Consider the following 72,089-nt stretch of genomic DNA (forward strand, 5'->3'; position numbering starts at 1 on the left):
ATAACTATTTGGTTTTCAGATCATTATACTTGGTAACATAACTAGATAGAAGAGATGTGACGTTCTCAACCTCTCTCACAAGTATGACTTTTATTAGAAAGAGGGTGCAATTAATGCAGTGTAGAAACCGCGCAAAACGTGTGTAGAAACTAGGAACCTCTTATCTTTTTTTTATGGAAAAACTGTATTGACTTCTTAGCATCCACAGTTTTTTAAAACCAAATAAATAGAAAATTTTCCCATTCTATTTTCAAAATAAACTTCCTATTTTATTTTATTCTAAACGGGTGCCTTTGATTGAATGGTAATTGTTCACGGGTCTGTCTAATTATGCTCTAGACCGATTTCATGGGATAGGAAGCATTTGAGAGTGGGTTGCCACGCTCATGAACTTCACTAGAGAAGAGTTCATACGAAGTCCAAAGAGACTTTCCTAGCTCATGAAAGGTCTATCAATCAAGTTAGATTTGTTCGTAAATAATTTCTCATTTATTTGGATACGCCTGAGTTTTCGAAAGTACTTCATTCCTACGCATGCCATTTGGGTGTTTTCTCTTTAAAATCTACTTTGCTGGTCTGGTTTCTTTCGTTTACTTCCTATTGTACGTCTTGTTTAGGGGCATTTATTCGCGTGTACATATTTTGAGGCAGTATATAAGTTTCGTGTGACTGGAAGCATTTGCAAGTTAGATCACTGAATAGTTGGAGAGCATATATGGAAGAGAATGACCAGTTGAATGAATTCCTTCTTGCAATGCCTTACAAAGAGCATTTTTTATCACGTACAAGAAAACATGAAATGATCATTATTATCATGTTTTTGATAATCTGTCAATTGGATCAAAGATTTCGTAGCTCAATCAGAAAGAAGATAAACTGTCAAAGAATCAAAGATTTCATAGTTGTATTTATATATGTAAATTACTAAAGAACATATTTAGATTGTTTATATCAGTTTTCACATGGAAAATTGTATGACTTGATACTTTCTTTGTTTTTATGTCAATAAATTTGCGTTATGCATGAGCGTAAATAAAATTTTCCTTGGGAGGGAGCAAGTGTATGGAAAAATGTCTTATCAAAGGTGTTATTGTCTAATCTTTGTGGCTTAAACCAGCACTTTGACTGTTTGCTTGATGAAGGAGAGTAGCTTTCAGTTTACTGAAAATAATCTCTACTGTGTAATGATTTTTTCTAATCTAGAAACACAAATATTTTGTTGATGATCAAAGAACAATGAAAAGTATTGGATTAAGAAGAAGAAGAGATGTGGAAGATGATGAGTTGAACCACGTTCTTTAATGGCTGCCTACGTATCCTGTGAATAGGAATCAAACTCAAAATGTAGTTCAACCATTCTATTTATAAGAATAGATGAGCCTTCCCAATTAGTGTTTAACTAGGAGACTGTCTCTTGTTAAGTCTCATCTTAACTCTTCTAGAAGCCCCATGTTTTCCAAGTCAAATAGGTTTCTTTTACTGACTTAAACAACAGAAAAACATGTTTAGGTTCGGAGTAGTAGTTAGAGCTCCGAGCCTAGTAGTTGAGCTCCGGATTTGGAGTTCATAGTTAGGAGTTGGTTATACGAACATACAACTCCAACTAGTTCCAAAGCCCACGAACCTGCTTCGAACCTAGTAGTTGAGTTCCGGATTTGGAGTTCATAGTTAGGAGTTGGTTATGTTTCCCAAGTCAAATAGGTCTCTTTTACTGACTTAAACAACAGAAAAACATGTTTAGGTTCCGAGTAGTAGTTAGAGCTCCGAGCCTAGTAGTTGAGCTCCAGATTTGGAGTTCATAGTTAGGAGTTGGTTATACGAACATACAACTCCAACTAGTTCCAAAGCCCACGAACCTGCTTCGAACCTAGTAGTTGAGTTCCAGATTTGGAGTTCATAGTTAGGAGTTGGTTATATGAACCTACAACTCCAACTAGTTCCAAAGCCCACGAACCTGCTCCGGACTTAGTAGTTGAGTTCCGGATTTGGAGTTCATAGTTAGGAGTTGGTTATACGAACCTACTACTCCAACTATTTCCAAAGCCCATGAACCTCCTCTTCTTATCTCACTTCCGAACCTAGGAAGTGTCTTACTTCCAAACCTAGGAAGTAAGAGGATTTGGACTTGAGATATGTTTTGGTACTTTCTACCTATACCAAGACCATATCCGAGACTTAAGAAGATGCTGCCACATGTTACATATCTATTTGCTAAAATATGCACACACAGATTATCAACAACTCAACTTTCTAATCTTTTATCACTTTCTTTTTTTCAGAAGTGAATAAGTCATACTGAACTAGTGATCACGTACTCTTCCTTTGATCTTCAAGTTGGTCACGCTCTGTTACTCGTAGCAATACTGTATTACCTAAAATGATGGAGAATCCTAGTGCACAAAAAGACGGCAATGACAGTTCAGAATCAATTAAAAAGTTCATGATTTAGAGTTGTCATGTCATGTGTTGCTTATGATTTTCAGGTTATATATGATGCGTCTGGGGTTAGACTTCATGCTGGCCGACCAACTGAAGTAAGTTTTGCTTGGTTTTTATCTCTTTATGTTGTATTACATTCATATTTGTGTTCTTGATACATGACATTGTTATTGTTTTTATTGCCTTTGTTCAATTGTCTTTTTTTTTATGTTAATTGGTAGCTATGGTTGAAATATTTGTTTGCCATTATCACATGAAAAGTTGAAATCAAGTTCACTTATATGCCAAGATGGAGGAAATAGTGGTTGTGCTTAGTAGCGTTTTGTTTGCTTAAGAGATGAAAGGGAATGGGTAGTGAGTGGAAATAATCATATGTGATAAATAGCAAGGAGTGTGTTATGATATTTTGTCTAAATGTTTTGCCAAAAGCCTGGGTTCAAACTTAAATTTGTTGTCCCGCCGTGTTCTAATTTCCTTTTAAGTTTTAACCATGCACTTACATACAATAGCTTTGTATCGTCTGGGCAGGTCCACTAATGTCCTTGCTCTATTTTCGTAACAACAAAATTGTGTTTTACAACATACGCCTGTTCCAGCGAAAAACTTGTCTTGTGAAAATTGGTTTTGTTTTACAAAAACGATGAAACCGAAAATCGTTTTTTGCATACTCAAGTTTGGAATCTCTTTCCCAGCTACTACATAGTTAGGGAAAACCAGTTTGTAAACGATTTTTCTCTTATAAATTATTGTTACTAAATTCTTGTACAAATCTGTTTTCAAAATTGTCTCCGCCTATATTTTTCTTTATGGGAAATTGTACTGGTTTTATTACAAAATAAATAGAAAACCTCTTCATTCCTTTTGCAAATACTGTTTTCAAATAAACATCCTACCGTATTTGATTGTATGGGAATTGTTTATGGGGTCTGTCTAATTCTTATGTAGACCGATTTCATGGGATAGGCCTAGGAAGCGTTTGCTAGTAGGTTTTCCATGCTTTCTGGAGGAGAGTTCTTACTAAAGGGGCGTGGAGAAATTTTACTTTGCAAGTGAAAAGTCAAGGAGACTTACCTAGCTCATGAATGGTCTATCTACCAACTTGGAGTTACTCGTAAAACTACTTATTTGGATACGCCTGAGTTTTCAAAACTACTTGATTCTTGCGCATGTCATTAGGGTAGTATACACCTGAGTTTTTTTTTAAAGTGCTTCAAATTGTACTTGCACTTTGCTGGTCTGGTTTTCTTTTGTTTACAATACTATGTTTATTCTCAAGGTTTTTTATGAATTTACTTTTAAAGTTCATATAATATTAGCTCATTTTTCAGAAACAATGTTAATTAGAACAGATATAATCCATTTCTGACCCTCTGATGCTATGTATCATAGAAATTGGACTTGAGGAAATCCTTTTATAAGCAGTGTTTCTCCTGTCACTGTCCCTGTCGGCTGTCATACCTTGATTTGTCAAGTTCGAATTTTCCTGGAGATTTACACTGATTTTAGGAAAACCTTTTCAGTTGGAGTCCTTTTCAGTTTGAGTACTTCCGTTTGCTGGGTCATTGGATATGTGAGTCCTTTTCAGTTGGACTACTTTTGAATATTTACACTCTTTATTTTTATTTTTTGATTGGCATTTACACTCTTTATAAATAGTGCTTTATGTGGATTGTTGTTTTCTTAACTTATATAAGTTGTAAATGTTCCCTTATGTATGCCTGAAGACTAGATCTGTAAGTAACACACAATTACTAACGATGAAATAACTTTCAGAATAGTTGCTAAAAACACCACAAATTCTTTTCCTTCCCTGTAGTTCAACATGTAAAGGTTCTGTCATGCTTTATATGACTTGAAACTTGGAATAAAGTTTACAGGATAGAACCTTTATTCAATACCAATAAAGGTGCAACATGATAGGCTTCCCGAATGATCCTATCTGTTTATTTGATTTTAAGCTGAAACTTGCCAATAACTTTGTCCAACACTAGTTTGTCAAGTTATCTCAATTGATTTTCAACAACTTAGAAGACATCAGGAAGATATTAATTGTATTTTATTGGCATTACATGTTCTTGTTTTCTTCTGTAACTTGACGTTTCTTACATGCATTATCTACAAGTCTTTATTGAGATGCAAGGATATAGTTGTGTTGTTTATGTTAAGTTGTTTGTTTGCACTGCTTTATATATGTTAATTCTTTTCTTGTTTTCGAATACAAATCTTTTCTCTATCTTATGTTTGATACATTCCCCTCTTCAAAAGGATGTTTCCGAATACAAATCTTTTCTCTTTCTTAAGTTCCATAGCTCAAGGGGGATGTGCAGGTACCTGTATGTTCCCCTAGTCTTCTTGTTAGTGCATTGATGTGACAATAATGCCTCTTTGATTGCAATGTTAAAGACCCTTTCATCATATAGTACCTCTGGGCGTTTGCAGATATTTAAGTGGTAGGATCCCAAATTTTGAAAGAAACAACTTAGCTTGAGGCAGAGAGGAAAGTTCTTGTTGTCTTGGCCAAGGCCTTTAAGGTGGATAATCTTCTGAATTCCAAAGAGTTACTGAAAGTGATTAAAATCTTCCAGGTATGAGTGGTCATGACTTATCTTCTTCTTCTTCAATATAAATAGAACTAATAGTTTTCAAGATTAAGTAAAACTATCATGGAAGTGATGTTTCTGCTTCTTTAACCTGGATGGATAGAAGAGCTTGGACAGAATGTTTTGCTAGAATGTTGCACCAAGATTGAGAAGCTTGTTCAAACATTATAGAATTGGAAAAGGCAGTTCTTGGTGGTGAAGCAGCAGCAAATGCTTTGTGGATTATCAACACAAAGTGCAGGAGGTAAAGTGTAGCATGGGATCTTAATGCGAACTTTTTTTACTCTAGAATTCATGGAATGCTAGTTTTTTTTTTTTTAACTATTTTTTTTTTTAGTTTTTATAGGCTGAAAAGAAAATCATGTGAGGTGGTCTATGCATTGCGTGTGATCTGAACTAAACCAACCTCTGGATTAACGCATAACTGCAGAGTACTCCGTACTTTTGTCAACATCCCCATCCCCATCCCCATCCCCATCCCTCCAAGAAAGAAAGATAACTTTTCTTTCTCTCAAAATGGATGATAAAATATCTCTGTTTTTAAAAACTGTCCTGGCATTCCTACTTTTATTTTATGGGTTCTTGAGATGTCTGTTTCAAGGGAAAACTTATCTTGTGAAAATATGTTTTTGTTTTATGAAAACAATGAATATAACTTCTTCACTTTGGTTCAACGTAAGGAAATCTTTGTCTTAACAAAAATCGTTTCCTGGCTACTCAAGTTTGCAATCACTGTCCTAGCTGTGGATAATATTTTTGCGTAACGAGCTTTACAGATGATCTATTATTCTTATACTAGTTTATATTGCTACTGTTTCATTGTTCTTATATCCTTTTTCTGTTTTTGAAATTGTCTTTTGCTTTCCTTTTCTTTTTGAAAAAAAAATATGAGTTTACGTTTTTCAAAACAAAATAAAATAGCTTTTATTGTGTATATGAATTAATTACCACTTTCTAATATTTCTATTGTTTCAACTCTGTTTTCAGAACTAGAAAAACCAACTTTTTATTATGTAGATCTTCTGCTTTTCATCTATAAAAAAAAAGCAAAAAATGTGTATCATCTGGTTTTCAACAAATTCTTGTACTAGTCCTCAACTCTTCTAATTATAGTGGTTTTGGGTGGTTTGCTATTTTTCAAAACAAAATTTACCCTCCTATATTATTTTATTGTAAATGGTGTCCTTTGTTAAATGGAGATTGTTTACGGGTCTCTCACAGACAATTTTCATGGAACATGAAGTGTTTGCGAGTATGTTTTCCACACTTTTGAATATTTATGGAGAAGAGTTCATGGAATGGTCTATTATATCAAGTGACTCTTGCTCATTAAATTCTCTGTTTCAATCGAGGGCACCAGATTCTTCAAAAGTACTAGATTCCTACACACTTTATCTTTCCATTAGGGTCTTTCTCACTCAAAATCTACTTGACACTTTGCTGGTCTGGTTTTCTTTTGTTTACTTCCTATTATTCTCAGGGTTTTCGGGCATTTCCCTTTTTTTTCAAAGTAAATAGTTCATTTTTATTTATGTTACTCTAAAGGATGTGTTTGGTTTAATGGAGATGATGTGAGGAGAGAGATCAGAGGAGATGATGGAAGGTGGTGTAGATATTGAGAATAAGCCATGAAACGTTCTTCTATTTGAAATCTTTAGTTTGACAACCTGTATAACATCAGCTCATCCTAATCGGCTTTGACTTAGTGGTCAACATCGACTCAGCCTCACCGAGTTGGAACACAAAATGGGCTTGTGAACCATAGTTGATCTGTTTTTGTATTTGCAAAAGCAGATTCAGTTGTTGCAAATGTTATTAGAAATCCATGTATTGCTTTGAAAGGGAAAAAAGTGGCTAACAGGTGACGGTTTGGTTTCATGAGCCTGAGTCTGGATTGTAGGTTAGCAGGTAAGTCACAAATAGTACAGAAAACCAATATCCATGTAAAACCCCATATTTTTGGGTTTGGTATTAAACTTCTGGATTGTTGGATGCTTAATTGTGACGTGTTCTTACTCAATTCAGTGTGTATATTGCTGATTTGGAGTTACTGCTAAGGTGGAGGAAGAACCAATCATCACAGTTGGGTCGATGAAACCCAATACCGAGTACCGAGAGGTTTACGTTAAATCGGCGAGAAGGCAAGTACATCTACATGCTTTTCTTTTTATTTCAGATAAATTGATAACAAATATATGTATGGTGGTTTTGAAGTCACTCCTGAATATTGTGTTTGATTATTTTGTTTAGTATCTTGTTAGTGGTAGTGATTGATGTTTTGAATTAGAAGTTGATACTATTAATATTCGAATCGTAGTAGGTTGAAAACATGACTAAGTTAAGTATTATGTGATGCTTGATTATTGAGTTTGAGCTATCGAGTTGTTATGTTGGATTTCGACTTTTATTAGTCTGTCTTGTTTGTGGTTGTCATATATTGTTATTGATGGTTGGATTATTATGTTTGATGCAAATATATTTACACAGTAGTAATTACCCGCTAAATATTTGATAATATATGTAATGTCTAAGAATATGGAATATGGTTGGCTTGCTGATTTGTTTTAACTGATTGTTAGGTTTTGTCTGTTATGTGAAGTGCTATGAAATATAAAGATTTTATTATACTATGTTGTGTAACTCTTTTTATTTGGATGTAAAATATTAGTTTGTAGGTGATATTTGTTGGGTGTATTGTTTTTACGCCCTTATAGATTTTGTAGGTGTTTGATACTTGATCACGCAGAGAGATGAGTTGAGACATTATTTGGTTAGAGCTTGAATTCTTTGTTTTTATTTATTTGTTCGTTATCACCCGTATTTGACTTATTGTAATGATTCATTTTGTAAACCGGTTACTTGACTGTTCTGGCACTTGTCGAGACAGTCAAGTAGCTGGGATCTCCTACTCATTATATCTTGGGCTGGTCAGCTAAGATATAGTGGGTTTGGGGCGTTACAATCCATCCCCAGTTCATGGCAACCCTGTTACATGATAATGGAATGAGAGGGATGTTAAAGTTTACAACTGGGAAATTTTAGTTAGTTTTTGTTCTGTGATCCATTTAATACTATTCTATGTTTTCTTGCGTTGTATCATGAAGTCCTTTTTTGATTGGGGTTGCTTGTTTTGTTTAGCCGCTTGGCAACCTGGGAACATTGGATGCTCAAGAAAATGGTGAAGCCTTCTTCTCGGGTGTCAAACCAATGCAGAGAGTTGTCGATCTCATTGACTGGTCCATTGTGCTCTATGAAACTGAAAATAAGTCAGACTCGAACATTGCTGCTGCAGTCATTGCTAGAAGTGCGGGTGTCAGTGAGAACTACAAGAAGCTTTGCACAATCAACCAACAATGATTTTGCTGTTAGCAAGGTCTGAAAATTACATTCATGGGAGACACATACTTTAGTCAGAAATAGATTCAGTAGATATGTATCATTATGTGTTTTACGTCTGCAGTTGAATTCAAATAGTAAGCTGTAAGCATAGCAGTATTATTGTAAGAATGAAAGAGAGACAAAATACTCATGTTCAATAAAAGTGAATGAATTCCAGAACTGTTTTTTAGGAATCATCTGTTTATTATAGCTAGTACTATTCTTTATGGCTTGGTCGAATTCGGTCAAAACACAATTGAACTAACAATACTTAAAGCTGGTGGAAGCCATGTGACAACAATGGGACTTCTGACTTTGTGCACTCCGTCGCTCCACATTAAAGCTCCGAAATCTGGTGTAGACTGTCGAGATTTTGTTGTAAAAGTGATCTTAAAGGAGAGTTTCTGATGTTTCCTTGTGAAATGTAAGACTTGACTGACAGTTGCATAAACTCCTTTGAGTGGTGAAACTCTAACCGTATATTGATGTGGGGGGTAGAGCTAACATTATTAACAGTTCTTGATTGGTTTATATGGCACAGGAAGTTCACGTAATCTTCTGACTCAATCTATCTAATAAAACACAATGGTGTGGGGTCCGCAGGGCCTCCATATAGTGGTTACCATTATCTTTTCTAAGTTGTGACATGGCAAAATAAAGCCAATCCCAAAAGAAGATGCTCCCTTATGCCCTAACACTTTCGGATCTATTGGATCTTATTCTTCAAACAAACTATGTATGCCCTATCTTTTCTGCGTCACACTTGAGAAAGAAATTCGGGCAATTGCCTCGATGTGTTATTCCCGGCAAATTAGGGTAGGGGTTGGGCATGATCCGACGCCGGTCCAAACACCTTCTTACCATTTCACCCCTGTTTATGACATGGCGAGAATCTAAGGGTATTTGGCCGGTATGTCTCTTTAGTTCTGCTTGACCGCCTCCCCTTTTTTTTTTTCTCACTCTCATCCCTACCGCCCTCCTCACTCCAATTCCTCATCCAAATTTCTACCTTTGATGCTCTAGATTTCTACACTCCAAATTTCTATTCCTCATCCATCTACCTTTGATGTTTACTTTACTCTTCATTTAACCCATTTAAATTGGTTTTGGAAAGGTCGGAATTAAATTTTAGTTGTCGTCGGTTACTGCAATGTTTGGTTTGATTTGGTGGTTCAACTGTTTGATTGTTGTGAGCCGTGTGCGCCTTGACTGAGATTGAAAGCTCATCATCACTGCACAGGAAAGATATTCAGTCAGAAAGTACACTACAACTACATATTTAGATTTTATGGGCTAATGATATTCTCTAGATTGTGTTGCAATTCTCTATGACCAATTCTTATTCAACATTCAAGCTTATGACTCTTGAACTTTGCTTAATTTGGGCGCTCAATATACTTCATAATGCCATATGTTCTTCTTGATCTTTTTAATAATGTAATATATATTGAATTTTGGGTCAATCCTTTTATGCAGTTTTGGTTTGGTACAAACCAAGCTCGTGAATGCATAGAGTTATGTTCGAAAGGATTATAGCTAGGTTTTTCTCTCCCTTTCCTAATGCATGGTCCCTTCATAGTTTATATAAGCTCCATTGTGTGATTGTTTGCATGGCGGTTTGCCTTCCGTTATAGGTTTGAAGTATTTCAAAATTGTTAGAACATTGTTCACGGGTTTCATCGTAGAGGTTGATCTATGAGTTTAAGGATCGCGGTGACAATGGTATCTTATCGCTTAAATCTATCTATAGATTGTCTATACACACCACGCATTACACAAATATCAAATCTTGCGTTCTCCATCTAGCATATAGAAGTCAAAATTCCCGAGTGTATATTTTATAGGTGTCCGTGGTGTGTATGTGTGCTAACTTTGAGAGTCATTACTACGATAGCTAACCTTTGCAAAGCGCCAAGGGGTACCATTTTAGATATGCATTCTGTTATGGCCTTTGAAAAATCTGGGCTTTTATTTTTTATGTTCTCACATTTATTTGCGGTTAATACCCTCGAAATTTGCCTTGGCGAAGAAAAATGCCTCTTACTCAAAGCTAGACCGTCCTATGAGTCCATTATCTCAACTTAGAGGGTGAAAGTTTGGGTATACTCTTTTATTAGTAAATAAAAATAAAAACCTCTTTGCCAAATTCTTTTATTTTAGAGATATTAGCCACAAAAAGTTTTGTTTAGGCTTTACTTAACAAAGCTCTGCAGGCAAATCTCCCCGATAATCTTGACGGAATCCCATCGTCTCCTATAAATTTTTTGGAATAATTATCACAGTATAGGGTCAGTCCATCACTACTTGATTGCAAATGGTGGAAAAGACCTACCCGACACTGATGTTTACTCTATTCCTCTTGCAATAGTGTGATGTCACCTAGCTTTATTTGAAAAAAAGTATCTGTTAGCAAAGCTATAATCCATCTCATCTTTGAACAAATCCTCGGAATGATTTCCTTTCTTGACATGCGGTAAAATGCATAAGATGCTTCCAGCGTTTCTTAAACCAGAACCACTTCAAAAGTATATTCCAACAATAGACTCCATTGCCAAAAAACTCCTAAAAGAGCATTGGGATGACAAGAAGGAAGTACTGGCTTTCACTCTAGCCAAAGCTTACACCATATCTATAGCTTGCAAGGTGTTCATGAGCATAGAGGATCCCTTTCAGCTACCTAAATTTGCTGATCCGATCCTTTAAAGCTCTTTTGGCGGTGGTATCTTTTGGTATACCGATTGATTTACAGGAACGCAATGAATAAAAGCGGGTAAAGCATCAAACATAAAAAGCAAAGATATTCTTGAGATAATAAGGCAGAGGAAGTTGGATTTAGCTGAGAATAAGGCGTCGCCTAAGCAGGATATATTGTCACATATGTGGTTAAGAACCTTTGAGGATGGGCAGCCAATGGAGGAACGGGACATAACCGACAAAATCTTGGGTTTGATTGTTGGAGGTCATGATATCTTGCCAAGATCTTGCCCTTACTTTTGTTGTTAAGTATCTTGCAAAATTTCCTCACATCTACAATGAAGTCTTAAAGGGTAAGTCCATCTCTCCGTTGCCATTTCTTTCTTATATCTATCATTAACATATGTCTTGCTGATTAATTTTTTTATTTAAGCATCAGCATCGTAACAGCTTTCAAGTGATTTTATTCTCATGTGTCACTTTCTCCCTTTATTTCCTATTCCATCTCGACAAACTTCTTTGAATAATATATAATGAGTGAGCAGTAAATGCAATAGATGTATCGTTTAAAAGTCACTAAATATTGAGATAGCATTACTATGAAAGTGACTGCAGACTGAAGATATTTGTCCATGAACATTTAAATATTAATCCCCTGCCTAACGGGTTAAAGTGGTTGGGCTTGGGCATGCATGAATTCGACATTATTCTATGATTGGAATCATTAGGACTTCAAATGTATCTAATGTGTGCTTCATTATAGAACAAATGGAGATCTTGAAGTCCAAAAAATAAGGAGAACTGCTAAACTGGGAAGACATTAAAAAGATGAGGTATTCACGAAATGTTGCATGTGAAGCGATGAGAATCACGCCTCCCTCTCAAGGAGCATTTAGAGAAGCAATAACCGACTTTACTTATGCAGGGTCTTCAATTCCAAAAGGGTGGAAGGTACTGAATGTTCTTTCTTCTTTTTTCTTTTCTCTTTTTTTGGGTGGGTTTGGCCCTCAATTCTTGTATTACCAATTAATTCTGGTACTTGGGTTTTAAGAAAGACATTATTGATCTACACATTAATTTTACAAAAAATAAACTTATCGCAAATACTTGTGACATTTGGCGGGAGTTTGATTGGATGAAATGCTTGCTCAGGCTACATTGACACCCCAAATTCAACTGTAGCAGTGTAGCCTGACAGTTATTTATTCATAAATTTATTTTTGAAAAGTCATTTACTAGATTTATAGAAAGTTGTATGTAATGGAATAATTATTTTTCTACAGATATTCTGGAGCACAAATTCCCAACACACAAAAATGCAAAACACTTCCCAAATCCTGAAAATTTTGATCCTTCAAGGTTTGAAGGAAAAGGTCCTGCTCCATACACATTTGTACCGTTTGGTGGAGGACTGCGTATGTGTCCTGGAATAGACTATGCTTGGTTAGTAATGTTGGTTTTCATCCACAATCTTGTGACCAAGTTTAGGCGGGAAGAAGCGCTTCCAAAGGAGAAAACAATTTTTGTACCACTTGCCATGCCAGAAAAAGGCCTTCCAATCCGACTCCAAGCTCATTCTGTCAATCTGGACAAGTGATCGATGACTATATATGTGCATTCATTCTAGAGACATGTCTTGTTTTTCAATAAATTTGTAAAGTTGTTGTCTTAGTTTTCTTCTCTATTTTAATACAAAAGTTGCGAGTATATATATTAAGTAGAATGAAGGAGATGTTGGACATTAAACGGTAACGGGTGAATATTAAGGTTAAACATATAAAATCAACAGATGCAAACAGGGGACACACCTCGATTAATTAATATGAAACAGGGTACGTTTCATATTATAGCGTACTGTTTACGCATATAGTATGACACACTCAAAGCTGAAACAAATGGTTCTAAATCGCAAATCAAGAGGAAACATTTAATTTTGTTAACGTCAAATTCTATATGATTTTTTATTCATGATCTGCCCACAGCTAAAAACAATTTCCATTGTTTTTTAAGGTTGGCTTTAGCTTGGTGTTGATATGTTTTGTTGCTTAAACTCCTTAAAGACACCTTTGCGCCGAAGGCGCCGGTATCTGTGCCGTACGGCACGGGCAAACCCTAGTATCATATATTAGGCCAGGGTCAAGAGCTCTTGATGGGTTTATATGGCCAGCTCCATGGTCGAATGGATTGGAAATTTGGAACGGAGTGTTTGTTGAAGCATCTTTCAATGGGTAGTTTTACCAAAAAAAAAAAAAAAATTCAATGGGTCATAGGTATTATCATGGGTGTAAGTAGGGATGGAAATGGAGCGGATTCGGGTCGGATTCTCATTCAAAACTCTTTACCATATTAGGATCTATCTGGATTCGGGTCGGATTTTGGATATCCATATTTATTAAAAAACACTAAAAAATACACTATTTTAATGATTTTTATATATAAATGTAAGATATAAATTAATTTTTAGACATCAAAATATAAATCTTGTTAAAATAATTCGGATTTTCGGATATTCGGGTCGGATGCTAGTCCCAAACATAGAAACCATATCCGTTAAAATGGATTCGGATATGGTCGGATTCGGGTTGAACCCTAGGTGTAAGTTGTAGTCATCAGTGTTGATTTGATTGCAGCTGGACTCCATTCTAGGTGTATGAAAGCTGCAACACCACTAACATGAGGACACGACATAGACGTTCCTGACAAGATGTTAAACTTCACTCTCCTGTGATCTGTTGGCAAACCGGATGGCCCTATTTTCTTTGTCGATAACTATATAATGGAAGAGTCCTGTTACTGCCATACCCCATATTGTGTTGGGTAGACCCCGAGTTGGGCCGGGGTCTGCCCATTGAGTTGGGCGCAACTTCGAACCATACACCCCCTAACCAAAACATGGAACAAACCGAGAAACCGGCAATAGCCAGTTACCACTCTTCGTCAAATTCACAAAAAATCGCAAAAAAACCTACCAAAACCAAAAACAAAAAATTGTGCAAGGACAACTTCTCCAACAACAACTCCTTCTTCAACAACAGCAACAGCAACAACAACATCAATCTTTAGCTTCACATTTTCATCTCTTACATGTATGTCGAACTTCTACTTTCTTCATATTGCCTAGTTTGTTAAAATAGTGTTTGGGGCAATGGTTAAAGTTCTATTTTTATTGATTATTGTCTAGTTTTGAGATGCCCCACTGTGTTTATATGCTATTAATTGATCTTTTGAGGGTTAATATGTTGTAGTTGGTGGATGTGATTGAAAACGGAACAAGGGATCAGCATACTGATGTGCTTGTAAGTGTTGTGTCTAATATGTATATCAGATAAATTGTGTTTCCATCTTGTTTGTGTATTTTTTTTTTTTTTTTTTTTTAGATTAATGAGTTGACTAGCAATTTTGACAAGTGCCAACAACTTTTGAACTCGATTTCAGGATCCATTAGCTCAAAGGCTGTGGTAAGTTATCCTTGCACTAGTTTTTTGTCGTATAAAAATGTGAACTCGTTATGTTTTCGTTATTGCTTTCGTTGTTGCACAAGCAAAACAATGTTGCATGTACAACTTGGTGCTCATGTAGACGCTCCCCTTGTCACACCTTAGAACCTAGTTAAGTTCCGAGGAACAACACATAGTGTGAATATGCATATGCCTTTTTACAGCCCTTTTAACTATATTATAGTGAACTAGTAAAGTGCTTTATCTACTTGAAAAATTGATACTTATAGTTCTATGCTCTTATTGCCTTCTCTTTGTTGTTTTTTTTTACTGAGTTTCCTTAGTTCTGACTACTTTCCTGCTTAGGTTTGTTGTGAAGCTATTGTACATGTGCCAATGTGGATTTTACGTTTACAACATTGCTAATTTACTTATTATTAATTTATTTGGGTATTTTGTAGCAAGCCTCGAACAAAGAATGTGAATGTGAAGAATGTAGCAAAAAGTGTTTTCACGGGTGCTAAGAAGTTGTTAGGTGGGGGGAGTAGTACTTCAAGTCGCGATGAGGAGCCTGAGAAAAAGAGAGAAATGGCAACAACCACCTCGACATCAGTTCGTAGAAGGGATCGGAAAGCGGATGATCCTAGTAATGTAGTAAGTGGTGTAGAGTTAGGAAATCAAAAGAGAAGAAAGCGAACAGTTCCGAGTGATGTAGATGTAGATGTAGATGTAGATGTAGATTTAGATTTAGATTTAGATTTAGATTTAGATATATAGATGACGTAAATATGGATCGTGGGAAGAGTGTAGTTGTAAGTCATAGTGATGGTGAAGAAGATGATAGTGAAGAAGATGACGAAGAGGGTGTTGATGATGCAGAAGAGGAGAATGACGAGGAAGTCCCTGTACCTGTACCTCCAGTGAATATTATGAGAAAGTCCAACAATGACTTGGAGTTCCAGAGAGGTGTTTATGGAGGTGGCCCTCGTGTGCCACATCTGTTGTATGACTATGCGGTGTACGTGGCTCGCGATGTTTGGGAGGGGCAGGTAATATTATCATATAGTGTCTATTAGTATTTAAATTTTGTATTATGAAACCTTGTGCATACATTAATACTGAGTTTTTGTTGTTTTAGGCGGAACGAGGGGTGTTGAAGTGCCATGGGCACCTAAACAAGTTGGTATAATGGGATATCGTCGGAGAGTGTTCAGACTGTTCTAATTTTCAAGTGGAGCTTCAAAGGACCAGCTTATGTGCTCTGGTCTTAGGTGTATACAGGCATCAGGATCCTGTGTTGGTCTTTGCGTTTGTAGAGAGGTGACATCCAGAGACCAACACGTTTCATATGTCGTGGGGCGAGATGACAATCACGTTGGACGATATTTCCCAACTCTTAGGAGTTCCGATCAGAGGCAAAACAGTGACTGGGGGCACTGATTTGACCCTGAACAGACAAAAAGACTCCTCCACAAAGGTCTTGGCATACCCATGGACAAGATAGATGCAGAGATGAAAGCCAATAAGTTCACTTCCAAAGTTATGATGGATTTCTTGATAAAGCAGTTTGCTGGGAAGGTAACGGATGAAGATTTACGTGATGAAAATGGGGTTGTTGTGAAGAAGGCGTCAACCCAAAAAGAGTTGCAGTTTGCTGTGAGAGCTTATCTGTTGTTTTTCTTTGGATGTACCACCTTCACCGACACGTCTAGAACTGCAGTTCCCGTTTGTTATCTGAGACTGCTCTCGAAATTTACCGAGATCAGAGACTACGCGTGGGGTGCAACCTTACTGGCTTACTTGTACAGGGGTCTTGGGACTGCCACAAGTGCCAAGGTGAAGGGTGTTTCAGGCTATTTCACTCTCCTACAGGTATTAGTTTTTTTTGTTTTTCTTTTCAATGTCAATTTTATCTATCTATTACAATATTAACTGGGTGTCTATATTAATCTAGGGATGGATTTATGAGTACTTCATGGTGTTCAGGCCATTCCTAAACGAGGACTATCAGTTAAGCATGTCGCGTGCTCATATGTACTCAGTTACTCAGTCTTTTTATGCTAGCACAACAGCTGCATTGAAGCATACCCGAGCGGTGATTGATAATATGACTTGTACCGATGTAAGCATTTTTGTTTGTAAATAGTTTTATTTATTAATTGATATTATTAGTATGTGGTTAATGATTAATTTCCTCGATCATATGCTATTTGACAGGTTGAATGGTATCCTTATACTAAAGTCCGAGCTATACGCCCGGTGGATGAAATAGCATTTTTCGAGGGATTTATATACTTTCTTGATGATGTCGAGCAGTACAATGTTTCGAGGGTTGTGCGTCAGTTGGGTCATATGCAGTTTGTACCCTCAGATCCCCCAAGACCAAAGACCTCGACGCGAACTACTTCCGGACGCAGGTACGATGTAAAATTTAATATTGCCTCTTCCTATTAGAGTAAATGGCAGAATCACTTTATACAACTTGAACATCGAGAACCCATTCCGTCTTATCTATGGGAGTGTGTTAGTAGATACATGAGTTGGTACGAAAACAATATTGTCATATTCGAATGATAAACCGTGATCATCATAATCACTACTCCCTACAGAGTCTTCCATATCATAATCTGGTGAGTTACCTTACAACGTTAGTTTTTGTTTTTTTTTTGTTTTGTTTTGGTATTTTATATATGTTTATACTAATGTAGTTTTTCGTTTTAATTTTGACAGCACCCCATCGTCGATGAAATTTCTCACTTGCTCAATCAAGGCCTGCAATTGGGTGGGACTGCGATTCCAGACGATGCACGGAACGAGTTCATGGAGGCATACAATTTGACCCGGTGCAAGTTCATTGGCGGACGATATCGTGAAGGAGCATAAGTGAAGAAGTAGCCTATTCTTGAGCATTGATCTCAACTCTTGGAGTTTTAGTAGTATATGGCTGTTTAGGTTGCTTTTGTTGTAAAGAGTGACGTTGTGATATCTGAACCCAACTTTATGAATACTTGATTTTGTCGTATGTTATTTTAAAATATTATTTGATGTTATGTGATTCTCCATTTTATGTGTTTGGTTTTGAATTTGGAAGTGTTAGAATTGTTGGAATATGGAAGTTGAATTTGGAAGTGTTAGAATTGTTGGAAGAGTATTTGTTGGAATATGGAAGTTAAGAAAAAACGAAATTGAGGTTCGCCAAATTTCAGTCCCAAATGACTTGGCTACACCGTTTGGGACTTAGTCCAAACGGTGTAGTCATGCCGTTTGGGACTTAGTCCAAATGGTGTGGCCATATTGTTTGGGATTTGAACTTGGAAAAAAAATAAAGTTATGTTTTTTGGCCTCTTGACCGGTGTGGCCACACCATTTAGACTAAGTCTCAAACGACTTGGCCACACCATACGGTGTGCCCACACCGGTCAAGACATTGTTTTAACAGGCAAAATTCATAATAATTGTATACTTGACCACACTTAGAATATGCAAGTATCTTGTTCAGGTATGGGCAGGTCACATATATGTATCTTTTCTGTTTTTTGTGGTTTCAATTAAATAATTATTACTGTTGCAACTTAGAATTGCATCTCCATAGGATATGCAAGTATCTTGTTCAGGTAGGGACATGTCTAATTTTCTCTATTGTGTTCTTATTTACAATCTTTTACTCAGGTTTTGTCTATAGGAGAGGTGCAAAAAAGGTTTGGACTTTTACCCTTTAATGGTACATCTCTAGAACTAGAGACTGCATTGGAAAAGTCCGAGCCATTTTAACACCGTCCGGATGGGCCCATAACAATTCTGTTATCTCATCCGTATTCGTATCCTCTCTCACCTCCTCGAAATAATGGTTTTTGCTAACAACTCACGCAATCTCTGCATTTGCGAGCGATCGTTCATATCCAATGTCCTCACCTTGTGCCTGACATTGTAGACTTGACATATGCTTGATAGGTTATCAGGAAACCTATGTCTGATGGACTTCAAAACTTCTTTGGGTTTAACTCCAGTTTGATCATCTCTGACAAGAACTCGAATTGTGGAACGGTCAGTCGAATAGCAAATGCATGTCCTTCAAGGGTCTTCACCAATGGATGATTGTGAACACCATTAAGAACAACAATTTTCCAACTATTGACAGTGCCGCGTTAGAAAATACATCTTAACTTAAATGGACATCCATGTTTCTTGGTTCCCGTATTTCTCTTATTAGCCTGCTCTACCTTTTTGTGTGAACGATACACGCCCGAACTCTCGCAAGCTAAATCCAGCCTTGGTACTCAGTTCCCGTTAGCATTTTGTGACTTCCCAATTACCACAACCACATTACATTGTTTTCCCCGAGCAGTTGCCCAACCAATTACGTCATTACGTGTATGAAATACCTAAAGATATGAAAGAAAACAACAATCAATAAACTAATATAATTTCATTTAGAAAATAAAAACAAGTGAAAACAATGCCTACTATGTACCTCTTCCGTAGTAAATATTTCTGTTGTATCCATTAAAAGCGGCTGAACATCATCCACGTCATTCGAGTTTCCAGAGTTCTCAAAACACACCGAAGGATCCTAAATGAAGAACAGTTGTTAATTGATGTATTATGGATCCCGTAAAGACATAGCCACATTGTTTGGCTTAAGTACCAAATGCCACAAACACACCGTTTACCATTGTTTGTGTTTTTCTATATTCAAATCCTAAAACGACATGGCCACACCGTTTGGAATAAGTCCCAAATGGTGTGAACACACCGGTAAAGAGGCCAAAAAACAGAACTCTATGTTTTTCCAAGTTCAAATCCCAAACGACTTGGCCACACCGGTCAAGAGGCCAAAAAACAGAACTTCATATTTTTTCAAATTTCAAATCCCAAACGACATGGCCACACCGTTTGGACTGCGTCTCAAACTGTGTGGCCAAGTCGTTAGGGACTTCGTCCAAACGGTGTGGCCACACCGGTCAAGAGGCCAAAAAATAGAACTTCATATTTTTTCAAAGTTCAAATCCCAAACGACATGGCCATACCGTTTGGACTGAGTCCCAAACGGTGTGGCCAAGTCGTTTGGGACTTAGTCCAAATGGTGTGACCACGTACACTGGTAAGTTTTTTAAAGTCCAAATCCCAAAAGACATGGCCACATCGTTTTGGACTCAGTCCAGACGGTGTGACCAGACCGTTTGGTGTGCAATACGAACGACCTAGCCGGGTCGTTTAAGCCTCGAATTTTCTCTTTTAAGTCTTATATATCACTCTACACATGAATAATTACTACATGTATAATTACTACATGCATAATTACGTTTAATTTAGATTTACCTTATTCGAATGGGGTCACTTGGAACTTGTTCTACATTTTCTTTTTGAATGGAGTCATGATGCATTACATTTTCTTCTTCATCTTCATGTTCTAAAATGGGGTTGAGCTCTTCCATTAAGGTTTAATGTTAGTGTTAGGATATAGTTTTCTTTAGGGTTTAAGGGTTTAAGGGTTTAAGGTTTTTGATGGTGGAACTGTAGAAGAGAAGAGAATAGAAGAGAAGGGTTGAAAAGGTTACAACAAGTCAAATTCACTTTGGTTTGGGAGGTGCCCAACACAAAACAACTTTTGGGGCCAATGGCACACATTTGTAATAATTGTTTTTATTTTTGGGGTCTACCCAACACAATATGGGGTCCGGCAGTAACAAACACCTAATGGAATTTCAGACTTCAAAATTTCTAGTGTCACGAAGTTGGATCCTCTTGAGAAGAATGCTGGACTATAGGGCGAAGGCCGAATACCCAACTTCGTCCCAAGGAATACCAAAATTTCTAGCGTCACGAAGTTGGGTCCATGACTATTACTTGAAGGGTTAACCACCACCACCACCACCACCACCACCACCACCACCACCACCACCACTAGATGGGAAATTATCCCCACAAATACACTAAAAAATCACACGGTCAACCCAATTTGATTTTTTTTTTTTAATGTGTATTTGGTGGGGCGTGGGGTGTAATACTAATTAACCTTTACTTGAATAAATCAAATGTGGTTTTCAAAGTACTAAGTAACTCCTAATCAAGGTTGGGCAATATTTTGTTTTCCCCAATCATTTTAGTTGGGACTAGTGAACTAACGATTGTGTTTTAATTAAACATTACATGAATAAAAAAAAAAAAAACACAATTAACACAAATATAAAAGAAAATAACACACTGAGAGAAATATAAGTTGAATTCATATATTCTAAAACAATATCACATCACTTATAAATGTTTCAATTTATAATATCATTATGAACTCGCAAAACACCTGTTAAGAAATGCAACTGAAACAAATCAATAGCGCGAGATTCAAGATATAGAAGGTTTGTTTTACCTCAAGTAATTTTGTTAAATATTTTTTACAGGACATAAGATGATGTATTAATTGATTTTCTTTCCGTATAAACATGATGACTTCAAACATAAACTTTAATATTGAAGAAAAAATAGTTCTATTCGATATTGACATCCAAAACTTTAATGTCGACATACATATTTAATTATATCATACATCATAATGATTCCAACAACATCTAAATTAATATTGTATGTTTATTCATAATTTCGTACAAGAAAAAAATATATAGATGGATAACGAACTACACATGAAATCAAATATTAGTGTATAAATTTTTTTTTGAGCAAATTTGGATAACGAAGTGTACCACGTTTTGCAACGTTAGGTTTTGTTTAACTTCCGTCCAATTTTTTCATACGAGTCAAATTTTTTTATACGTGTCAAATTGCCACCAGATCGCCACATAGGAAAATAAGTGACAAATAATTAGAGAAAAAAAAAACTTGACACGTGTGAAAAAAATGGACGGAAGTGAAACAGAACCTAATGTTGAAAAATGTGGTACACTTCGTTACCCAAATTCACTAAAAAAAAATTTATACACCAATGTTTGATTTTGTGTATAGTTCGTTACCCATCTATGCATTTTTTTTTTTTTTTATAATAACTATTACTCATAATAACAAATAATAATAATAATAATAATAATAATAATAAACAAACTAGAAGTTGAAGATAAAATATTACCTGGATTTGGAGTTTAAGAGCGAAGCCTTCCATTTCAATGTGAAAGGTGATTTCTTTCAAAACAACAGACTGAAAAGTAAACACTCTCTAGTTTAGAGCTTCAAAACTTTTTAACTAAAAAGGTTCTACACTGTCTACACTCTACAGTCTACACGTAGTGTTTATATTTATATTGATATGGTTTTTAGTCAACTATTAGACCATGTGACTTTCAACTCTCAAACCAAATGAAGAAAACATTATTCTTTGTGTTTGAAATGAATGCTTATAACACCGCAAATAACATTTCTTTGCCCAAAAAAAAAAAAAAATGAACATATTAAATTATCATCATTTTATAAATATAACGAACTCAGAGTTCAATTTGGTGATTAAGAATAAAAAATAGGGTTAAGTAGTATTACAGTATTACCCCACTAGATGAGCCAATTAGGATTTTCCTCCTACTAGATGGGAAATTAGGATTTCCTCACTGAAAACACAAATAACTTGATTTGATCTTTAACTTTAAAATGGCTGAAAATAACACAATTGCGCGCCCTTATCTAATTAAAATTGAATATTTGTTTTTTGAAAATAATGAGGACATTTGTGTAATTTTCAGTTGCCTGACTTGAAATTTAACGGTAATCTAAGTTGAGTGTGTGTTTAGGGAGAGACCCTAATTGGCCATCTAGTGGGGAGAAATTCTAATTAGCTTATCTAGGGGGGAGAGAGTTGTATGCACCATCAACAAATATCCTAAACTAAATCACGATTGGAATTGTATGCAGCATCAAAGAAATAAGAAACAACATTGCATGTAGGGTTTTTTTGTAACAGTATCATGTTTGGTAATGAACTAAACCTATAAATTAGAGTGGAATTAACTGTATTAAAAAATTCGATGTTAACATACTATAAAATGATATATATTCAATGTTCTTAAAAGATAAAGCATGATACATAAACTTATAATAGTTAATTATGTTTATGTGTTACCTAAACTTACAACATATATATGTAATATATACATATCACGGTTACAACATAGTGCTTTTTGTACTACCTATTACATGTCCTTATATAAAATTATTTTAAAATATGTATAAATTCATATCACTATTGTAATAATATTGCCATTTGTAATAACCCTCATTAGACTACCATTGGAGGGCCCTCACTATGTTCGAGAGCACCACCCTTTGTCGTAATAATTCTTGTTATTATCTTCGTTGGTCTTGTTCTTGTCTTTCTGTTTCTCGAGCTTGCTGTTGTTGTTGGTGTCGTTGGTAGATTCTCCTCAACCACCAACAGAGCTCACCACCAAAACAAAGCTGCATAAAATTAAGGCTGCCTATCAAGTTTGTGTTAGAAAAATGATTTGCTCAAATCCATTTAAATATGAATGAGTAGTTTGTCTCCCAAGTTACCCCACTTAAGATGAAATGAGTTTTTTCTTGAAACAGTACCTAATGTGAGAAAAACCTTTTCAAAATGATGCATTTGTTTGAAATAAATGATGCATTATGCCGAAAAGGTCGCGACCTTTCGAAATGTGCACCGGTTTGAAACAACATGTATCATGCCGAAGGTGCAACCTTTCGAAATAGGCACCGGTTCAAACAAATCTTATATGCCGAAATGGTGTGTTTTTTCAAACATGTGACTTTTCAAAAGAGTTGCTTACTTTTTCCCAAGAGTCACCGTGTTGTTTTGAAAAGGCACCACTCACCTTATAAATAGTGGATGAATTTGGAGAAAAAAAATACACCGCATCACACACGAGTTCGATCTTTCTCTTCTCCCTCGTTCTTAGTCAAATATTATGTTGTGTTCACGAGTCATAGAATTGAAGTCTTAGCTTTCTATAGAAAAATCCGTTCTATCTTGAGAGATAGTTTCCCATCAACCTTCAAAGACCGTGGAGAGGGAAAATCGTCTTAAGGACATAGTGTATCTACACTAGGCTCGGATTTAATTAAGAAGTACAAGACACTTATAAGACAAAAGTTTGTATAGTTTGGTAATTGGTAAAGAGTAAGTACAATTAAGTTGTATATTCCTAACAACTTAAGACAGATTTCCTTTTTCTTCTTATTCTTTACCGAATATAATTTGTTTCTGTTTTCTTTTCTTTTTTGGTTTAAAAAAATAACGAAGGTGTGTTTCTATTTTAGAATAGAAATGACAACACCACCAGGTTCTCCTATTCATGTTGTTCTTATTTCATTTGTTAGACCTTATGTTCGTAGAAGTGGAACTCAACAACTACGGGTATCTACTAGCAATGGTGGATACTGGTTCAACTCATACGTTAATCTCTGAGTATGTATCCGAGGCTATTGGATTGAAACTTCATGTAATGTCGGAGCTCTATGAGAGGCTTGAACCAAGAAGCCGAACCGGTGAAAGGACTCGCTTTGGAAGTTGACCATTAAGATGCACAACGGGCGAGGAAAGGTGGACTGATGGTAGCTCGCTTAGACCATTTTCAAGTCATTCTTGGAATGGACTTCTTGAAAGCAAACAAGGTGGTGGTAATGCCACACTTGGAGGGAATTATGATCTAAGATTCCAAGAATCCTTGCTTCATTCCAGATGTTAGGAATGGCTAGTGCTAAAAGGGTTCTAAAAAAAAATATATTGTATTATTTGTAAGATGTATGCGTTTTACTATTGCGCCAAAGAGTGCCAATAAAGAAGATTGTTTAAGATATTGTTCTGTAAGCATACTTGTAAGCAAAATTGAGGTCTTAGAAGTGTTTCGACACTATATGAATGATATGTGACATTCTTTAACAAGACGCCTCACTTGCTAAACATATATCTAAATGGTTTTCCAATTTATTGACTTTGTCATGAGAAATTGGGAAAATATGGGGGATTATGAATCTCCTTGAATTAATTAATTCAAAATTGGAAATTTGTTGAAGCATTACTCAAAAGACATCAAATGTGGTGTTTTACTCTAGGAGAGATGCATAAATTTCTTGAAAATCCTCAAAGCAAACGTCATACAAGGTCCACTATGGAATCGAGATTCATAGCATTGACAAGACAAGAAATGGAGAAGAAGAGTGGCTTCAAATTTCTTAGAGGATATTCCAAACTGGGCTAAACACGTGCCCGGCCAGATATATACAACTGTAATGACCAATCTGCTATTGGTGTAGAGCAATGAGTAGCATGTATGACAAAAAGTCTCGACATATCACGTCGTAGACATAATACCGTTAGACAATTGCTCTCAAATGGAGTTATCTCAATCGATTATGTAAGGTCAAAGATAACATTCATGGATCCGCTTACAAAAGTTTAACAAGAGAGCAAGTAGAAAGATTATCAAAGGGAATGGGCTTAAAGCTTTTGAGATAATCAACCAAAGAGTCATCATAATGGAAAAACCAACCTAGTTATTTGGAGATCCCAAGATCTAGGTTCAATAGGCCAACCGAATTATGTTTGTGACTCGGTTAGACCTTTGAGAGTAATATTATACTCTAACCCATTCCTATATAAAGGCGGTGCATATCCGCCATGAGAACCGGATAAGTCGAGCTTTTAATAATTTACTATATCTTGGAAAGTTATGTTATCCAAATGGAGTATTGCGGGGATACTCTTTATAGAAATCACCTATGTTAGTGCGAAGTGGGGCCTTTATGAAAATTTTAAAGACAAATGTCTCAAAAGCACTATCCGAAACCAAGAAGTGTTCGGGCGCAAAATGAACACAAACGTGAGAACCAACAAAGATTCGAGGCGATGCATCAGCGTGAAGATGATTGTCTAGGTTTATACAAAGCGGTGACGGTTCAGGACATTAATTGAAGTCTCACCGATCGTCCAATTAAATCCGATCGTCTTTCACTAAGGCAAGTTCAAGGCCTCCCATGCTACTTGACGTCGCGGTATCTTTTCATTTATAAAAGAATAGAAATCCGATGTTTATGATAGAAGAAGCCAAATTTTCATTCATGTGGGGGATTGTTAGAAAAATGATTTGCTTTCAATCCATTTAAATATGAATGAGTAGTTTGTCTCCCAAGTTACCCCAATTTAAGATGAAATGGGTTTTTCAAATAGAGACGTAATGTGAGAAAAACCTTTTCAAAATGATGTATTTGTTTGAAACGATTGCATTATCTCCGAAAAAGTCGCGACCTTTTCAAATGTGCGGTTTGAAACAAGGCATCATGCCGAAAAGGTGCAACCTTTCGAAATAGGCCCGGTTCAAAACAAATCTATATATCTTAAAATGGTGTGTCCTTTTCAAACATGTGACTTTTCAAAGAGTTGCTTTACTTTTTCCCAAGAGTCACCGTGTTGTTTTGAAAAAAGGCACCACTCACCTATAAATAGTGGATGAATTTGAAAAGAAAATACACCGGATCACACAGAGTTCCGATCTTTCTCTTCTCCCTCCGTTCTTAGTCAAATACTTATGTTGTGTTCATTTGAGTCTATATAAATTGAAGTCTTGCTAGCTTTCTATAGAAAGAAATCCGTTATCTTGGGAGATAGTTTCCCATCAACCTTCAAGCACCGTGAGGGAGAAAATCTGTCTTAAGGACATAGTGTATCTACACTAGGCTCGGATTTAATTAAGAAGTACAAGACACTTATAAGACAAAAGGTTTATAGTTTGGTAATTGGTAAAGAGTAAATACAATTAAGTTGTATATTCCTAACAGTTTGTTATTGTATGATCTTTAACATATATATAGTAAAGTTAGGTTAATTAGTAGTATCGCCAATAATCACCTTGCTGAAGGAGTTTTAACTTTTAAGTGGTCATTTTCCTGCACGAACAGATTTGAAAATTGGAGCCAAATGGTATGTCTGGATTTGCTTCGTACGAGTCCATTAGAGGTTCGGTCATGATCTGTTAAACATGAATAAAGTGGTAAGTTTATCGAATACATTTATATGATATTAATGTTATTAACGGGTCTGGTCATTTCTTCCATCATTTCATACTTTCATCAGTGGCCTTCTCGCATAAGAGAGGCACAATCCCTTAATATATTTCACCCGTAATATCTCTCAAGTGTTTCATCAATAAAATCATTGGTTAATGAACTACCTTGGTGATAACACTACCACCATGTGGTTATATATCGAAGTCTTTATATATGCCCACAAATCCAAATACTTGCATCATTTCAATTGTACAAGCTGCCTAAAAAGGTATAAGAAATCAGCAAGCTAATGAAAAAACCTATTTTGGGAAAAGTTTGATATCACCCATTAAGCTGCAAAGCGAATCAAGACATACCTTTAGCTACATCATGAAAACTAACATTAGGCCCAGAGGTTTGTCCACCCACTAAAGAATGCACAACACTCCTAAGTAAAGTTGTCCGTGGCGTAACAACTGGTCTATGCCTCTATTTAAAAGACTAAAGAAAACACCTGAACAACACAAAATTGTGTCCAAAAAATGTAATATATATGTGAGCTGAGTAAATGCCTGTCCCAGGGAAAATTTGATATCTCACCTGTTCAGTTGCAAAAACGCTGTTAAAGCATACATTTTGCAACTTACAATGAGCCCAAAGGCTTGCCACCCACTAAAAAATGCACAAGACTCACAAAGGAAAATTGTCCGTAGCAACAACTGGATAATGCTTCTATGCCTCTAGTTCTAAGACTAAAGATAACACATGATCGATGATCAGGAGTCACCTGTTCAGTTGCACAAAGGCTTCAAGGTATAGGTTTGGCAAGTTACAATGAGCCCCAAATGCTTGCCCACCCAATAATGGATGCACAAGACCCGTAAAGTAAACTTGTTAGTGGCATAACAACTAGTTCATCCCTCTACTTAAAAGACTAAAGCAGATACATGATCAAGCGTCTTCTTTTTTATTTTTCAACCTATATGGTGAAAGGATAAATGCCGCCAAAAAAGGTATATGAAATCAGCGAGCTGTAGAAAACAGCATAGAGAGCTAAGACATACCTTTTGCTACAACATGGAAACTTACATTGAGCCCAGAGGCTTGCCAACTCACAAATGAATGCACAAGACTTGCAAAGTAAGTTGTCCATGGCGTAACAATTGGTTAATGCCTTTACTTAAAAAACTAAATGACACATAATCAGGAGTCGTTCCTTTACTGATTTTTCCATCTATGTAGTGAAAACACAAAAATGCCCAAAGACATGCCCACCCACTAATGGATGCACAAAACTCCCAAAGTAAAGTCGTCCGTGGCGTAACAACTGGTTTATGCCTCTATTTACAAGACCAAAGAAGCCACTTGAACAGATGTCAATCCTCTTAATGATTTTCCAATTGTTGTGAAAGCACAACATTGCGCCCAAAAAGGTATAAGAAAATAGAGAGCTACAGAAAACACCTATTTTGGGAAAATAGAGATACCTCACCCATTAATCTGCAATGAAAACTAAGACATATTTTTTACTACAGCACGGAAACTTGTATTGACACGAGAGGTTTGCCCACTCACTAATGAATGCACAAGACTCACAAAGTAAAGTTATCCAGGGCATAACAACTGGTTAAAGTCTCTATTTAAAAGACCAAAGAAAACACTTGAACATGTGTCAATTCTCTTACTGGCTTTTCCAACTATGCTAAAAGCACAATATTGCCTTAAAAATACTGTAATAAATAAGAGAACCGAAATAAATGCCTATTTCGGGAAAATTATGATACCTCACTCATTAAGCTACACATGGAACTAAGACATACATTTTGCTACAACATGGAAATATACATTGAGCCTAGAGGCTTGCCTACCCACTAATGAATGCACAAGACTCACAAAGTAAAGTTGTTCGTGGCGTAACAACTGGTTAATGCCTCTATTTACCAACAAAACACTTGAACAGGTGTCAATCCTCTTACTGACTTTTCTGACTGGTGAAAGCACAAATTGTGCCCAAAAGGTTTAATAAATCAACGAGTTGAAATAAATGCCTATTTTGGAGAAACAATTTATACCTCACCCGTTTACCCGTTAAGCTGCCACGTGGAACTAAGATATACCTTTTGATACAGCATGGAAATTTACATTGAGCCCAAAAGCTTGCCAACCCACTAATAGTTGCACAAGACTCACAAAGTAAAGCTCTCCATGGCATAACGTACAACTTGTCAATGCTACTATTTAAAAGACCAAAAAAACAACTTGAACGGGTATCAATCCTCTTACTGACTTTTCCAACTATTGTGAAAGCACAAAATTGCGCCCAAAAAGGTGTAATAAACCAGCGATCTGAAATAAACACCTATTTCGGGAAACGTTTGACACCTCACCCGTTAAGCTACCACGTAGAACTAAGACATACATTTTTTTTTCTTTACTACAACATGGAAACTTACAATGAGGCTTGCCCATCCACTAATGAATGCACAAGACTCATAAAGTAAAGTTGTCCATGGCGTAACAACTGGTTAATGCTTCTATTTACCAAACAAAACACTTGAATGGGTGTTAATCCTCTTACTGACTTTTCCGACTGGTGACAGCACAAAATTGTGACCAAAAGGTTTAATAAATCAACGAGTTGAAATAAACGCCTATTTTGGAGAAACAATTTATACCTCGCTGCCACATGGAACTAAGACATACCTTTTGCTATAGCATGGAAACTTATATTGAGCCCAAAAGCTTGCCAACCCACTAATGGTTGCACAAGACTCGCAAAGTAAAGCTATCTATGGCGTAACAACTTGTTAATGCCTCTATTTAAAAGACCAAAGAAAACACTTGAATTGGTATCAATCCTTTTATTGACTTTTCCAACTGTGTTGAAAGCACAAAATTGTGCCTAAAAAAGTGTAATAAATCAGCGAGCTGAAATAATCGCCTATTTTAAGGAAAAGTTTTATATCTCAACCGTTAAGCTGCCATGTGGAACTAAGACATACATTTTGCTACAACATGGAAACTTACAATGAGCCCAGAGGTTTTCCAACCCACTAATGATTGCACAAGACTCACAGAGTAAAATTTTCCGTGGTGTAACAGGCTTGTTAGAGACCGAAGAAGACACTTGAACAGGTGAGAATCCTATCATTGACTTTTCCAACTATGGTGAAAGCACAAAATATCACCCAAAAGGGAGTAATCAATCAGCAAGCTGAAAGCCTGAAATAAATTCCTAGTTTGGGAAAATCCAGATACCTCACCCATTCAGTTACAAAAAAGCAGTTAAAGCAAACGTTTTGTTGCTTACAATGAGACCAAAGTCTAGCCCATCCAATAATGGACGGACAAGACTTGCAATTTTGCCAGTGGCGCAACAACTAGCTCATCCCTCTACTTTTTGAAAAACCAAAGCAAACACAAGATCAAGTGTCTTCTTTATTGATTTTTCCAAATATATGGTGAAACGACAAAATGTGGTTCCAGAAAGGTATAAGAAATCTGCGAACTGAAATAAACGCGTAAATTTTGATTCCTCAATCATCAAGCTGCACAGGGAACTAAGACATACCTTTTGCTAAAGCATGAAAACTTACATTGAGCCGAAGAGGCTTGCCCACCCACTAATGATTGCACAACACTCGCAAAGTAAAGTTGTCCGCAGCATAACAACTAGTTAATGCCTCTATTTAAGAGACCGGAGAAAACACTTACACAGGTGTCAATCCTCATACTGACCTTTTCAATTAGGGTAAAAGCACAAAATTGTGCCAAAAAAGGTGTAATAAATCAGCGAGCTGAAATAAACACTTATTTTGGGAAAATTTTGATATTTCACCCGTTAAGTTGCATAGGGAACTAAGACATACCTTTTGCTACAATATGGAAACTTACATTGAGCCCAGAGACTTGCCCGCAACTAATGAATACACATGACTCGCAAAGTTAAGTTATCTGTGGAGCAAGGCCCAATTTTTCGGGATATTAGGATATATCGGAGAGGCCAAAAAAAGATATATATCAGATATATCGATATGTCGGAGAGATAAATCGTTTTTGCCCATTTTGGTGATAATATTCAAAAAAATCAAAAAATCGGAATATATCGAAAATATCACCGATATATAATGATATATATCGGGATATATCGTTATATATCGGTCAACAGTCAACAAAATCGGTCAAAAGTCAAACTGTCCAACCAAGTCAAACGATATATATCGAATACATCGGAATATATCGCTGATATATATCTTTATATCGGTTTTACCGATATATATCGGTTTAAAAAATATTAAATTTTCGGAGCCGATATTTCGGATTTTTCGAAGTCGGATTGCTGAAAAAACGATATATATCGGCAATTTTTCGATAAATCGACCGATATTTTCGGCCTTGCTGTGGAGTAACAACTGGTGAATGCCTCCATTTAAAAAACCAAAGAAAACACTTGAACAGGTGTCAATCCTCATGTTGACCTTTTCCAACTGTGGTGAGAGCACAAAATTACGCCTAAAAATGTGTAATAAATAAGTGAGCTAAAATAAACGCCTATTTCGTTAAAGTTTTGATAGCTCACCTGTTAAGCTGCACAGGAAACTAAGACATACTTTTTGCTACAGCATGGAAACTTACATTGAGCCCAGAGGCTTGCCCACCACTGGATGTACAATTATATGTGGCGTAACAACTGGTGAATGCCACTATTTAAAATGGGGTGGGATAGAGGCACATTCACTGTAGCCACATTCTGGGCACAGTGCATCCACACCACTGATCTCTTGCCAATCCAACGGATATGAAGTAGTTTTTTGATAGCCAAATTCGAAATAAATGAAATTTCGGGAAATAAAATTTTTCAAAACATAAAAACGAAATAAACAAAAAAATCGATCGAACCTTCTTCTCCAAAATTAGATCGAGCGAAATTTTCTCTGAAACACTTTCTCTCCAAAATTCACGAGTGGGTTCTCTCTTTCTATTCACGTACTGCTGCTATTAACGACTGTGTGCTTCTTTCGTTAGATTAAAGGTGAGAAAGTTTGAATTTTATTTCATTTCATTTTAAAGATGGAAAGTTGAGATGGGTGTTTTTTTTATTTCATTAGTTTTTGGCAAACAAGGAGATTGCAATGAAGTTTTTGGAACTTTGGCTGGTGTTGTTTTTAGTTATTAAGGTGAGAAAAAGTTTATTGTTATCAAAACTGTTTTTTCTTCCTATATCAAAACTGGTTTCACATAAAAGTCTTTATCTTCAAAATAATTGCTTTTCTTTTCAAAATAGAGTCAATAGCTTGTGAAGATATTTCTCAGAGGATACAAATGGTGGCGAAGATTTAGAGTTAAGAATCTACTGAAAATTCTTGAAACACTTAGTTAGTAAACATGTGACCGTATGAATCTTAACAAACTTTACATTGTTATGAGCATTTGTTATGAGCTTATGAAGAACTTTTGGTAATAACACTTGGCTTACCTGCATACTTAATATCTTGCTCATATATGATGAATTTATTTCAAAATCACCAGATGCACATTCATATGCCATGTTTTCTTTTATTTAAGTAGTTTCTAGGATTATATAGGTGTTTCCTTCATACACTAATATTGTTCTTCTAATTGTCAAAGCCACTTCAACTACACAAATACTGTAAAGACGGTGCATTTGCGATGCACTTTGGTTCTTATAGAAGAACTGCTAGATGGAGCGAAAAAATCGGTAAAATGGAGACTTGGTGTGGAAGAAAGGAAAAAAGAAGAGGGTCTGAAGCCAAATTTTCATAACTTTGTACATCTGATTAATATTTTGTTTATTTAAAATACAATCGTATTTCAATCGATTAATTTTGTGTTTTTCCCTCGGATTGCTCAATTTCGAAGTGGACATTGGCCTTTTCGTGGTTTAGACCTTCTTGTAGACCTTGTGTCGGCTTTACTTGATTGGGATCAGATAGTGGCTCAAGGGTAAGGTTAAGAACTTCGATTCTCGATTGCCAACTAATATTTGAACTTTTCATTCTGTACTTTGTACTTCGCTAAATTTTGGCTCAAGGTTAAGGATAAGTACTTTGTACTTTGCTAAATTTTGGACTCCCAGAATCTGTACTTTGTAATTTTTCTCATTTTTAAGCCTCCGTTTTGTTTACACATTTCTGATAGGAGTAGATGAGTTGTTGAAGTAGTCAGTGAATCTCTGAGCAGCATACTTATGGTATAGCAAACCATCGCTTTGTGATATATGTCCACAATATTTGGATAAATCAGATTATAGATTGATAATTTGGATATTTTGAACCATCCTGGTGGGGAACGTTTAGATGATTGCAGGTTATCGATTTAGAGAAAGTTTCTGGTCTTGATGGTATAAAAGCTGTCGACATTACAGCTAGAAGCAGAGTCATGACGATGGTTTTTAGTCTCTTTCTTTTTCTTTTCTGGCTAACCCCTGAATCTTGTTTCTGTTGTATCAGGACTGAGAAAGATATTACTCCCATTGGTGGGCTCCCTCATTATGGTGTGGTGAAGGAAGGTCATCTGCTGATCAAGGGATGTTGTGTTAGGCCCAAAAAGAGGGTTGCCACTCTCCGTCAATCCCTATCGAAGCAAACATCTCGTCTTGCCTTTGAGGTTGTGGCTTCTTAGTTAATGAGCATTTTGGTTTTCTCTAGCTGTATTATTATAGAATTAGAACCAATTGTAATACTTGTATAAGGTAAATGTGCATTTGAGTTCAGTATAAGGTAAATGTACATTGGAGTTCTGATGTAATTTAAAGTGCTTGTTAAGAAAATGCAATCTCAGTTGTCTCATCAATAAGGCATTCAATAAGTCGAGAAAGGAAAGATAAAATGAGAGTATTAAGCAGGGCAGAAGTGTAGCTGTGCACCTGTGCGTGGCGTGCCAACAACTTAAGCGTTTGGAGTAAATGTTTGTGTGAAAATTAAAATAGGATACAACTTAATTTGTTCATATTAGAGGTTGGGAGGTCGCTTTCCCATTCATGCTTTGGACTTGGGAGTAGATGGCAGTTTGACAGAATTTCTGAATCACATAACAAAATTTCTGACAGGTTCAGATCAAATGAACAAAATTTCTAACAGAATTTCTGACATAATTTCACATAACAAAATGAACTTTCATTTTCCACAAAACTAAATAGAATAGAACCAATCAAACCGAACAAGTTTAGGCTACAATATCAAAGAACTAAGCTACCACTTTCCAACCAACCACTAAAACCGAACTAAGCTACAATATAAAAGCTATCAGAGAACTAATTAAGCTAAAACCGAACTAAGCTACAATATAAAACCGAACTAAGCTGTCAGAGGATCCAACTTTGTTTCCCTGTGCCTTGTAAAATGTGAAGATCATTCCTCCACCCAACAGCAGAATATCAACTTTATCTAGCAATGATTCTATCACACCAATCTTGGATGAGACTTTTGAGCCTCCTACAGTAGCAGCAAACGACCTTTTTGGACTGGACACATCTCCAACGATCGAGATAGTCAAGTTCTCAAACAAAAGGGCAGGGGAAAATGTCAGAGTACATGCACAGATAAACACCAAAAACAGCATCAAAATGTCAGAGTACATGCCACAGTTTTGAGAAAAAAATTCCTAGAAGTCGGCATCTACTAACTCTCAATCCCTTTTCAAGTTTGTGAATGAACAATACGAACAGTTTTAATTGTCTTCATTTGTAGGTACCTTCAACAAGATTCATCTCACAGCCTTCCAAACGAATGAGATGATCATAACAATGTAAAGTGTGTTAAGATTCATACGGTCACATGTTTACTAACTAAGTGTTTCAAGAATTTTCAGTAGATTCTTAACTCTAAATCTTCACCACCATTTGTATCCTCTGAGAAATATCTTCACAAGCTATTGACTCTGTTTTGAAAAGAAAAGCAATTATTTTGAAGATAAAAACCTTTATGTGAAACCAGTTTTGATATAGGAAGAAAAAACAGTTTTGATAACAGTAAACTTTTTCTCATCTTAATAACTAAAAACAACACCAGCCCAAGTTCCAAAAACTTCATTGCAATCTCCTTGTTTGCCAAAAACTAATGAAAAAAAAAAAAAAAAAAAAAAGCACCCATCTCAACTTTCCATCTTTAAAATGAAATGAAATAAAATTCAAACTTTCTCACCTTTAATCTAACCACCGAATCGTTAATAGCAACAGTACGTGAATAGAAAGAGAGAACTCACTCGTGAATTTTGGAGAGAAAGTGTTTCAGAGAAAATTTCGCTCGATCTAATTTTGGAGAAGAAGGTTTGATTGTTTTTTTCTTTATTTCGTTTTTATGTTTCGAAAAATTTTATTTCCCGAAATTTCATTTATTTCGAATTTGGCTATAAAAAACTACCTCATATCCGTTGGATTAGCAAGAGATCAGTGGTGTGGATGCACTATGCCCAGAATGTGGCTACAGTGAATGTGCCTCTATCCCACCCCATTTAAAATACCAAAGAAAACAACTTTTGTTGGCTTTTCCAACTATGGTGAATTGGTGAAAGCACCAAACTGCACCCAAAAAGGTGTAATAAATCAGCTCTCGCTAAAAGAAACGCCTATTTCTAGAAAATTTTGATACCTAACCAGTTAAGCTGCATAGGGAACTAAGACCTACCTTATGCTACAACATGGAAACTTACATTGAGCCCAGGGGATTGCCCACCCCCTAATGAATGTACAAGACTCGCAAAGTAAAGTTATCCCTGGTGTAACAACTAGTGAATGCCTTTATTTAAAAGACCAAAGAGAACACATGAACAGTGCCAACCTCATAATGACCTTTTCAACTATGGTAAAAACACAAAATTGAGCCAAAAAAGGTGTAACAAATTAGCGAGCTAAAATAAACGCTTATTTTGGGAAAAAATTTATACTACGCCTATTAGGCCGCCACATGAAACTAAGACATACCTTTTGCTACAACATGGAAACTTACATTGCGGCCAGAGGCTTGCCCACCCACTAGTAAATGCACAAAACTCACAAAGTAAAGTTGTCTGCTGTGTAACAATTGGTTAATGTCTCTATTTAAAAGATCAAAGAAACACTTGAACAGCTCTTGTTGACTTTTCAAACTGTGATTCCTTTATTGATTTTTCTAACTATATGATGAACGCACAAAATTGCGTTTAAAAATGTATAATTGAAAAGTGAGCTTAAATAAACACCTAGTAATAACAATAATATTAATAGTAATAACAATAATAACAATAATACTAATATTAGTAACAATAATAATAAGAACAAATGGACCCCATAATAATAGTAAAAAACATATAAGAAACACACAAATCCTTCGTAAATAGATAGATATTCTGACCATAACAATGAGTGAAATAGAATATCCAAGGCCTTCAAAATAATTCCTTCTGATGTTTCTAATGAACGAAATGGGATACGGTATGATGCTCAACGACCCGGATCTACTCCTTTTAAGTAAGTTAGTTGAGGCACTTTATGACAAGTGACGTTGGGGGGATGAGAACCATATGACGACATTGATAATGTGGTTTATTAACAACCTTGTTAGCAATTCGCCGAATTATCCACGAATTTTGAAAGGCAAAACGTATAATACTTTTTAAAGATTCGCAATAATTCACGATTTTTTGCCTTAAATGAATAATACGAATTTTTGCCAAATTTTTTAAAAATTTGGTTAAAAAAAATGAATGAAAATTCGGCTGCGTTTTTGTTATTTTTTATGTGCCTTATGTCCTCATTCTTACTTCAAGTCCCTCACTCTTATATTTTTAGTGATAAATTAATCCAAAAGCTTTGCTTTTATATTTTTTGGGTAATATTTAAATTGTCATGTTATGGTGTGTGTGTATTTTGAAATTTCAATCCAAAAACAAATAAATGAAGGTATATATGTAGACTATTCAATTAGTCTCAATGTTTTTGTAGCTAAATTGTTTAGATATGTTTGTTATGTTGTAAAAAATGACAACTATTATTAATATTTATTAACATAATATCACGAATTTTTAATTTACGAATTTTTGCAACCAAACGTTTAAAATGCGTATTAATTAAATACCGCATAATTGCCGTATTGCGAATTCTTGACCGAAATATTTGACCGTACCGTTTTTTTGAATCACTAAATAATTTACAAATGAGTGCTTCTACAGCAACACACACTTTTGAACCGAATTTGTGAACACAATGACGTGGCAAGTAGAGAGACCTTGATTTGTAGTACTTCTTTGAGAAATACACACGCACCCCCTGCCTGATGAGTGTCACGTCATTGTGTTCACAATTTTCGGTTCATTTTGTGTGTTGCTAAAGACTTTTCCTTTACAAATTATTTCCGTATCGAATTTTTACCATATCTCGAATTGCTAACAAGGATTAACAATCGTGCCCACTTATTGAGTGGCCTTGGGTAGTCAAACACCATAAGCCCGAGTGCCGGTAAAAGAAGTAGATCCGAAACCCGGCCCAGTATCAGGCCCAGTATCAGGCCCAGCTCAATGTTCGTCCTATACTTCATCGTATTTCGCATCCACAGTTCCACACCTCTTTTGACATTGAACTCCGTGGGGATTGGCCTCCACAAAGAAAACAGTCAATTCATTCTTAATTAATCTTTATCGATGCGAAAACATCTAGTCATTTGTAACTACTTGACTGATGTGTATCAAGAACAAAATCATGTTACCAAATATTATATTAGACTAGCAAAAAGCGTGCTCTAGGAACGTCAACACAGCCACACAGGGCCAACTGTTTTTGACTTCAACAATCAAATAATTACCGTTATGCCATCAGTTTTGGTTTTTTACCGTTATGCCATCAAACTCTTAAGCATTGGCGTCACTATCTGATCCATGCCGAATTCGTTTTTTATTCTGATCATGAAGCACTCAAGCATATTGGTAATTAGGATAATGTCAATGCCCGACAACTGCATTGGTCTAGTTATTTACAAGACTTTACTATTGTTCTCCGCCACAAGTCTGGTGTCCAGAACCGTGTGGCTGATGCTCTTAGTCGTCGTTCCTATTTATTGGTTTCCCTGCGTTCTACTGTTCTGGGTTTTGGTTATTTCCCTTATTTATATCCATCTGACCCATCCTTTGTCACTGTTTTATCTTCTATACATGAAGGTCATTTGTCTTAGTTTTCATTATAGGACGGGTTTCTGTTTAAAGGTCGTCGCCTTTGTGTTCCTGCTTGTAGCCTACGGCTACATCTCCTCACCGAGTTACATAATGAGGGACATTTTGGGCGTGACAAGACACTCTTATCGGCTTTTTATTTCTGGCCTAGTTTAAGCAAGGATGTCCAGAAACTTGTTGCGCTTTGCAAGGTCTGTCAGGTTTTTAAGGGACACACTACTAATGCAGGGTTGTATATGACTTTGCCTGTCCCGGCTCGTCCTTGGTGTGCAATTAGTATGGATTTTATTCTCGGCCTACCTCGTACACAATGAGGCTTTGATTCTATCTTTGTGGTGGTGGATAGGTTCTCAAAGATGGGTCATTTTATAGCATGCAAAAAAACGACGAATGTTGTCAATGTTGCCCAATTGTTTTTTCGTGATATTTATCGTTTGCATGGTATGCCAGACTCCATTATTTCTAATCGTGACACTTGTTTTCTTAGTCATTTTTGGCATTGCTTCTGGAAGCTATTACATACTGATTTGGAGTTTAGCAGTGCGTACCATCCTCAAACGGATGGATAGACCAAGGTTGTTAACTGGTCCTCGGGTAATCTCTTGCATAGTTTAGTCGGTTCTAAAGTGAAACAATGGGATTCTCATCTTGCCCAGGAGGAATTTGCTTTTAATCGTTCGGTTAATCACAGTTCTGGTTACCGTCCTTTATTTCCACATTCTATATGGCTTTAATCCAAGGGTTGTTGCTGATCTTGCTCCTATACCCAGGTTTTCGCCTGTTCATGTTGTTGCGTCTGACATGGTTCACCAGCTTTAGGATATTCATATCGCTATTCGGAAGAATCTTTTGGAGTTTAATGCCAAATATAAAGCTTCTGCTGACTGACATCGCCGTCATGTTGAGTTTGAGGTAGGTGACTTTGTTTGGGCAGTGCTTACTAAAGAACGGTTTGTCGTTGATGATTACAATAAATTGAAGCATCGAAAGATTACCCCTGTTGAGGTGATTGAGAAGATCAATCCGAATGCCTATCATCTTCTTCTGCCTAGCCATATCCACAATGCGGATGTCTTCAATGTGAAGCATCTTCTGTCGTATTTTAGTGCCTCGTCTGATGATGATGTTGACGTGAATTCGCAAATGAATTCTTTCAATCCAAGAGGGACTGATATAGTTCAAGTTACTGCTAGTGTCTAGTTAAGGGGCGCACGCCCTTGGTTTGGGTTGTTTGTGGGGGTGCTCGCCCTTTGGGCCTTAAGTAGTCAGGCTTTTTTGTTTTTTTTGTCACGTAGGAATTGGTAGGTCGGTTTTAAGTCACCGCAAGGTTAGTTGTTTATGTTTTGGGAAGCCTATTTAAGGGTTCTTGAGGGTTTGTAATAAGCACTTTGGATTTTATCAAATTTTATCATCGTTTCTTGATTAAAGAACGATTCTTTGATTGTTTGAGAGCTAACGAGCACTTAGTTATACATCACTAACCCAATTTATTGATTGGACATTATTGGGTTTTTTAATATAAGAATTAAGCTCGTATAAAAAAAAACATCATTACTGTCATGTTTATTAAGACGGAAAATTTATTTCAAGATATAACTGTACATCAGTTATGTAGCTGTACACTAAAACAAATGGTAATGCAGGGGAATGACTCGCTCATAATTCACACACATATATGAATGAAACAAAAAGAGTACAACAAAAGAAGATTGTTGTGCTGGTCCTCTCATCTAAATCTTTCCATATCGTTCTGACCAACTTAAGCTATATAGAGGCATGAGTTCTTTCACTTGTATTGGTGAAACATCTAAGCAAAGGCACGGTGCAGCTTGATCCCTCGATAAGGGGGTACGTAGGCAACCCAAATGGGTTCAGCTGATGAAGTCAAATTAGGTGTATTGTTCGCCTTCTGCATCTAACCAAGTAGTCGAGAATTATAAAAATAAAAAAAAATTGTGAAATGGGTTGCAACAAATGGCGCCGTCTGTGGGGACAAGACGAGCTATCTCTGGATATAGTTCGCACTACCCGAGTGAGTGCATGGGGGGGATGAGCCCTCCGTGGACCCTCGTGTCCAAACAGCGCGTGTGGGGCAGGCATAGCTGTCCCGGACCGGCGTGTCCGAAACCTCGAGCGGGATAGGATCCACGGACCCTTGTGTCCAAGCGGGCGGTGTGTGGGGCTGGTCCCGGACCCGCGTGTCCTCGAAGCTTCGAGTAGGATAGGATCCGGGATCCTGGTGTCGTGTCCAAACAGCTGGTATATGGACATGAGAGCGGTCAAACCGGACCCATCGTCCACCCGAAGCCCCTCGAGTGAGATAGGATATATGGACATGAGATCCGAGTCAAGCCGGGACGGGGGATGAGCCCTTGTTGCCCAAACATGGGGGCAGGACTCCACTCATCGAATTCTAGAGGCAGATAGGATGAGCCCCTCGGAGAATCCGAATCAAACATGGGGGCAAAAGAGAAATGGGTTGCCCCCTCATCGAAGACTCCACTCCATGAGCGAGAGGGGAAGAGACCGGGGGATGAGCCCTCCGCTATGAAAGATGAGATCCGAATCAAACATGGGGAAGCAAAGGAGAGATGCATGGTGGCGAGGCTCCACTCGAGGCGTGAGCGGTGGGGGATGAGCCCTCACGCATAGTGGCGAAGTTCCAAATTGAATGGTGGGAGAAGCAACATATCTAGGGCAATTGGAATAATCGGTGAGTTCTACACATGAATAAAGACCCCTGGATATAGGGAATGAGGCCCGATCCAAAGATATGACGATGGAGAGACATAGGGTGATAAGAGGAGAGAGTGGGCTGGGCGTGGATGGGGAGTTCCGCCGAATTGAAATGGTGAAGATAGCATTGAAGTATCTGAGTTCCGAGGAAGAGATATCTGGAGAAGGAATAATACACTTCCATAAGACATGATAATTGATGGTGACAAAAAAGAGACACTAGGGGAATGAGGCCAGTACATGGATATGAACGCCCGAGGAAGATAAAAGATATCGAGTTGTGAGGGAGAGACAATGAAGTTGAAGACGACGCAGTCATGAAACCCGTAAATGTAGAGATTTTCATAAGATGGAGAGCCTTTGTGGGAAGACTCTTACTAGGGCCCCACCAAACTTTATAAAAAGCCCGGAGGAGGACTGGTGGAGGGAGAAAGAAGTGGAAGAAATGGAGGAAAGAGGAGGGGAGATGAGGAGAAACCAGTGGGAAGGACGAAAGGAGGAAGAGGAGGGAAGGAGGCGGAGTATAGTATCTAAAGAGGAGGAGGAAGGAGGAGGGGAAATCCAGAGAAGGGAGGTATGGAGACGCCCCGAGGAGATAGGAGGAGCTGGAAGAGTTTTAGTGGGAGTTATCTAGAAGAAGCGGGGAGGATGAGACGCTGGCCGAGAGGAGGAGGAGGAGGGAAGATCTGAAGAGACGAGGTAGAGGAGGGAGGAGGAGAAGGATGATGTCGAGATGAGGGAGTAAGAGATGATGAGGAGATATCATAATCAAGCGAGAATATGGAGACATAGAGGACACAAAAGGAGAGAGTTCTAGAGGGAGGAGTAGGGAGATGATGTCTTTGAGATTATGGAAGAGAAGAAGATATCTATAGCCCGAGTGGACATAGTAGGAGACGATCCATACGACGGCCGAGAGGGAGGAGAGATGATGGAGATAAACGGAAGAGAGGAGGAGATATCTATAGTGTAGAAGGGAGAAAACGACGAAGAGACGACGACAAAGAGACGACTCCCGAGGGATAAGGACATAGTGGAAGTAGAGATGATGTTATAAAGAGGAAGAGAGGAGGAGATATCTATAGCGTGAAGGGAGAAGACGACGGCCGAGGAGACGACGGCCGAGGACAACGAGAGGAGGAGATGATGTCTCGAGATAAGGAGGAAGAGGGAGGAGATATCTATAAGAGAAGCGGAGAAGACGACGCCGGAGGAGACGACGGCCAAAGAGGATACGACGGCGAGAGGAGGAGTGTGATGTCCTTAAAGAGGAAGAAGAGGAGAGATATCTGAGCCAGGAGACGAGGAGGAGACGACGCATACACGGCCGGAGGGAGGAGAGTGAAGATGATGTCCTAATAAAAGGGAAGAGAGGAAGATATCTATAGCACAGGAAGCTTGGACGACGAAGGAGGAGGAAGGAGGGATACACGCCGATAGAAGAGGAGGAGTAGGGAGATGATGTCAGATAAGAGGAAGAGAGGAGGAGATATCTATAGCGCAGAAGGGAGAAGAAGACGGCAGAGAGAGAGGATACCAAAAGAGGAGGGGATGATGTCTAGAAGAGGGAGGAGAGGAGACATAGGAAGGAGGATGGAGGGGAGGAGGGGAGAGAGGAGATGATGTCCAGTAGGAAGAGAGGAGGAAGAAGGAGGAGGAGAAAGAGCTGAGAGAAGGGAGGAGAGACGGGGGAGACAATGAGAAGAGGAGGGAGGAAACCAAAGGAGAGGGAGATCTAGAGTAATAGGAGGGAGATCTAGAGAAGAGGAGAAGGAGACAACAGCTAGAGAGGGAGGAGGAGGAGATGATGTCCCGAAGAGAGAAAGAAGAGAGGAGATATCTATAAGGAGAAGGAAAAAGACGGGCGTTAGAGGAGACGACCGGCCGGAGGAGGAGAAGACCGAGATGATGTCCCGAGATGAGGAGGAAGAGAGGAGGAGATATCTATAGCAGAAGAGAAGACGACGGCCGGAGGATACGACGGCCGAGAGGGAGAGGGGAGATGATGTCCCGAGATGAGGAGGAAAGAGAGGAGGAGATATCCTAGGAGACGAGACGCCATGAACGGAAGGCCAAAGGAGACGACGGTTAGAGGAGATGGGAGACATCAAGACATCTAGGAATAGGAGGAGAGATCTTGAGAAGAAGAGTAGGGTGATGACATCCGGGGAGGAGGAGAAACCTGTGATAAGAGGAGCCGAATGAGAGACAACGAGAGGAGGAGAATAGTGGAGACAACTAGGGAGGGAGAGGACATCTGAGAGGAGGAGAATCCAAGAGTGAGATAGAAAAAGAGTGGAGAGAGGAGAGAACTACGGTGAGGGGATCCTCGATAAGATGCGTAAAGGGCAACCCAAAACGGGTTCAAACGATGAAGTCAGATTAGGTGTATTGTTCGCCTTCAGCATCTAACCAAGTAGTTGAGAATTATAAAAATAAAAAAAAATTGTGAAATGGGTTGCAACAACACGTGTCAGAAAAATGAGACAGAATAGAACCGATACACAGTGCAAACGGCTAACTTACCCACGCCACTTAGGGCATCTCCAATGGAGGGTGTAAAGCGTATAATGTGTGAAATTTACACCCCTACTTTGAAAAAACCCTTTCCAATGGAGGGTGTAAACCGTATACAATAGCTATTAGTTGTTAAAATTTGGTGGAAATTCCCCCGCAGATTATTAGTTAATAAGAAACACCTGACGAGCTTTAAATGTCGTGGGTGGGTTTTAAAATTCGGACGCCACTTCAACAGGCGGGGTACTTAAAAATATTTCATTTTCGACGGCCTATGACCGTCGCTACTCTTGATTCCAGATTTCTAGAATACGGACGTGAGTTAAAGTGACGTGCGTTCTCCTCTTAAAATTTTCTTTTGCAAACTTTCGACGGTTAACGTTTGTCGTTTTACTCTTTATTTCCACACCACCATTGGAAGAGCCATGAAGTGTATATTTATTACTTTAGAAATAAGAGTGTAAAATCCTAGTGGCGCCTACATGGAGCCTATGTGGAGGTGTAGATTTACATACTCCATTGGAGATGCCCTTATAAATAGTAGAGATAGTCAGGCCTTTTTGTTTTTCTGTCACGTAGGAATTGGTAGGTCGGTTTTAGGTCACCGCAAGATTAGTTGTTTATGTTTTGGGAAGCCTATTTAAGGTTTCTTGAGGGTTTGTAATAAGCACTTTGGATTTTTTCAAATTTTATCATCGTTTCTTGATTAACCCAATTTCTTGATTGGACATTATTGGGTTTTTTAATATAAGAATTAAGTTTGTATAAAAAAACACATCTATATCTATATCTTAATATTAAAACTCCCACAAGGGGTATTTTTCGAGTTCTATTAAAATTCCACGTCATCAACTTAATAGTTAACTTAAAACGGGAAACTCTTTTCCTTTTAGAATCCAACTTCAAATGAGAATCTCCTTTCCTTTTAAAACCAAAACTCAAATAGTAGCATACAAATTGTTTTATTTCCAAATTAAAATGGGATCACTCCCCCAATTAAAAAACACGGGTTTTTAAAACTTAATTAAAACAATTTGTTAAGAAATTAAAACGGATTTTTAAGAATTGATTAAAGCAGTTTGTTAGGAAATTAAAACATGTTAGCGACGAAAAAAAGAATCACGATTTGTTATGATTGTTGAGCAAATTTTTAAAAGTTGGACGACTATGAAATAAAATCAAATAAACAAAAAAAAAAAAAAAATTGGATGATTTGTACGTGTCAAACATAAATGATATGATTCAATTGGGCATGACATGGTCCAGTTTGTAGTTTTATTATCAACTGATTGCATATTGTGTTTGAATTGATTAAGTCACTCTTTCGAAGTGTCTAGCACCCTCAAATATACATGTTAAGGTCATAGTTCTGCTGCACAAAAAGTTTATTTTAACCAAAGGATTTTGGGTTTTCACGAGAAGGTCAGGAAAGTTGTTCAGGGGAGAAAATTTACTAATTCACCGGATATTTGATGGTTCTTTTTAGAAAAAATAAGTGATTGACTGTTCAAAGTACTCCATGGCTTTTAGTTCATGTCGTAAAACCTTAGGTTACTTTTTATGCTTTGGACAGGAGATGCTTTGCTGCAGGCTTATACCTGATGTAAGCTCACCCACCCTTCGATTCTTAGAATGTATAAGGCTCAGACAAAGTTTAAGTTTTGGAAGTTTAGTCTTTTGGTTTACTTACCAAGAGTTGGGGATTCAACCTACTTGGACCGGTTGAATGTGCGAAGCAGTAGTGTAACATCACGCCCAAGATCTCAACCCAACTTGGAGGTTGAAGTTCCAATCTTTGACGACCAAGAGTTGGGAATTCAACCTACTTGGACCGGTTGGATGTGCGAGGCGAGTAGTGTAACATCACGCTCGCGCATCATAACCCAACTTGGAGGTTGAAGTTCCAATCTTTGACGACCAAGAGTTGGGGAGTCAACCTACTTGGACCGGTTGGATGTGCGAGACGAGTAGTGTAACATCACGCTCGCGCATCTAAACCCAACTTAGGGGTTGAAGTTCCAATCTTTCTTTGACGAACACTTTCCAAGCTTATACGTATTTTGTATAATTAATCATTAGTTAATTAGCTAAGCGTAGTTATTTTTCATGTTTACCGCTTTCATAGTTTTAAGCTCACCCACCCCTCCCCTCATATCCTCTGTTCTCATAAACAACGTAGGACACCAATCTAATTGTAGAAGTTCAGAATGAGGAAAACTAAATAAGAAGTTCGATTCTTAGAATGTATAAAACCCAGACAAAGTTTAAGTTTTGGAAGTTTAGTCTTTTGATTTACTTACCAAGAGTTGGGGATTCAATCTACTTGGACCGGTTAGATGTCTTAGTAGTAGTGTAACATCACGCCACAAGATCTCAACCCAACTTGGAGGTTGAAGTTCCAATCTTTGACGACCAAGAGTTGGGAATTCAACCTACTTGGACCGGTTGGATGTGTGAGGCGAGTAGTGTAACATCATCAACAAGATCTCAACCTCTCCAACAAACTTGGAGGTTGAAGTTCCAATCTTTGACGACCAAGAGTTGGGGATTCAACCTACTTGGACCGGTCGGATGTGCGAGGCGAGTAGTGTAACATCACGCTCGTGCATCTCAACCCAACTTGGGGGTTGAAGTTCCAATCTTTCTTTGACGAACACTTTCTAAGCTTATACATATTTTGTATAATTAATCATTAGTTAATTAGCTAAGCGTAGTTGATTTTTATGTTTACCGTTTTCATAGTTTTAAGCTTACCCACCCCTTCCCTCATATCCTCTGTTCTCATAAACAACGTAAGACACCAATCTAATTGTAGAAGTTCAGAATGAGGAAAACTAAATAAGAAGTTCGATTATTAGAATGTATAAAGCCCAGACAAAGTTTAAGTTTTGAAAGTTTAGTCTTTTGGTTTACTTACCAAGAGTAGGGGATTCAACCTACTTGGACCGGTTGGATGTGCGAGGCGAGTAGTGTAACATCACACTCGTGCATCTCAACCCAACTTGGAGGTTGAAGTTCCAATCTTTGACGACAAAGAGTTGGGGATTCAACCTACTTAGACCGGTTGGATATGCGAGGCGAGTAGTGTAACATCACGCTCGCGCATCTCAACCCAACTTTGGGGTTGAAGTTCCAATCTTTCTTTGACGAACACTTTCCAAGCTTATATATATTTTGTATAATTAATCATTAGTTAATTAGCTAAGTAGTTAATTAGGTTGAATCCCCTCATATCCTCTCGTTCTCATAAAACAACGAGGGACACCAATTTAATTGTAGAAGTTCAGAATAAGGAAAACTAAATAAGAAGTTTGATTCTTAGAATGTATAAAGTCCGCACAAAGTTTAAGTTTTGGAAGTTTAGTCTTTTGGTTTACTTACCAAAAAGTTGGGGATTCAACCTACTTGGACCGGGTTGGATGTCGCGAGGCGAGTAGTGTAACATCACGCTCCACAAGATCTCAACCCAACTTGGGGTTGAAGTTCCAATCTTTGGCGACCAAGAGTTGGGGATTCAACCTACTTGGACCCGGTTGGATGTGCGAAGAAGTAGCTGTAACATCACGCTTTGGCATCTCAACCCAACTTGGAGGTTGAAGTTCCAATCTTTGACCGACCAAGAGTTGGGGAGTCAACCTAATTGGACCCGGTTGGATGTATTAGGCGAGTAGTGTAACATCATGCTCGGGCATCTCAACCCAACTTGGGGGTTGAAGTTCCAATCTTTCTCATAAACAACGTAGGACACCAATCTAATTGTAGAAGTTCAGAATGAGGAAAACTAAATAAGAAGTTCAATTCCAAACAAAGTTTAAGTTTTGAAAGTTTAGTCTTTTGGTTTACTTACCAAGAGTTGGGGATTCAACCTACTTGGACCGGTTGGATGTGCGAGGCGAGTAGTGTAACATCACGCCACAAGATCTCAACCCAACTTGAGGTTGAAGTTCCAATCTTTGACGACCAAGAGTTGGGGAGTCAACCTACTTTGGACCCGGTTAGATGTGCGGTAGTAGTGTGTAACCTCACGCCACAAGATCTCAACCCAACTTTGGGATTGAAGTTCCAATCTTTCTTTGACGAGCACTTTCCAAGCTTATACGTATTTTGTATAATTAATCATTAGTTAATTAGCTAAGTGTAGTTAATTTTCATGTTTACCGTTTTCATAGTTTTAAGCTCACCCACCCCTCCCCTCATATCCTCTGTTCTCATAAACAACGTAGGACACCAATCTAATTGTAGAAGTTTAGAATGAGGAAAACTAAATAAGAAGTTTGATTCTTAGAATGTATAAAGTCTAGACAAAGTTTATGTTTTGGAAGTTTAGTCTTTTGGTTTACTTACCAAGAGTTGGGGATTCAACCTACTTGGATCGGTTGGATGTGTGAGGCGAGTAGTGTAACATCACGCTCGTGCATCTCAACCCAACTTGGAGGTTGAAGTTCCAATCTTTGACGACCAAGAGTTGGGGATTCAACCTACTTGGACCGGTTGGATGTGCGAGGCGAGTAGTGTAACATCACGCTCGCGAATCTCAACCCAACTTGGAGGTTGAAGTTCCAATCTTTGACGACCAAGAGTTGGGGAGTCAACCTAATTGGATCGGTTGGATGTGCGAGGCGAGTAGTGTAACATTACGCTCGGGCATCTCAACCCAACTTGGGGGTTGAAGTTCCAATCTTTCTCATAAAACGTAGGACACCAATCTAATTGTAAAAGTTTAGAATGAGGAAAACTAAATAAGAAGTTCGATTCCAAACAAAGTTTAAGTTTTGGAAGTTTAGTCTTTTGGTTTACTTACCAAGAGTTGGGGATTCAACCTACTTGGACCGGTTGGATGTCCGAGGCGAGTAGTGTAACATCACGCTCGTGCATCTCAACCCAACTTGGAGGTTGAAGTTCCAATCTTTGACGACCAAGAGTTGGGGAGTCAACCCATTTTGGACCCGGTTAGATGTCGCGAGGCGTAGTAGTAAGCTCACGGCTTCAGCATCTCAACCCAACTTTGGGTTGAAGTTCCAATCTTTATTTGACTAACACTTTCCAAGCTTATAATGTATTTTGTATAATTAATCATTAGTTAATTAGCTAAGTAGTAGTTAATTTTCATGTACCGCTTTCATAGTTTTAAGCTCACCCACCCTCCCTCATATCCTCTTGTTCTCATAAACAACGTAGGACACCATTCTAATTGTAGAAGTTCAGAATGAGGAAAACTAAATAAGAAGTTTGATTCTTAGAATGTATAAAGTCTAGACAAAGTTTAAGTTTTGGAAGTTTAGTCTTTGGTTTACTTACCAAGAGTTGGGGGATTCAACCTACTTGGATCGGTTGGATGTCTTGAGGCGAGTAGTAACATCACGCTCGCGCATCTCAACCCAACTTGGAGGTTGAAGTTCCAATCTTTGACGACCAAGAGTTGGGGATTGAACCTACTTGGACCGGTTGGATGTGTGAGGCGAGTAGTGTAACATCATGCTCGCGCATTTCATTGATCTTATCTCCTAAGTTTGCTCGATTGCAGAAAATTTATGTCTATGTTTAGAGGTCAAATATAACGTCACCCATCCAATACCATTCATGAATAATACACCTGATTCTGCCTCTCGAAACTTAGAAACCCACCCAATACCATTCATGAATAATTCTGATTCTGATCCTTATTCCTATTTTGTTTACACCCCGTGTCAAATACTTCAACTTTCTAACCCTTCTCAACAATGAGGCTGTTTCAATTATTGAAGATGCTGCATTTGTTCATGCGGAACCATCTCAAGATGATAATAAAGGTCCTCCACGGGTTGATTCCGAAGCTAAAGTGACTAAGACAATTATCAAGGAAGGTCGTGGTGAGAACCCATCCAAGTATTCCACATCCTTTTGTAAGTATATTATCTTTATTTCGAATTCGGTCAAGTAACTGTATCTTTTATCTTTTATCACTTATTATCTTTTATCACTTCCCCATTTCTTCAATGAAGTAACTTTTCATGCTGTTTGCTTTGTTATGTGGTTTTTATATTGATCTCACCAGTACCAAAATGACCAAATGGCCAAATGCGTTTTTTCTATTAACATTTGATTCAATCATGTATGTTTAAATATTTGAGCAAGTTTATTTTTTTTTGTAGTTCAATTTGTGGTAATGATAATTGAATTTGTGCCTAAGACCATTTTGGCATCACTGGTCCTCTGATTATTCTATAGGTTTATTTTGTGAACTCATTGATCTATTTCAGCTTATTAAACAATTAGAGACTTATAACTTGAGTAGAACACCTAAAAGAAAGTCAAGTACTTATCCCAACACTGGAGTACACCAAGTTTTACTACGACAAGATTACCTAAGTGGTTCTGCAATCATCTCTCTGTCGAAAAGCGTGTGAATCACAATACTTACTTTCAGTTGGGAATGTTTTATTTTATAGTTGCACTTGATTATATTAAAGTGCTGCCCTTTTGTGTTATGTGCTTTTAGTTTTCCGGCTTTACAAGTCTCTCGGAGGAGGTTGTCCTGTCTTTTCATTCTTGTTTTAGTAAGGACAACTTTTTTTTCTCGCATCAACCAAGAAAAACATAAGAGAATTGTAAAAAATAGTTGAAAGAGTAGGACATGATTATTTCTTGACTTCGATTGTTTCTTGACTTCTTCTACCTGCTTTGCAAAATGTCTTTGCAAAATTTATGTAAAATGGTTACTGATTCTACTATTATGTTTGACCCATATGCAAACTTTTAGTTGGAGATTTGCATGTTTGACCTTGCACAATGCTTTATCCGCTCTTGAGATGGTCGGGCGTTTTGAGTTCGGATGGTGAAGATTTATGGACCGGTGGAGAAACCGGTATGCACTCTTATATTATAAGGATTATGTTTGCATGTGCTATGTGTAGTATCATATACTAATACATAAATCTTCATCTCCTATTCATTCCCTCTGTCATTCAACCCAAGTCTTCTCTAGATTTCTCAAGGTTGAATTTTTTATCTCTTATTTCCCTATTTTTTTACTTACTAAATGAAACTTCTTTTCTAGCTTTTTGAGTTGTATTTAGGCTTAGGAATCCAAGTAATAATATAACTTGGAAACCATTTCTAACTTGAATGCAAATCTCCTATATAAATAATTAATAGTATTGTTATTGATTAAAGTATTTTCATCCTGTTGGTATTAGACAAGATATTGTTACGTATAGTATCTTGATTAATGTTTATTGTCATGTTGGGAGAGTAGATTACGGTTTTGATACTTGGCGTTGTTTTAAAACTTGGGCTAGAGCCGGATGGTGTTACTTTTTAGTACTTTTACTTCTCGGTTTTTTTTATAAGGTAAAAAGTAGAAGAAGCTATGAGTTTGTTTTAGAAAATCGTTGGGTATGGTTTTACACTGACAAAGTTACTTTATGGTGTTATGATAAATGGGATTTGTAAAACTATGAATGTTGATGCTGCACTTAAGGTTATGAGTACAATGGAAAAGGAGGATTGTATTAAGCCTAATTTGAAAATTTATAATATGATTCTTGACCGCCTTTGTAAAGAGAATAGAATTGATGATGCACTTAACCCTTGCTTAAAGTTATGGTTGATGACAAAAAATCTAACACACTCTTCTAAATAAGAAGGGTTTCTCTGCTTTTCAAGTTTGATTATAAAAATAATAGGTCGGTGGAAAGAGGGTATGAGTTTGTTCGGATGGTAATACTACTCTTCTAAATAAGAAGGGTTTCTCTGTTTTTCAAGTTTGATTATAACAATAATAATATAAAAAAATGGAATTATCGATTGACTATCGTGAACTAGCTACATCTGATTATATTTAGTAGAGAGAGAATGCAAAGGTGAGCTAATACTTTCATCGAAATGGCTCCTCGCGTGACGGGCATTCTTCGAAACAAAATTTTTAGTCAAAACAACCAAGAATAACAATGAATAAGATTGCTCTGTTTCTCTTCATTTGCTCACTCTTTGCTTTTTTCTTGGTTTATTCCGACCACATCAACTTTATAAGTCTTCTTTCTTTGAATTCTTTCACTACTTTATTTTAAACATAATCTTAGTGCAACTTTTTGTAGTTCACTCATGGTTTATTGTCTGATTGGTTGTCACATTTCCTTAGACAACGATGATTTCTTATGATTTATATGTGTTGATGACCAAGAGTTGGGGATTTAACCTACTTAGACTGGTTGGATCTGCGAGGCGAGTAGTGTAAGAGAGCATTCATCTGTAGTCCCTTTTCGAGCAATGTGAGGGTGTCCACGTCAGCAATGAAGTTTCAATTTTTACGACTACCCATTTCTTAGTATCCTCTCATATACACTTTTTCAACTCAGCTTCTTTTTTGTCTTCAAATTGGATAAGTTTTAAAGTATGGCATCACGGTAGGTAATCCTAAACACACCATCTACCTCCATATATTCTCAGAATCTTGACAACGCTCAATGCAGCTACATGGCTTTGCCCCAAGGAATTAAGAGCCCTTCAATTCATAAGACCTGTGTTAATTTTCTTTATTGGTTTACTTTAGTTTGTAATTTGTAGTTTTTGTTGGGCTAAATATTGACGATGCTTATTGTTTCTAATACGGTACACATTTATTATTTTGCACCGGATTTAGAACGGCAGCCAGGGTATTTGTGCCTCTTCTATAATCCGTGCTATTTCTTCAACGCTTTGGGTTGGTTCATAACCGCTTAGATTTTCATACTTACTTTTTCAACTCCAATAAGTTCTTCGGCAGAATCTTTAGAAACCAGGGATGCATTTTAATCTATTGGATAGTGATTCTCTGAAAAAAAAGGAGAGAGAGAAAGGTGAAAACTTCAAACAAGGTGAAAGAAGCTAGACAAGTAGCTTCGGACAAGGGAAAGAAAATGACCTCCAATGGCTTGGAAACAAATATTTGAGAGAGGAGGCACCTACAATCTAAAAATAAATGGACAAAATGGTATGGAGTACCGAAAGCACCAATTATTCTCTCTGATCGATGTACATAACAATTAACTAAGTAACAATGGAAAGCTTTTTGGCTTGGCGTGTTGAGAGCAGTAAAGAGACATCGAATCTTATGAATTGCTAAATGGAGTGGAATTTTATGGGATCTTTATACAAGGAGGACTAGAGCATTAGAATGAGGAAAACTAAATAAGAAGTTCGATTCCAAACAAAGTTTAAGTTTTGGAAGTTTAGTCTTTTGGTTTACTTACCAAGAGTTGGGGATTCAACCTACTTGGGACGGTTGGATGTCCGAGGCGCAGTAGTGTAACATCGCCACAAGATCTCAACCCAACTTGGAGGTTGAAGTTCGATCTTTGACGACCAAGAGTCAGAGTCAACTCATTTGGACCGGTTAGATGTGCGAGGCGAGTAGTGTAAGCTCACGCTCGCGCATCTCAACCCAACTTTGGGGTTGAAGTTCCAATCTTTCTTTGACGAACACTTTCCAAGCTTATACGTATTTTGTATAATTAATCATTAGTTAATTAGCTAAGCGTAGTTAATTTTCATGTGTACCGCTTTCATAGTTTTAAGCTCACCCACCCCTCCCCTCATATCCTCTGTTCTCATAAACAACGTAGGACACCATTCTAATTGTAGAAGTTCAGAATGAGGAAAACTAAATAAGAAGTTTGATTCTTAGAATGTATAAAGTCTAGACAAAGTTTAAGTTTTGGAAGTTTAGTCTTTTGGTTTACTTACCAAGAGTTGGGGATTCAACCTACTTGGATCGGTTGGATGTATGGAAGTAAGTAGTGTAACATCACGCCACAAGATCTCAACCCAACTTGAGGTTGAAGTTCAATCTTTGACGACCAAGAGTTGGGGATTCAACCTACTTGGACCCGGTTGGATGTGCGAAGTAGTAGTGTAACATCATGCTCAGCAAGATTTCATTGATCTTATCTCCTAAGTTTGCTCGATTGCAGAAAATTTATGTCTATGTTTAGAGGTCAAATATAACGCCACCCATCCAATACCATTCATGAATAATACACCGATTCTCGCCTCGAAACTTAGAAACCCACCCAATACCATTCATGAATAATTCTGATTCTGATCCTTATTCCTATTTTGTTTACACCCCGTGTCAAATACTTCAACTTTCTAACCCTTCTCAACAATGAGGCTGTTTCAATTATTGAAGATGCTGCATTTGTTCATGCGGAACCATCTCAAGATGATAATAAAGGTCCTCCACGGGTTGATTCCGAAGCTAAAGTGACTAAGACAATTATCAAGGAAGGTCGTGGTGAGAACCCATCCAAGTATTCCACATCCTTTTGTAAGTATATTATCTTTATTTCGAATTCGGTCAAGTAACTGTATCTTTTATCTTTTATCACTTATTATCTTTTATCACTTCCCCATTTCTTCAATGAAGTAACTTTTCATGCTGTTTGCTTTGTTATGTGGTTTTTATATTGATCTCACCAAGCACTCAAAATGACCAAATGGCCAAATCGGTTTTTTCTATTAACATTTGATTCAATCATGTATGTTTAAATATTTGAGCAAGTTTATTTTTTTTGTAGTTCAATTTGTGGTAATGATAATTGAATTTGTGCCTAAGACCATTTTGGCATCACTGGTCCTCTGATTATTCTATAGGTTTATTTTGTGAACTCATTGATCTATTTCAGCTTATTAAACAATTAGAGACTTATAACTTGAGTAGAACACCTAAAAGAAAGTCAAGTACTTATCCCAACACTCGAGTACACCAAGTTTTACTACGACAAGATTACCTAAGTGGTTTAATCAATCATCTCTGTCGAAAAGCGTGTGAATCACAATACTTACTTTCAGTTGGGAATGTTTTTATTTTTATAGTTGCACTTGATTATATTAAAGTGCTGCCTTTTGTGTTATGTGCTTTTTAGTTTTCCGCTTTACAAGTCTCTCGGAGGAGGTTGTCCTGTCTTTTTCATTACTGTTTTAGTAAGGACAACTTTTTTTTCTGCATCAACCAAGAAAAACATAAGAGAATTGTAAAAAATAGATGAAAGAGTAGGACATGATTATTTCTTGACTTCGATTGTTTCTTGACTTCTTCTACCTGCTTTGCAAAATGTCTTTGCAAAATTTATGTAAAATGGTTACTGATTCTACTATTATGTTTGACCCATATGCAAACTTTTAGTTGGAGATTTGCATGCTGACCTTGCAAAAGCGCGATGTCTGCTCTTGAGATGGCTGGCGTTTTGAGTTCAGATGGTGAAGATTTATGGACTGGTGGAGAAACGGTATGCACTCTTATATTATAAGGATTATGTTTGCATGTGCTATGTGTAGTATCATATACTAATACATAAATCTTCATCTCCTATTCATTCCCTCTGTCATTCAACCCAAGTCTTCTCTAGATTTCTCAAGGTTGAATTTTTATCTCTTATTTTCCCTATTTTTTTTTACTTACTAAATGAAACTTCTTTTCTAGCTTTTGAGTTGTATTTAGGCTTAGGAATCCAAGTAATAATATAACTTGGAAACCATTTCTAACTTGAACAGCTCTCCTATATAAATAATTAATAGTATTGTTATTGATTAAAGTATTGTCATCTGTTGGTATTAGACAAGATATTGTTACGTATAGTATCTTGATTAATGTTTATTGTCATGTTGGGAGAGTAGATTACGGTTTTTTGATACTTGGCGTTGTTTTAAAACTTGGGCTAGAGCCAGATGGTGTTACTTTTAGTACTTTACTTCTTGGGTTTTTTTTAATAAGGTAAAGTAGAAGAAGCTGTGAGTTTGTTTTAGAAAATCGTTGGGTATGGTTTTACACGGGACAAAGTTACTTATGGTGTTATGATAAATGGGATTTGTAAAACTATGAATGTTGATGCTGCACTTAAGGTTATGAGTACAATGGAAAAGGAGGATTGTATTAAGCCTAATTTGAAAATTTATAATATGATTCTTGACCGTCTTTGTAAAGAGAATAGAATTGATGATGCACTTAACCTGTTTAAAGTTATGGTTGATGACAAAAAAATCTAACACACTCTTCTAAATAAGAAGGGTTTCTCTGTTTTTCAAGTTTGATTATAAAAATAATAGGTCGGTGGAAAGAGGGTATGAGTTTGTTCAGATGGTAATACTACTCTTCTAAATAAGAAGGGTTTCTCTGTTTTTCAAGTTTGATTATAACAATAATAATATAAAAAAATGGAATTATCGATTGACTATCGTGAACTAGCTACATCTGATTATATTTAGTAGAGAGAGAATGCAAAGGTGAGCTAATACTTACTGGAATGGCTCGCACACGGGCATTCTTCATAAACAAAAATTTTTAGTGCAGCAACCAGAATAACAATGAATAAGATTGCTCTGTTTCTCTTCATTTGCTCACTCTTTGCTTTTTTCTTGGTTTATTCCGACCACATCAACTTTATAAGTCTTCTTTCTTTGAATTCTTTCACTACTTTATTTTAAACATAATCTTAGTGCAACTTTTTGTAGTTCACTCATGGTTTATTGTCTGATTGGTTGTCACATTTCCTTAGACAACGATGATTTCTTATGATTTATATGTGTTGATGACCAAGAGTTGGGGATTTAACCTACTTGGACCGGTTGGATCTGCGAGGCGAGTAGTGTAAGAGAGCATTCATCTGTAGTCCCTTTTCGAGCAATGTGAGGGTGTCCACGTCAGCAATGAAGTTTCAATTTTTACGACTACCCATTTCTTAGTATCCTCTCATATACACTTTTTCAACTCAGTTCTTCTTTTTTTGTCTTCAAATTGGATAAGTTTTAAAGTATGGCATCACAGGTAGGTAATCCTAAACACACCATCTACCTCCATATATTCTGTAACGGGACAACGTTCAACAGCTACATGGCTTGCCCCGAAGGAATTAAGAGCCCTTCAATTCATAAGACCCAGGTTAATTTTCTTTATTGGTTTACTTTAGTTTGTAATTTGTAGTTTTTTGTTGGGCTAAATATTGACTGATGCTTATTGTTTCTAATACGGTGTACACATTTATTATTTTGCACTGCAGATTTAGAACGGTCTGTAGGGTATTTGTGCCTCTTCTATAATCCGTGCTATTTCTTCAACGCTTTGGGTTGGTTCATAACTGTTTAGATTTTCATACTTACTTTTTTCAACTCCAATAAGTTCTTCGGGCAGAATCTTTAGAAACCAGGGATGCATTTTAATCTATTGGATAGTGATTCTCTGGAAAAAAAAAGGAGAGAGAGAAAGGTGAAAACTTCGTAAACAAGGTGAAAGAAGCTAGACAAGTAGCTTTACAGTCAGTGGAAAGAAAATGACCTCCAATGGCTTGGAAACAAATATTTGAGAGAGGAGGCACCTACAATCTAAAAATAAATGGACAAAATCGGGTATGGAGTACTGAGCACCAATTATTCTCTGTGATCGATGTACATAACAGTGTTAACCAAGTAACAATGGAAAGCTTTTGGCTTCAGCGTGTTCAGAGCAGAAAGAGACATCGAATCTTATGAATTGCTAAATGGAGTGGAATTTTATGGGATCTTATACAAGGAGGACTAGAGCATACTCAAATATCATTGGAAGTTTAACCTCATTTGACGTGGAAAGCTATATTAAGTTTGCTTAAGGTTGAATGTCGTTGTTCCTCTAGCAGCAGTAATCAGAAATATGTCAGTAGGAGTTTTTTTCCGGTTGAAAATGTAATATAACTTTAGAAACTATTGTTGCAAGTCTTCAGGATTGTATGAATTGTCTATCTAATGGTGATCATATTGTAATATTTCTTATCAAGTTTGTTTATTATGTAGACAGATTCAAGGTCTTAAGATTCTGAGTCATTCTACTTATTATGTAAATTCGATTTTGAAAATTAACGATATTGGACAATCATAGATCATAGATAATATTTTTTAGAAGTAATTTAATATAACTTCACACATTGCAATCAAGTTTTCAGAGTTCTTGAATGATTGATAGGCGTTCTGGAAAGCTCTCTTCTAGGGCTTGTAGGATCAAGTGGGAAGAGCGGAACTTGACAGATTATAAAAAATAAATATTGTTTCTATCCTTGCAGAACTTTTCTCATTTGCAAGCCTTCATAGGCCATGAGCATAGAGTCATTAGTGTGGTCTTTGTGAATGGCACCGAACCTTTGTGCATAAGCAGTGATAGTGGAAGTGGCATATGTGTATGGAGTATTGGCGTAGTTCTTGGACAGGAGCCACTAAAGAAGTGGTATGAGCAAAAAGATTGGCGCTAGGTGGTCTCACACTATCGATCATCTCTACACTCTTTAATCAAGAGCACTTCTCCCTGTTAGACAACATTGATACCACAAGACCAATATACTGGACTATACTGATAGAGTAGCTGTATAAGATAGTAAAAAATATGTTTCTTAATTTAGAGTTTATACTTGGTAAAAGGAACATGTACATTCACTGTCACCGTGAGGGATATATGATTACATGACAACTGACAAGGAAAGCTTTAAAAAGACAAACATACCCAAATATACATAAGAGTGTATTGCACAATTCTTTTATGGGTGTTTCTTTTTGCCCTTGGTATGCCATCCGACAAAGAAATTGGTGAAATGATTCATATCAATCTGGATCATGCCACTTCTGTGAATTTGCTCCTATCAACCATCGGGCTTTTTGACAACAAATTTGAAGGTTTCATAAAAGCAGGAAATGCATTAGAAATAGACCAAATAGTTAAGAAATCAATACTTAATGATGGGATCGGCAACACCAAGTTTCCTCCAAAGGAAAGTGGTTTCCCATTGGAAAGTCTTGGGAATTTGTTTGGACAAGCACTTATTTCCCACTCTTAGTGGCCGTACAAGGCCTTTTTTCTGGGATATATGGTAAAATGTCTCTTCGTGTTCGGTGTTAAAAACGGGGAACGGGGAGGATTTTAGAAACAAGAGGTTAGACTAAGCTGCCGAAGCTGCTTGACTAAGAGCTACAAAACCATATTAGGCATCTTGAGAGAGGTGGAAGGTAAAAGGCCATACAATGGGATCTATATGGAGAAGCGTCTTGTGCTTTGCCATTGATCGTTAGATCGATGCTTCAATCATCACAAATGGTCTTTTCGAGGGCCTTTTCAACTGGAACATGGCCGCATCATGTAAGTTCTAGGCAGAAGATCTACGGTGTGGTTGTAACACTTCAGAGAACAAATCCCCGCGATGCCTCCATACTTGCTTGACCCTTTGATAGCTGGAAGCACTTCCGGTATGAGATCGTTAATGGGGGAATGAATCCATGCCGGTGCCCGAGGAGCGGCCGAGGTAGTCCTAAGAATATTTGAGCACCCCGTGATGGATGTGGTCCATTGCTTCCATGCATCTTCAAGATTGGTAATACTTCCTGAGGCATACTTACAAGGGAGATTGCTGAAAAATTGCACGCAAGAAGTTGTTCCATAGGTATGTGGCAACTTGCCTAGCATCATCAGAGGACGCAAGAGAGTAGCTCCCAGAAGCACCTCCTATAGAAAGAATCACTTTAATACCATTGCTTTAACAAGTTTTAATATCAGCACCTGTTAGATTTTTTTTTTTTAGTAGTAAGTAAGAGTCCCAATTAAGTTCTAATTTAGTTTCCTAATCTATACACAATTTGAAGAGTCCTAATTAGTTCTTTCTACAAGTCTTATTTCAGAGAGAGGCTCTCCTCAAATCAGGAGATTCCTTTATATATTAATCTTCAAATCAAGAGAAAAAAGCTGCGACCAATTCTTGAACTTCTAAGTGTTATTTATACAAGTTTAACAAACAGCTTGATGCGGACTTAATAGCTAAAGCTCACTATGTGGTTCTACAAAAAAAAAAAACAGTCATATCCATTTCCTTTGTTCAAGAATGAGACTAAAGCAATTTTTCAATTTGTCTGTTAATTTTTCCGATTTTTTTTTTCCATCACAGGATATGCTCACTACTTCTCCTAGAATTATGTAATGTTTAAAGCTTAAACCAAAGGTCGAGTAAAAAACAATCTTAAGAAGCCATCATTACCTTCCTAGCTACCAGCTTGGATTGTTGTTCACTCTTGGCACCAATACAGACTGTAAATGGTCAGCTACAATTAAGTCATCGAGGTAAATTGAATAATTGTCACACAAAAGAAGAGAAAAACTAAATTCGCAATTAATCCTCTTACAAGTCACAACCTTAAGCATAAATCAATGTTATAAAAGACACGTCCCAAACAAGCTTAAGATTAAATCAATACTACAAAAATACATGTTGCATTTGCAAGCATGCACTAAAGCTGGAAGACAATTTCTTTGGTGGGAAAGTGGGTGATTTAATCGTTGGCATTTTGAAGAGTCCTAATTAGTTCTTTCTACAAGTCTTATTTCAGCGATAGGCTCTCCTCAAATCAGGAGATTCCTTTACATATTAATCTTCAAATCAAGAGAAAAAAGCTGCGACCAATTCTTGAACTTCTAAGTGTTATTTATACAAGTTTTCTATCAATATCTCCCGAGTATATAGAAAGCACCATCTCGAGTTCTCTTAGCAACTTCACATTAACAATGAACGACCTTATCTCTTTCACACCAACATGATTTTGAGTTCTTACTAGGTAACTATGTTTGCAAGAAAGCGATGGTCACCAACAACGATGCACCTTCAGATACTTGAAAGTGCATTTAATCAAAAGAGTTTATATTATACTAAGGAAGAAATCAAACTTTTGACAACTCAGCTGTCAGTACATGGTCAAATTTCGGAAGATAATATAAAGAATTGGTTCAAGAACCGTCGAATCAAATTTAGAAAAGATCAACACAGTTCAAATCATAATGACAATACCTCTATTCAAGACATAGAACGATCTACTATTGAATATCCCATAAGTACAAGTCTTTTCTTTAAAAAAATATTTGATTATAATTATAATCCTTTCTTCTTCCCTTATAATTATAATGTTGTTTAATTTTGTCAACAGATGCTACATCTACTAAACATCAACTTGATGGTTTTTTTCCTTCTGACCTTTTCCTAATGAACTTGGTAAGACATTCTTCATTGTTCAATTGTTACTTGGTTTTGAGTTGTACTTAACATGTTTTATTCTTATCTGATGGATGAATCGCGAATCAAATAATGAAAAAGCCAAAAATAGCCGATATAAAAGAAGACGTATATTGAATAATAGAGAAATCCAACCAGTTGAAACTCATGGTTATGTTAATTGTGATGCTGAAACAAGCGATGACAACTATTATGCCCGAAAAAATCACCTATATCAACCAGACGGTGTTGGAGAAAGTGACGATGACTACGATTCTCAAATCAGTGGGAATGATTCAGAAATAGAAGATGAAAACGATACAAATGACCATATGGAAGTTGAAGTTTCCCATGAGAAACCAAGTGAAGTATTGCATGAAAGTTAGTATTATATTAGTTATAATTTTTCATATTATATAATTTTTTATATTATTAGTTATAGTTTTTAATATTCATTTTAATTCAGGGCGTTGTTTCCAACCATTGGATTTTGGAGAACCAACATCGGTGTGTCCTTACTGTGATGCCATTGTTTGGTATGAAGAAAGGAATGACCGAACGAAAAAATCAAAAATCCAAAGTTTTCTATATGTTGCGGTGTGGAGGAAAGTTCAGCTACCTTTTTGAAAGATACACCTGATTTTTTAAATGAGCTTATGGACTGCAATTCGGCTCCGGATCCAAAAAGTTTATGAAAAATATCGAGTATATAATAAACATGTTTGCTTTTCACATCAACAGGAGGTGATGTTCAAGAATCAATAAACAATGGTCATGGTCCTTACGTCTACAAGATAAAAGGCCAAAACCACCACAAAATTGGCACCTTGCTTCCACCTGAAGGTTTACACCCTAAGTTTTCCCAACTTTACATATATGATCTGATAATGAAGTTGTGAACAGAATGAACTCTCTTAGTAAGAAAAATTTGAAAAACGGATATGAAGAAGAGTTGGATCCAAATATTGTGAAGGGACTAATAGATATGTTGAACAATACAAACAAACTTATTGAGACTTATAGAATGGCAAGGGACAGGCTTAAAGAGTCTGAAGTAGGTGATTTCAGTATAAAGCTTATTAGTACAAGACAAAAGGATGGGAGACTTTATAACATGCCCACATCATCTGAAGTTGCTGCACTTATTGTTGAGGAAGAGAGTGAATTTAGTAATTACCGTGATATTGTGGTGGACAAAAAAGGATATGGCTTGAAAAGAATAAATGAATTGCATCCAAGTTTTATGGCCATGCAATATCCTCTTTTGTTTCCTCATGCTGAAGACGGGTACAGGATTGATATCCCTTATCGAAATAATGTCAAATTTGGGAAAAGGACAAACATAAGCATGAGGGAGTTCTACGCTTTCAGATTGCAAATGAGACTAAAAGAAGGAAAAACAATTGTTCTTGGTGGACGCTTGAAACAACAACTTATTGTTGATTCTTCTTGTCTTTGTAGAAACGATTAGAGTTGATTGGGTTAGAAATAACCAACGGACTATTCGTCTTTGAGCTTTATCAAGGATTAGTTGATGCAAGTACTTTTTACGGAGATTCAAAACCAGGTTTTGTTGGAAGGCTTAATAGTTCTACCATCTTCTTTCTCAGGAGGTCCCGTTATATCTTTGCAAAACTATCAAGACGCTATTGCGATTTGTCGATGGGCTGGATCTCCTAATCTATTCATAACTTTTACTTGCAATCCTAAATGGCCTGAAGTTCAAAAATGTATTGACAAGATTGCTCTTGGATATACACACGTCGATTTCCCTGAAATTGTCGCTAGAGTTTTTGAGATCAAGCTGCATGAACTTATGACGGATTTGCAAAAACGTAAAAGGTTCGGAAAAGCTTGGGCAGGTAAGTAATTTACTAATTTAGTTGTTTTTATAACTTATTCTTTCGTAATTTTTAACTTTTTAGTTCATTTGTAGACTTTATGACTATCATATTGCTAAGAAAAAAATATATCCCCCTTCAAATATATAACTAATCTATAAATAAATGCTGAATATAGAAAAAAAAAAATATGCCTAAATGATCCAAACAAGAAAGCAGTCTATGATAACACGCTGTAATATAGACAAGCACATACCTAGCTTTGAGCTCTTGAAATATACATGAATAATACGAGTTTTGTCGGCTCCGTAGTATACCATATGCTGCATAGAAATTTTAGGTAGTCGCCTTCAATAACATCATAGACTAAGCCAGGACCTACAACCTTTACAGGATCAATATTTCCAGCACCATAACCCAATTCAACATCTGGGTTAGTTGTTGGATTTAGGGGGAAAGCTACAAACAACAAGAAACATAAGTGCTTACAAGAGATCCTTTTTCACTATAGTTTTAATAACATAAGTAATTGAATTGTTGGTAAACTGGCCAAATAACAGTATAGTTAGAAAAATATTTTAAACAGTTTTCTATCAAAAGTATATATCCAATATACTCGATAAAAGGATCATGATTTGACCACGACATACTAGCCTTCAAAGATTATGACATACCAAAAGTAGTGTACAAACTTAACAGATGCCAATTTACATGTCTTCTAGCTCTATCTTCATGTTGTACCTTGCTCCCTTCACTCCCTGGAAAAGATTAATAGTTTATCAAATTTGACATTACAAATACCATGATCAAAGCACTTGAAATTTTTAATACACCTTAAGCGATAATAACTTAGCTCTATCATTGCCTAAGTGTAATAACTATAAAGTTTATTAACAATGAAGTACCCAAGGACACCACCATCTTTACAAAGTCCACACTCCCAGCCAAGGAACCGTACCTATATAAAAATCAAATAAAATAGTCAATAGATTAAAGACTAGAATAACAAAAAAACAACTCTTGGATACAAAATCAATCTTCAGAATAAAAAAACTGAGCTGCTTCTTTCGTCAAGGTTGAATATTCTCTGATTTACAGAGTACAAAAGAATATAAAGAGACAGCGAGTGGCCATGATCCATTCTGTTCAGATTCATGCTGGCTTTTGTTTATATAGCAAAAAAAGAGTAGGATGGTTAGCACACTACTACCAGCATCCAACTGAAATCCAACATGACTTCCGACACAAATGTTTTAGGTCAAGAAATAATGCCAGGGTAGAGACTACACCACCATTCTGCACTAACCAGAGCTCTACCTCACTCTGACCTCTCATACATAGAAGCAACAAGAGTTATATTCTTAATCCCAGCACTGTACTGAAGTTGCGTAACACCAGCCATGTACCCCTATTATTTCTTAGTTTCCTTTCGACATACTTCAAATAATTGTCAAAACTCATAAGTGCAACAGAAAAGCTACCCCTTCAATAGGGAATGAATAGAAAATTCTAAAATGCTGAGAATCAATCGAAAACATAAGAAATTAAAATGAATAATTAATCATTTTGAAACTAATATACCAAAAGGAACAGTCAATCAAATAGTGGTGAAATGGTCTACTTCTTAGTTTATTTCCATTACTTCTGTTAGTTTGCAACTTCTTTACATAACATCTGTAAACAATTTGTTGCAAAGTCTTTATATTTACTATTAAGTTTTAGTAAATATTATATTATTAAAGTATGAAAATCTGATACTAACTTCCAATTAATTGCAGCTTTCTACACAATAGAGTTCCAAAAGAGAGGATTGCCCCATGCTCATATCTTGCTATTTTTGGAAAATTCAGCAAGCCTTCCACCCCTTCACAAGTCAACAGAGTTATATCTGGCGAATTGCCTGACCCTGCTGACAAAGTTGCATATAATGCAGTTGTGGAATTCATGATTCACGGTCCATGTGGCGGTCTAAACCGATTCTCCTTGCATGGTAAAACTGATGATGGGAATCAAAATGTTCTAGGCACTATCGAAACCATTCAGAAGCGAGACAACGATTGATGAAAATGACTTCACGATCTATATGAGGAGAGACAATGGTCGAATGCAAAAAAGACGGAATAACTCTTGATAACAAATGGGTCATTCCACCACAATGTGGACTTGATTGTGAAGTTTCCGCCAAGCCCACATAAATGTTGAACACTGCAACAAAGCAAGGTCAATCAAGTACCTATTCAAGTATATTAACAAGGGAAAGGATAGAGCATCCGCAATGATTGTTGAGAACGGTGAGTGACAATAATGAGAAAGGAACAAATTGTCGGGATGTTGATGAAATATCAAACTTCTTAGGGATCGATTTCTTTCTTCTAAGGAAGGAGTTTGGAGGCTTTTAAATTTTGATATCTGATCTGAAATCCGAAAGTGTCGGCGGTTGCCATTCCATCTTGAAGGTCAGAATATTGTATACTACAAATGAGAAAGATGATCTAAAAGTAGTAGTCGTCGTGAAAAGCGTCAAAAACAAAGTTCTGAGAATGGTTCAAGGCAAATGAAGAGTATGAATTAGCGGGACACTTACATATGTTGATTTCCCAACTAAATTTGTTTGAAAAAAAAGTATAATAAGTGGACTCTATGAAAAACGAGGAATATCGGTTGGACGAGTTTACTACGACATCCTACATCGGTGAAAGGTTCTACTTAAGAATGTTGCTTAATATTGTTAAAGGACCTAGGAGTTATGAAGATATTAAATGCAGTTAATGGAACCCCACATCCAACTTTTAAAGCAGCGTGTCAGGTAATCTTTCAACTACTTCAATTGTCCATCTACTACTAACAACTTTTTTGTGATATAGTAAGTAACATATATAATAAGTAACATATTAAGAAGTATCCCTCTCGACCATTATTATATTCCAATAAAAGTCTAACATTATTATTAAAGTTATATGTCATTTGACAACAAAATATATATTCTGTCGTACTTAATGATATCTCCTATTCTCATAAAACAAAGTATGAATTATGCAACAAAACTGAATCAAGACTACATACCACTCCAAAAATGGCCCCTGAAGCACCAACTGCAGGTGCTTTGCAAAACCAATAACTTGCTACGCAACCTGTACTCTTGAAACTATTGGATCAGAATATGAACTTGATCTTGCTGCTACGGATGTAAACGATTCAGACGCATTTACTTTAATAGGCATGGCCTTACCCTATGAAAGTCCAATCCCATGAGTTGGCCCGTCTACATCCGTAGTCCAAGGTATGGACATTGGCGAACAATGTATATTACATTAGGTATATGAGTTGTTACTTGCAATTGTAGACGTAAAATACACTGCAAGAAATCTTCTAGGACCACTGATATTCTCCATGGTGGGACCAACAGAGTTCAGAGAATAACAAGTGACCTAAAAGAAACAAAAGTTGTTCAGTTAACAAATCAGTAGTAACATCACAGATTTAGTACACAAGTTCAATACTAGACCATGAGGTGCCCAACATTTGCATGAAGAAAGAATGAAGTGGCCAACCTCCATAACTGTCCTTTGTCAATGAGGATGTTAATCTGTAGACATAAATACATAATATACTTATGAATCTTAGTGAGTACATAGAAAGGAAATCATAAATGCAAACCAATTTTCTTATTCAAACCTTAGCTCCCCAGAGCACAAACTTTCCATAGCTTGCAAGTTGTGCGACATATGTTCTAACCAAAGAAAACCATCAAATAAGGTACTGTTCTTCTTGCCCATAAAATAAAAGGGTACACCTAAATGATCATTACTTAATAAAAAATTTATATCAATAACACTATCCGGATTTTTTGGAGCGCTGTGAGGGTATCCACGTCGACAGGGGGATTACGAGAAAGGGGCAGAAAAAACTGCGAAACTAAAGAGTCCCACAAAATTTAACCCCACCGAAACTATATTTTGGGTTTACACCCTCTCTTCCCTTTCGTCTCCGAACCCTTATGTTTGTACGAGATATCTCTACCAATCCTAAAAAATATGTCTCTTCATATTATCATACCTGTAGATAATATAGGTTTTTCGAGAATACACAATTTATTCATTCATGTGTGGTTGAACGAAAGTAAGGTAGGAAATATTCTTAATCAAGTGCACTTCAATTTTTATCATAGGAGAAGTACAACAATCCGATTTCAAAATATTTTATACTCACAAGACATTGATTGCAATGAGGACATTAGTCCATAATCTTCCATTGCCTGAGATGTGGCATTCCTAAAGACTCTACTTTAAGTCCTGTTAATTTATTTGTTAATATCAAGTTTTTCATTTTATATTATGTAATCCTTCATTTTTGGATTACAGGCATACGGTTTGCTAGAGGATGACAGTGAATGGAATGATGCTATGAAGCAAGCAAGCGAGTGGGCAAATCCAGCTTCTTTAAGAGAACTTTTTGTCACTTTAATCTTGCTGTGTGAGGTTACATCTCCAGAAATACTTTTTGAAAATCATCAGAAAAGCCTTGGTGAAGATATTTTGTTTCGTTACAGAAAAACCAACCACAACCAAAGTCTCCAGCTAAGTGATGACCCGGATAAAGAATGATCTTCTGCGAGATTGAGAATATCATGGTTCGTAGGGGGAAAACACTTACAGATATTGAAGGTTTTCCTAAATTCAATATTTCTTCACAAGCATCCTATGGTAACAAATTGATTGCTGAAGAATTGGATTACAACTGCCTAGAGCTGCACAACGAACATATTAAACTCTATAACGGTCTCAACAATGAACAGAAAAATGTTTACAACTGTGTAACTGATGCAGTTGAGACGCAATCTGGAGGTGTTTTTTTTGTCTACGGAAGTGGGGGAACTGGGAAAACATATCTCTACAAGACTATCATTTCAAAACTCCGTTCTGAAAGTAAAATTGTTCTTGCAGTTGCTTCTTCGGGAATAGCATCACTTCTTTTACCAGGTGGACGAATAGCACATTCAAGGTTTAAAATTATGATACCTACAGATGAGACCACAAGTTGTGACATTTCTCATGGTTCAAAACTACACAAGCTTATTTCAAAAGCTGACCTTATTGTAGGGGACGAAGCTCCAATGACTCATAGGCACGGCTTTGAGGTCGTTGACCGTACTCTGAAAGACTTATTGAAACCAGATACTAGAGATTTTGGTGGAAAGACATTTCTCATGGGTGGAGATTTCAGACAAATTTTGCCAGTCATACCAAGAGGTAAAAGAATTGATGTTGTTAAAGGTTCGATTAACAAATCAAAACTTTGGAAAAACTGCCAAGTTTTTCACTTGAGTGAAAACATGAGACTCAAGAGTGACGTGATGGACTATGACACTGTTAGTTCTGTAGATGAGTTTAGCAAATGGGTTTTAGATTTAGGAGATGGGAACCTACCTACAAAGGCGATGAACGAAGAAATAGAGCCGACTTGGATCAAAATACCTGATGACTTACTCATTCCAAAAAGTGACAACTCAGTTGAAGATATCATCAGCACCATTTATCCAGATTTGGTCAACAAGTATACAGAAGTTAAGTACTTGAAAGAGAGGAGTATTCTAGCACCAAAGAATGACACGGTAGACGAAATAAATTCTGCGGTTGTTTCAAAAATTCCTGGAGATTTAAAAAGTTACTTAAGTGCAGACTCTCTATGTCCAATCCCAGGAAAGTGCGCAGAACAAGATGTTCTGTATCCAACAGAATTTTGAAACAACTTGGAATTTTCCGGAGTACCAAACCACAATCTGAAGCTTAAGCGTGGAGTCCCTATTATGCTTATGCGAAACATGAATCAAAGTGAAGGACTGTGTAATGGTACTAGACTCACAGTGACAAATATTGCTCCAAAAGTCATAGAAGCAACAATTATTACTGGAACAAAGATAGGAGAACCAGTTTTTATTCCCAGAATGATTATGTCTCCAAGTGACACAAAATGGCCTTTTCGTCTTTAGGAGGAAACAATTTCTGTCAAAGTTTGTTTCATTTATGACTATAAACAAAAGTCAAGGTCGGACTTTTGATAAGGTTGGTGTTTATTTACCAAGACCAATTTTCACACATGGCCATTTATATGTTCTTTGTCTCACGAACCACCTCAAGAAAGGGATTGAAATTCCTAATAAAAAGGATCGAACCGAACCCGAAAGGGTGCACAAAGAACATCGTGTATAAAGAAGTTTTCAATTCAATATGAACATATCAACTCAAGGTATGTCCTAATATAGCTATTTTACATTCAAGATGAATCACATACAAGATTAAAATAAAACAAGTTAAATAAATATATATTAATTTCTTGCATAATACAATGGCATGGCAACAGATCTCACAGGAATTAGATTGATTGTCTCTTCTGTAGATCTAGGATACAATTTGTAAAAAATTGTTTACTTTAATCTAAACAGGTCTACTGGCGTTGGATATGGTGGTGCTGCAAGCGACCATCTAGGTGAAGTTGTCTTGGCTTTTTGTGGTGGTTCTGGAAGAAATTATGTTCTTTTTCAGGAGCTAGAAGCTATAGAGAAAGGGTTGCAAGGATGTCAACTACATGGCTTCTGGAGAGTTGAAGTTAGTTCTAACTATTTGTTCAGAGAATATCAGTAGTTCGAAGAGTTAATTTTTCCAGTCAATTATATTGTAATTCCCCAAATTACATTCTCACTTAGACATTTTGATGTGATCCTAATAAGATCTTTGCACTATTTTATTTTATTAAAGGGTGAAAAGACAGCAAAACACAGTCCCCATCTCTGAAAGGGCCAAAAACAGAGGTCTTTCTCAGTGTCTACTTGGAATATTTTAGAAAAAATAATTAATGTGGGAACCTCTGACGTAACGATTTGTTATTTCAAGTTGGAAGCCAATGCCCCTTGCTTAACAATTTAAAGAAATGGTAAAACTAATTTCTAAGATACATGGGACCACATAGAAGATATAAGTAAAGATGGAAAATGGATGTTACCTGTGCCAAATTCGAAAACATCCTCTTCTAAATAGTAGAACCCTCCCCTGGCGCGGTAAATGTAATCTAATAGGTACCGAGAAAAAGAAAGAAGATGGAATGTAAATGAAATCAAGAAACCAAAAATCGTGACAGTATCATGCTCTCTCCCAATAAGGTCATGTCACTATCTACAATGAAAACAGACCTTCGGAAAAGTGTTGCCTCTCGCAAGTGGCGAAAACCCCTAACTCATGGTGGTCTTAACCGTTGTATACAAGATGCATATGAATTTTTGCAAGTGGATATGCCGCAGCAAGCAGGATGGCTTCAACTTCCTCATCATTGACCTACAAAGATGTGCCACCACTAATTTAACTTCTACAAAGTGCATATGCCGCAACAGGCAGTAGTAGTGGTACTTTTACGCTTCTTTACTGAACTCTCACTGTGATGTTGCTTAGCTGCACTGCAACATGAAAAGTTACTTTATTTGATTGTTCATTAAATAATACTAAGGAACACTATTATTAGCTATGAAGCAAAGATTGCTCAGAGATAACTCATACTGAAATTTCTGCAAGAGCTAATGAACCATCAACAGAAGTGACACAAGTGGGCAACTCAAAAGGAGAGGTGAGTCACCAGTGCAAAGTGTGTGCCAAGTCATTCGGCTTCACCAACGGTGTTCGAAAGTTACACCACTACTACTTGGGCGATGACAACACAGGTAGTTGATCCGAGTCAGACAGCAGTGTCCGAGACTCCCATCCCTACTAGCTCAGTTGTGACATCAATTGAAACAAAACAGACAAACCATGTGGTGCTGAACTATGATCTCAATGAGCTTCCTGATACTAATGAAACTATAATATATACTTGAATAGGTACTTGATTGTGAAGTATATTGATTAAGAAGTTTTTCAACAGCTAAGATCATCACGTCAAGGTCTTTCGTCAGAAAATGCTGAAGCCCGTCTGTTTATATTTTGTCATAACAAGCTCGAGGAAAAGGCAGTCTTAACCACATATCTTTTTTATTTCATTTTCTTTTACTCATCTCACATTATTTACTGAAATGACATCTTATTTACTGAAGGCGCTTGATTTATATTACTTGTTGGACAGTGTACAACAAAGTCTGATTAGTTCGAGATATTGCTTCTGGATCAGATGTCACTATAGAGGATTTTCTCAAGTCCAAGTCGCAGGAATTCGAATACTGACTGCTTATGCGAATCCAATACTACTTAAATGAAATCATGACCAATGCATATTCTCCTGACAGACCAATTTCGGGTGCGTCGATGAATCCGGCGAGGAGCTTGGGGCCGGCATTGGTGTATAGACGTTATGAAGGGTTATGGGTGTATTTCCTCGGCCCAATTTGTGGAGCTGGATCCTACTTCAAGAAGCATCTTGGGTTTGGATTGATTATTGTACCCGAACTTCACTGCCTGAGTAAGATCTCCTGGACTAGCAAGGAAGTATACGGTCTAATTCCTAGGCCTACATAACCACTTCTTCTACCAAAAGAATCCTATTTATACTTAACTTCCTAAACAAACATATCTAATAAGAATCCTATTAATACTAAACTTCTAATAACATAATAAAACCTAAACAAACCTATATATAAAAAAAAACCCACGATCCTCCTAACACAAAACAAAAAACAAAGGTAAACTTTCAGTTTTTTCTTTTAGTCTGATTTACATTAGTTTTACATATATAACTAAGTTTTTTTTTTTTTTTTCATTGCATGCAATAGAAGATATTCAATCAAGGCTTCAGAAAGAGTTAACAAAATGGATAAGGTAAACAATTTCTTTTCCAGTATCTTATTTAATAATTTTGTTGATTTCTCTTTTATGATTCAACTGATGATAATATTAAAGTTTAAACACATGAGATATTAGCGTCTTTTAATTCAAAATTATATTGAACTATATTGAACTTAAGACTGTATTAGTGTAACAACCACTCACTATTAAGCTGTTAAGCGTGGGGACGGATCTCCGAGATTGATCCTTCACTCATGGACGGCCGATACTCAAAGAAAGATGTTCCGGTATGTCACATGAGCCCCCTCTTAAGGAAGTAAAGTTCCCAACGCCTATGAACATAAGCCGGGAGGACCCGATTTGATGGGCTTAGTGCTCTTAGCTAGACTAGACTTCTGTAGTTCTTTTCAAGGTCCATCGGGCATGACTTCTTAGTCATCTACGGATTTCATGTTACCATGGGCGGGACCGATCACTACGCTTTAGAGTACAGTTTACAGGCTGAAGTAGTAATCACTTTCTTTTTCAGCTATCCTTACCTAAAGGCACCGGCCGATAGGGTAAGTCAGACCTATACTAGGAGTCTCAGAACCAAAGAGATTTAGATGCATAACTGGTCGGGCCTCCGATTCTATTATCCTGGATTCAATCCAGAAGAAGGAGATACTATGAAGCTCATTAATTAGAGTTTTGATTCAAAAGTAAGCTTCTCAATATTGTGAAATCAGTGGGACTGTGGGAGAGACAAGTCTCAAGTTGAAGCTATTGAGTTAATCAATCAAACACGACAATTATTGATGAAATTATATGAAATATAAGAGCAGACCAAAGGAGAACATATCAACTTTTAAATCATCCATATGCTTAAAAATTTATTTCAAGGGGGAAAGGTGTGTGTGTATAAGGTACGGTATAGTATATATATGTAACTAGAGTATAACAAAATGCATGTTTTTATATCAAAATTATGTAATGCTGGAACCAAGTTTAGTGGTATATATATACCTGCACTTATTCACTATAGCCCACTTTTGACACACATTTGGTATCCTCCCACAAAGCCTACAAAACAAGAAAAGATCCATCAATAAAACAAAACCTAAAATTTACATGTTCTAAAAATACCAAATTACTATATGCCCCGACAATGGTGAGATCAGATATTTCTGGATAATATAAACTAATGTAGTTTTTAAAATGCAGCTCATGGAGTATGAAACCAAACGAAAAATTTCACTCAAGACAGTGTTGAGAGAAATTCTAATCAAGGAAAAAATTCAGGGAGAACCAGTTTACATATCAAAGATTGAAAACAACCGATACGCTGAAGATGTCATAATAGATTTGCCGATAATGAGATAAATCTTCAAAAATCCGAATTATCCTATAAGCCAATTATTTCCGGGGACGTATCAAATTAAGAAAGTGGACTCAAAAATGCGGCTGCAGGAAACGCTATCCGCTTTCTACAGCAGATATACAAATTTGAGGTTTTAGACGTCAACCACAAAGAAGTCATTACTAAACGTGAAGAGCTGCATGAAGCAAATACTAGAGAAAA

At 36.8% G+C, this 72,089-nt stretch overlaps 1 protein-coding gene, 2 long non-coding RNA genes and 1 pseudogene across 12 annotated transcripts; 3 read left to right on the plus strand and 1 right to left on the minus strand.

Moving 5' to 3' along the window:
• The first annotated feature begins 4,422 nt into the window (after window positions 1-4,422).
• LOC147519340 (uncharacterized) lies at window positions 4,423-8,611 on the plus strand. Its single transcript, XR_015212165.1, has 6 exons — window positions 4,423-4,766; window positions 4,879-5,024; window positions 5,143-5,283; window positions 5,377-6,947; window positions 7,065-7,180; window positions 8,178-8,611. It is a non-coding gene; the product is annotated as an uncharacterized LOC147519340 (long non-coding RNA).
• A 2,037-nt stretch (window positions 8,612-10,648) lies between these two features.
• LOC147519341 (beta-amyrin 28-monooxygenase CYP716A378-like) lies at window positions 10,649-13,024 on the plus strand (annotated as a pseudogene). Its single transcript, XR_015212166.1, has 3 exons — window positions 10,649-11,464; window positions 11,875-12,062; window positions 12,395-13,024. The product of XR_015212166.1 is annotated as a beta-amyrin 28-monooxygenase CYP716A378-like (transcript).
• Window positions 13,025-18,073: 5,049 nt separating this feature from the next.
• Window positions 18,074-36,062, minus strand: LOC147519342 (uncharacterized). 9 transcript variants are annotated; one of them, XR_015212169.1, is made up of 5 exons: window positions 35,860-36,062; window positions 26,373-26,493; window positions 21,627-21,695; window positions 19,020-19,118; window positions 18,074-18,930 (listed from the first exon to the last, which is right to left on the minus strand). It is a non-coding gene; the product is annotated as an uncharacterized LOC147519342 (long non-coding RNA). The 9 variants fall into 9 exon arrangements; XR_015212174.1 differs by lacking the exon at window positions 35,860-36,062 and adding an exon at window positions 35,476-35,853; XR_015212173.1 differs by lacking the exon at window positions 35,860-36,062 and adding an exon at window positions 31,089-31,217.
• A 30,304-nt stretch (window positions 36,063-66,366) lies between these two features.
• Window positions 66,367-68,407, plus strand: LOC147519343 (uncharacterized). The gene is made up of 2 exons (XM_086594118.1): window positions 66,367-67,490; window positions 68,209-68,407. The coding sequence occupies exons 1-2, from the start codon at window positions 66,367-66,369 to the stop codon at window positions 68,405-68,407; spliced, it is 1,323 nt and encodes a 440-aa protein (XP_086450244.1).
• Window positions 68,408-72,089: the final 3,682 nt, after the last annotated feature.

Source organism: Coptis chinensis, chromosome 2, assembly GCF_015680905.1.
Source record: "Coptis chinensis isolate HL-2020 chromosome 2, ASM1568090v1, whole genome shotgun sequence".
NCBI classification, from domain to species: Eukaryota; Viridiplantae; Streptophyta; class Magnoliopsida; order Ranunculales; family Ranunculaceae; genus Coptis; species Coptis chinensis.

Bases quoted from the DNA above. Each gene is read 5' to 3' on its own strand.
- LOC147519343 (XM_086594118.1), top strand. From the start codon at position 66,367: ATGATCTTCTGCGAGATTGAGAATATCATGGTTCGTAGGGGGAAAACA. The intron at 67,491-68,208 runs GTATCCAACAGA...TAATCTAAACAG, and splicing joins TGCGCAGAACAAGATGTTCT to GTCTACTGGCGTTGGATATG.